General features: G+C 35.7%; 1 long non-coding RNA gene across 1 annotated transcript; it reads right to left on the bottom strand.

Annotated features, from left to right (window-relative positions):
• Window positions 1–37,653: 37,653 nt before the first annotated feature.
• LOC125107580 (uncharacterized) lies at window positions 37,654–64,404 on the bottom strand. Its single transcript, XR_007129600.1, has 3 exons — window positions 64,207–64,404; window positions 52,084–52,089; window positions 37,654–37,665 (listed from the first exon to the last, which is right to left on the bottom strand). It is a non-coding gene; the product is annotated as an uncharacterized LOC125107580 (long non-coding RNA).
• Window positions 64,405–72,089: the final 7,685 nt, after the last annotated feature.

Raw genomic sequence — 72,089 nt, 5'->3', positions numbered from 1 at the left:
TTTATGGGATTTGGGTTAGGTTAGGATTCCAGGAGTTATGACTGTATTGCAATTCTACAAATTGGCCTCATTCCATTGCCTGTAGTCTGTTTGAAATAGCCTTAATAAGATGAAACAAATATGCTAATTAAGTAGCTTTGGCCCATCCTCTGTCTGGGGAAGTTTTTCAGGAGCTAAGATGGTGTAGAATTGATGTCTGAATAGGACTGATGCACAGTTCTCCCCGTGTCTCTTATGTTCTATACATTTTGTGAAGAGAGGCACTGATAGTCTTTATGCTTTACAGCAGTGGGTGTATAGTGAATGGTCTTGGGAGATACAGTGTCTCCCTCCAGAGCAGAGAGCAGGGATTCTTAGTCTAATAGGCAATACAATAGAGATATCCAGTACAATAGAGATAATCTCTCTTTGGAGCTAATGTTTGTCAGGTTTATTATAGCTCCTTAAAAAGATTAGAAATCTTTAGTCTTGGGGTTCCATTGCATATGCAAAGGGCCCGTAAACTACCCCTGCACTTAACTTCATGGGATTTAGGGGTCAAGGGGAATTGACGTCAATATGAAACTCATGCTGCTTCTTGTGCTTTGAGAGCTAATATTCTTTGTCTCTTATCCAGGAGTCTCATCTTTTCTGCCTTCATTCATAAAATTGTGGAAGCTTGTTAGCTTTCAAGTAAAGTAAAATCTCAGACCCTTCAAAGGTTTTGACATTGAGTTGAATACAAATGCTTAGCGTGGTAATTTTTTCTTTGTTCCTCATTTTAGGGGAGAAGCATTTGTATTTCACTATGAAGTATGATGTTAGTTGTAGTTTTTTTTTTTTTTTTCTTAAATGACCTTTTAAAAAATTCCTTTTTATTTATTTACTTTTTTTTTTTTAAGAGAGAGAAAGTGAGAGCACGGTGGGAAGGGCAGAGAGGGGCAGAGGGAGAGGAGGAGAGAGAACCTTAAGCAGGGCTTGATTTCAGGCAGCTGAGATCATTACCTGAGCTGAAATTAAGAGTCAGACACTTAATAGACTGAGCCACCCAGGCTCCCCCCAAATTCCTTTTTATTCTAAATTTGCTGAGTTTTTATGAGGACTGGCTTCTGGATTTTGCCAAATGCTTTTGCTATGTCTATCAAGATGATCACATAATTATAATTTTTTAGTCTTTTAATGTGAATTGCATTCTTTTTTTTTTTAAAGATTTTATTTATTTATCAGACAGAGATCACAAGTAGGCAGAGAGGCAGGCAGGGGGCGGGGGAAGCAGGCTCCCCGCTGAGCAGAGAGCCCGATGCGATGCGGGGCTTGATCCCAAGACGCCGGGATCATGACCAGAGCTGAAGGCAGAGGCTTTAACCCACTGAGACACCCATTTTTTAATGTTATAGAAGCATGCATTTATGGGATAATTCTCCACTTACAGTATCCTTTTTATACATTGACTTTAATTAGCTAAAAGTCAGTTAAGCATATTTTACATCTAGGTTTATGTAGTTTGTTTTTGTTTTATTGCAGTATCTTTGTCTGATTTTGGTGCCAGGGTCATTGGACTTATAGAATGAATTGGGAAATAACCCCACTCTTTCAGTTTGGATGAGTTTGTGTAGAGCTGGTATTATTGTTCTTTAAATATTTGGTAGAAAATTTATTGATTTTTTCAAGCTTTTTAAATTTCCTCACTTAACCCAGTTAAAGCCATGAATTTTCCCTGATCTTTGCTTTAGCTGCATCCTATGTCTGAAGTTGTGTCTATGTTGTGTTTTCTTCATATTTCTTCATATTTAATACAAAATATTTTTCTATTTTTCCTTGTGATTTCTTCTTTCACCATGGGTTATTTAGAAGTATATTGTGAAATTTCCATAAATTTGTTATTTTCTACATATATTAATGATTTCTCATTTGTTTATTTTTTAAATTTTTATTTATTATGATTTTTTAAAGATTTTATTTATTTGACAGACTGAGAAAGAGAGAGAACACAAACACGGGGAGGAGTGGCAGGAATAGGGAGAGGGAGAAGCAGGCTCCCTCCTGAGCAGGGAGCCAGATATGGGGCTTGATCCCAGGATCCTTAGATCATGACCTGAGTTGAAGGTGGATGCTTAACTGACTGAGCCATCCAGGTGCCTCAGTTATTTATTTATTTATTTTTATTATGCTCCATGCCCAATATGGAGCCCATGAGGGGCTTGAACTCATGACCCTGAGGTTAAAACTTGAGCTGAGAGGGGCGCCTGGGTGGCTCAGTGAGTTAAAGCCTCTGCCTTCAGCTCAGGTCATGATCTCAGGGTCTTGGGATCAAGCCCCGCATCGGGCTCTCTGCTTAGCGGGGAGCCTGCTTCCTCCTCTCTCTCTCTCTGCCTACTTATGATCTCTGTCTGCCAAATAAATAAAAAATAAAATCTTTAACAACAACAACAACAAAAAAAAACAAAACTTGAGCTGAGATCAAAAGTCTCTTAACCAGCTGAGCCACCCAGGTGCCCTAGTTGTTCCTCATTTCAATCTATTATGGTCAGTAAGTATACTCTTTATTGTTTCAGTTTTTCTGAATTCTTTGAGACTAGTTCTATGGCCTGTTATATATTGTACCTTAGTGAATGTTTTCTGTGTACTTGGAAAAAATGTGTATCCAACTACTTTTGAGTGTGATATTCTTTATACAACAGTAAGATTATGTGATAGTATTGTCAGGTTTTCTATAATCTTACTGATTTTCCTTATACTTTTTTATATTAATTCCTAAAAGAGAAAAGTTTCAAGTCTCTCACTCAAATTGTGGATTTCTTTATTTCTCTTTTAGTTTCTATTTGTTTTTTATTCTTTTTTTTTTTTTAAACTCAACTTTTGGATGTGTATGCATTTAGAAGTGTTCTAGCTTATAAAACACTGATGTTTTATGAGTATAAAATGTCCCTTCTTATCCCTTATAGTATCCCTTCCCTTGAAGTGTATTTTGCTACTAATATAGTCATTTCTGCTTTCCTAAGTGCAACATTTTCATAATAGAATATTTTCCATTCTTTACTTCTAACCTATTCATATCTTAGTATTCAAACTAAGTTTCTTTTACACATATCCTTGAGTCTTGCTTCTTACTAGGTCTAACTATACATTTATTTACTGTAAATATCAGTATGTTTTATTTCAACATATCATCTATTCATCTCATCTATTTTTTTTACTTTTTTGCTTTTTATTTTTTCCTGTAGATTATCAGTATTTTTAAGTATTTCATTTTATCTCTGTTGGCTTATTTTCTATAGCTCTATTGTATTTTGTTTTATTTTGTTTCATGGATGCTATTGGGCTCATAATATATATCATTAACTTATGAGAGTTTATCCTCAAGTAATATGTAATTTCATATATCCCCTTATACTATACTTCAGTTTTCCCATCTCTTCATATGTGCTGAAACTATAATATCTTTTAGTTTTATTTATTATAATTCCTGTAACATGTTATTGTTATGTTTTGTATTAAACATTTAATTATATTATAAATGCTTTTTAAATGAATTAAGATACTCCATATTCACCCCATCTTTACCATCCCTACTATTCCTTCTTTTTTTTTTTTTGTATAGATTCAAATTTTTATTGATGTTATTTTTGTGGTGATTTCTACTCTACAATCTTCCCAGAATCCTCTTTATTTCTCCTAATTTTCAACTGGATATTGTATATCATGAGTGTTACGTTATGGTGTGTTTAGTTTTTCCTGTATTGAAGTAGTAGTGAAGTTTGTTTTGGGAAACAGTTGAGTTACATTTTGGCCAACTTACTCCTTTAGAGATTTGTTTTTAAGCATTTCTAGATTAAATTTGTAATGATATTTACTCTAGTTCTACTATTAAGATATGGCTATTCATGGATCTCTCTAAATTTTCCTGTTTGCTCAAAGACATTTCTTCATTTGTCTGGTAGATAAAAGACATGGAACACATAATTTCATCAATATGTTTTTATAGGAGTTACTGAAGACACTGGGGTGAAGATATTCTTGAAAAAAGTATTTTACATGGCAGTTGAAACAAAATCTTAAAAGTTAGTTCCTGTCTTTTAGCAACGTCTTTTCATATTATCTGTCTTAATTTCTTGTGCTGCACTATTGATTTATTCAGATCTTTTATGTCACAGATCCTTTCAATATATTTGCTTTTAATTTTAAGAAATGTTATAGACTGAATAGTGTTTCTCCCAAATTCATATGTTGAAGCCTTAACCCCCGATATTTCTATATTTGGAGGTACGGCCTTTAAGGAGGTAACTAAGGCTAAATGGGAGTAATAAGGGTCAGGTCTTAATCTGATATGATTATTGTCCTTATAAGAAGAACAAGATGTCCATGTCCACATAGAGAAAAAGCCATGTGAGAACACTGTAGAAAGAGTCTGTTAGTGACTCGAGGAGAGAAATTTCACCAGAATTCAACCCTACTGGCAGCTTAATCTTGGACTTCCAACTTCTAGAACTGTGAGAGAGCATATTTCTGAGGAATTTTGTTATGGCAACCCCTGCATACTAATGAAATAAGTTTTTAGGTTTTTATAGAAAAAAATGTTGGTTCTTTTTAAATTCGTTCTGTTCTGGTTTGACATTCTCCTTTTGTTTATAATTTCCAACTTTTAAAAAATTCCTGTGACTGTATTAATCACTACCTTAGCTTAGGCAGTTATGACAAATACCGTAGACTGGGTAGCTTAAATAACAGATATTTATTTCTCACAGTTCTGGAGGCTGGGAAGTCCAGGATGAAGGTGCTGGCCAATTCAGTTTATGGTGAAAACCTACTTCCTGCCTTCAGATAACGACCTTCTTTTTGTCTCCTTAAGTGGGAGGGGAGAGGGACTCTGGTCTTTGTTTTCTTTTAAGGACACTAATCGCTTCATGGGGTCCCATCCTTATGAGCTCATCTGACTTAATTACCTCCCAACGGTCCCACTTGCAAATATCATCACATTGTAAGTTAGGGCTTCAACACATGAACTTTTTATGAGACACAAACATTCAGTTCATAACAACCACACTCATTTTCAAAGCCATTTTGATTATTCCTTATTTCTATTTCTTGATATGAGATATTAGGAATGATTCCTCTATCATCTTACTTTCTCTGGTGATGTTTCATTTCCTTGTGTACTTTATTTTTATGAGTTTATCCTGTGAAAGTTTAGGTTTTTTTTGGGTCAGAAAGTTATGTGTCTTGGGTTAGGAAGCATCTGTCCTGGGAGGTTTCACATTTCTTTTTGTTTTGTGTCTAGGTAGTATATGTCTTTTGTGAATTTGGATCCCACAGCAAGGTATGAACAACCGTGAGGATTTTTTCTCATGTCTGTTATATTCATATGGCCACAGGAAGTCAAAAGCTATTTTGCCTTCAGTTTTTCTAGTTTCTGTTTCATGGATATGGGAGTTTTTCATAACTACTGGCTTGATGTAACCAAATAACTTGAAGCTCTTGTAGTTTATAGCATCTTCCCCATTAGAGGTTTAGATAAGCTTTTAAGGGTCTCTATTTGGTTCAGATACTCCATTGAATCATTTGACTTCAGTCTGGAGTCACAGTATGATTAAGATTTGAGTTGGGTTTCTGAAAATTTGGGATTTAACTTTCTTTTGTGGTTGGTTACTTGTCTAAATAGCTTTTGTTCTCTTTTATCCAATATTTCTAAGTGTTTATAGGAGAAGATAGCTTTCCATGTTAGCTCAATCTCTAGCATCAACTGTAAATCTATTTAACCTCTTTAGGTCTGTGCTTCTAGATCTTTAAAATGGTGATAATTACTCTTAACTTACTGGGTGTTTGTGAAAGCAAATTAAATTAATGTATGTTAATGAGTTAGCATATTGCCTAGTAAACCATAAATATTCAGTAAATATACGTCATTAATATTATAATTCTAAGCAACATGCATTTAAATTATGACATAAGAAACTACTAAAACTCAGCATTTGAGGCAATTTGAAACTGCTTAATTTCTTAAATTAAATTTCTTAAAATTTTCTAGTGAAAGATTGCTTAAGTAATTTTTCTTCATATCCAAAATGTAGAGCAAAATTATGAGATAGATTAGTCTTTGTATTATTTATTTTTGATGAATTTCCTGATATATGTTAAATTTTCTGCAAGTGATATTATGTTTGGGGTTACTGCCTGAACTTTGGAATTTTGTATAAAGAGTTCATGCATAAAAGACTTAAGTATTTTGTATTCTGCTAGAAGACTCTTTGAGTAGATGTATTTTTAATTCTCTTTATACAACATTGATGTCTAATGAATGGATTTTAAAATCTTATAATTATAAGAGAGGTTTTTAGGACTGAGGGCAGAGGATTTGTAATTCAGAGCTTCTGATATTTTTTAATGATCCAGTTTAATGGATCTAAAAATCTATATATACATATTATATTTCTTTTATTGATTAAAGCAGTTCCAAATCATTTGAAGGATGAACATGGCTGCTCTGTGGAATTTTTATCTTTAGGAGAATGGGAGTGTTGGGGGGAAGAAGGTGAATGTATTAAGTTAAATTAGTAAATAATTAAGAGTGGTTAAAACAACAATGTTCACACATTTTTAATTTAAAGCCTGTTCAATCCTTTTAAGATGCATTTGAATTTGCAATTATTTAAGCTGTGAGGTATGAACTGAAGAGAAAGTAAAACTATAGATTTTAAGAATGTAGCTGGAGGTAATATATAAATCCAATTGATCAGTCTGGCAGAGAATTGATGCCACAATTTGTACCCAGTGGCATTTTCTCTTTCCTACTCAACTGGCTTTAGAACATTATCAGAAAGTCAATATAATATGCCAATATAGTGATAAACTTTCAGTCATAAGTCCCTTGTTCAGATTAAAACTTAGGTGCTCACATTGTGGATAATAGTGGACAGACAGCCTGACTCCCATCTCACTATGTGTCATCTAGAAATGACTTGGCTCAACTTCACTGCACGTTTCTGTATAGTTATCAATGATCCTAAGAGCCAGCAAACCAGTAACAGAACGTCTGTCTCTTCAGAACAAAAAAATAAATAAATAAATAAATAAAGGGAAAGGATAATATGTACCCAGCCCTGCAGTCTGGCTTCAGACCTCTTGCTAGCAGTCTCCTGTCTCCAACTGCCTTTCCCAATGTTCTGATCAAGTTACCTTTAAAGTTCACTCTTGATTTCATGCTTGATTCTTTTTCTCTTTTAATTTATTAATGTGTTTACCACCTCAGCATTATCCTTACCGCTCATTCCTTTGTAAGTTTGCTCATTCCTGAAAAATTAGTAGGAAACTTCTGCTGTCTTTTCTTTGTTGTATAAGGATTTAATTCGGAAGCTTATTTATGTCACAAAACTTTCTATTCTCTAACAGCACAAAACTATGAGAAGGTCTCTATACCATATATTTTGTCCTTTGTAAATGTGTTTACCTTATTGGCAGCTTTAGCAGAGTAGGCTTATATTGATCATTATACTATCAGAAGTTTTGATTCCATAAACTGTCAATACAGCATATTCCATACCGGTCCCATCTAGGTTTGGCTATGGCGATATCCTACAACACGGGCTGCTTACCATATCTGTTGACAGTGAAGATGACAATTATTTCTGCAATAGTCTGCAGTAGACTGAGGCACAAGTAGTCCAGATATTTATCAGTAATCATTTGTGTAAGATTTCTTTGATTTTGGACATTAGAAAGGCAACATGAAACTTAATTATAGAATGAAAATTATATACTGTTTATTTTGTAGTTACATTTTGCATAGTCATTCTTTTGTATACCTCATTCAAGAATACAGGCTGAATGTCCACTATGGACCCATGTCCTATACTAGGTGCTGGATTTTAGCTGGGGAATGGACACAAAGTTGGTATCCCACATGGGATCTGTATCCTAACATGGAGTCCAATCAGTTAGCAAGCATAAATAAATATATAGTGTGTCCGATGAAGATGAATTCTGGGGAGAATAGGATTGTAAGGGGGAAAGAGGATATACTGAGAGGGGCTAAGGTTATGGGGTGGTCACAAAAGACTTCCTGATTAGGTGATATTTGAGCAAAGACCTGAAGGAAGTAAAAGAGCAAACCATGTGAACATGTGGGAAAACAGCATTCCAGGCAGAAAGTGAAACAGTTACAAACCTGACACTGAGGCATGCTGCCAGAAGCAGCAAGGACACTAGTGTGTCTGGAGCAGAGTGGACAAAGAGGAAGGTGTTCCTCTGAGCTGCAGATTGATGTGGGAGTCATTTGTAAAGAAACTGATGAGGGAGGAGAAAGTAAAAAAGCAAAGCATAAATGCAATTTCAAGTGAAATCCTCACCTCAGCAAATTCTTCTGGGTGTTCTAGAGTATAAACTACTTTGCAGTGTTGTACCACTTGAGGCAAGAGATCTGCTTTCACACATCTGCCATAGTCAATCATTGGCTGTGGCCAGCCCTGGGCAGACTTTTGGATTTCAGTGCCTCTGGGCAAAGCAGTTTCTGCAGTTCAAGGTGTCTCCTGAAAAAAGTTGTAGGTGCCAGTCATGCAGAAGCTATGGGAATGGGTACATAGAACGAGAAATATTATCCCAGGACATCTGGAGAACAGGGAATCAGAATGCTCACCAATATTTCCCTTGCATTTTGATGTAGCTCTGTAAATGAAATGTAGGAAATGGAATATAGAACTTGAATCCTTAAATGACCACATGGAGAGGAACTCAACCTATACATACAAAACCAGTTTGCAGTGGTGCCTGGGTGGCTCAGTCTGTTGAACCTCTGACTCTTGATTTCAATTCAGGTCACCATCTCGGTTGTGAGATCTAGCCCTGAGTTAGGCACCCCGCTCCCCAGGGTGTCTGCTTGAGATTCTCTCTCTCCCTCTCCCTCTGCCCCTCCCCCTGCTCATGAGCCCTCTCTCTCTCTCTCAAATAAATAATTTTTAAAAAATAGTTTGCATTGTGACATTAATGATAAATAATTTTTTATAAAACTTTTATTATTTTGGATGTTATACCTTATTGATAAGGGTTAATCTGTCATATCAGCTAGCAAGTTTTTACCTTAACTAATATGTCTGTGTTTTAGATTCCTCTGCCTATGATGGAAATAAAAGACCATAGGGAGATAAGTGATATATCAGCAAGACCAGTTAGGAGGCTATAGTAATGTTTTTGGAAAGAAACTGGTGGGATATGAAAACATAGCCAATAGGACTTGCTTATGGATTTCAAAATTCTCTATTTTTGCTCAATTTGTTCTCTCTTACTCTCTCCCTCTCTCCCTTCCCTAAGTGCCTCTTCTCATTTTTTAATAATCCTATTGTGAAGCATAATTGTTCAGATTAGGTAAATTTTTATTATCTCTCTACAGCTTCTCAATATCCATATCTTATAGGAGTACTTACTAACTACTGAATGACACTGATTGTCTCTGATACCCTTAGACATTTACTTAGCAACAAATATTGTTTTTACTGTTGTTTCTATTACTCTGATTTTTTTCTTATCTCTCTCTTTGTTGTTAATATTTTCCACCTATGCAAGATGGTGGGATATATTTTTGTTTTTTCTTTTTTGGGGGAAAATTGATTTCTGTCATGGGTCTAAGTCAAGGATGCCTTAGCAGCACATGTTCACTACAGTCCAATATAAAAACAAACAAAGAAAAACACATTGACTTGGATAAACAAGTGTGCACACACACATCAAAATATAAACACAGAATAAATAGAAAAATGTTTAGAAAATATTTACTTTGATTATCTATATCAAGAATAAAAATCAAGATAACTTCTATCATCATGATTTCTGTTAATTCCTTAGTGAATCAATGAACTGTATTTTTTTTCACTAACTTTATGTAAATTATCTTATTGAAACATATGATAAACATTCCTTTTTTAATTTGGTTTTTCAGTTTTCTTCTCTGATTTCCTATTGGCAAATAAATGTTAAAGTAAAATATGTGTATGCCTCTGAGTATACATGTGAGATATCTAGCTGTTAAGTCTGTAGCAAATGATGTATAACCTCCAGCAATGAACATGCCATGTGTAATTGTCAGTGTTCCAGATTTCTTACATATGGAATAAGCAAAATTCATAGTTTACCCTTATAAATTTTAAGTAAGAAACAATGGATTTTGTGTAAAATTCTAGAGTCTAAATTGCACACATGTCTGTATGATTGCATGTAAGTATTTAATAAGGATCTCTCTAGGTATTTCTGTTGAAACCCAGTCTCTCTGCACAAAGAGAGATGCTACATCATTGGAAATGTAGATTCCTGTCTACTTTTTTAGGTTTTGAGTATGGCACAATGTATGCTGAGTTGACTCAATACCTTATAATGTGGAAAAGGGAAGCAGTTGTAAAGAGCTGCAAATTTCAGTAGGTTGTAGGTATATGTATAATATTTTCTTAAATGAACATGTGTAAGAAAGCATCAATGAAAAAGAACATACTGCTAAGTCATTAGAACACTGACTCTGCCAGTGTTTCTTTAGCAAAGCAAATGGATTACCACTAAAAAGATATTTTGTAGTTTTGTGCAGTTATATTATGTTTCAGTTCTGCTTCTGGGGTCACTTTAGTTTCCCGAGTAAATCATTGGGTAAATTTTACAAGATTTATAATATGGCTACAACCAGGATTGTTCCTTTGCGTTTGGCATTATGAAAGGGGTATTGCATACAGAAAGTTACTGTAAACATACAGTCTACTCTCTACAATTGTCCTGCCACTTTATCTAGATTCTGTTCTACACAAACAACATTTCTAGGGCCAGGACTCAGACTTGGAAAACCTGAATTTGGAGAGTAGTCAGAAAAGCTCTGAAGGATGAAGGTATGTTTAATAGGGCAAGTTGAGATGGCTGTATGCATGGAGGAATTGGCAGACTGGGGACAGTACAATGGTAGCTAAAGCCTACATAGTTAGTGAAAAAAGGGAAATGGGGAACAGTAATGAAATGAATGTTTTTTTATGCCCCCTGTGGAGAAGGGAATATAGAAAAAGAATTTCCCTAGTTAAACCTGGTTTAACAAATACTGGGTGATGATTCGATTGTGTTTTAGCTTAAGTTCCCCTGAAAGCAGAATCTAACTTATTTCCAGACAACATTTGGAAGGTTACTCCAAAGAGCAGGATGGATGTCAGAACAGAGAAAGGGAAAAAACTCATTTAAGGTTACATGTGTGGGCAGTTGGGGCATTAAGACCATGCTAAGAAAACTATAAAATGTCTTTTAGTGTTGTCCACTCAAAAGCCAGGTTGGAGAGATAATTATTAATCAACTCAAGTTCCCCATTAGTTGAAAGTCATCCCATTAGTTTCCTTCCACTTCTAAGCTATTCATGTGTGGATGAGAGAGTTGGTTGCAGAAAGCTAAGATGCCAACAGTTGAGGCAGAACACTGTCAGTGAGAAAGGAAGTAAAAACTGGACAGGAGTGTCCAGATTTTACTGAAATCAGAGGTGAGACAAGATGTAGGCCAGAGCACTAAATACATATGATATAGTTGTTGATGACAGCAGCTTATTAGTGATTGGTGCCTAGGGTTCAAGAAATTTGAGGCTGTGACTCAATTTCTCAGAACCTCTGGCAAATTTCTTATATATCCCCAGGGGTTTTCTTTATACAAGGTGCCTCTTTGGTGGCAGATGCATGAATCTGAGCACCAAATTGCTTCTGTATAAATTCTATCGGGGTTATAAATAGGCAAACGATTGCTTTGTGGAAACGACTCACTTAATGTTTTATTCCAAGTTAATCTTAAAGGGAAGTTTGTTTATTTTTGAAAGATGTTTTCTTAAATACTCATATCTCAAGTTTCCTAAGTTTAAGGCCTGTGGATAAAGCTACTGACATTTTGTGAGAGTTAAATGACTGACTCCTGAACATTTTATAAAGCAACTATTTTCACCTCTTTTCGATATATTACTATTTAACTATAAGATTGAAAATCTCAGAATAATCTCACGCCTGGGAGATTCCCATAAGAAGTTATATATTCGCTGTGTTTTTAGTAGGCTACCTTGACCTTTCATGTTTCAAACTGCAGCCCTTTTCTATCATTAGGTTTTAAAGTTTTCAAAAATCTAGGGAGAAGGGGTTTTCTTTCTCATCCTCTCATCCTCTCATCTTCATTGCCTCTGGGCTGAGGAAGAAAGTAGGTAAAACAAAAGATTTGTGTCTGCCTTGAACCCAAAAGAAGTTCAAATGAAAGCCTCAAGTGCAATGACCTTAATGACTATTGCTCTTTTAAAATAACTGTATGTTTAATAGTTCATAGATTATTCAGTTCAGCTGGGCACAATTTGAAACTTCAGAGAGAAGACATATCTCTGTAGGGAAACAGCATTCCAGAAGGGGTAATTCCTTTGTGCCTAAGGTCTAAGTAGATGGCAAGGGTGAAAAAGCAATGTTTGACAAATAAAGTCTACCTCCTCTAACTTGTCCATATCAACCTGAATAAAACAAGTAACTGACAATCCATAGTTTTCTCCTGAATAAATCTGCCCAAGTTATTGCAAACTTAATTAGCAAACATATTGAAACTAATAAAAGATGATAATTTATACATTTTAGCCAAATTGAAACAATGACTATTGACCATGTTATTATATTAGCACAATGTTCTATGTGTGTGTTTGTGTGTATATATATATAGCAGTCAAATGAATGCCAGTTCCAAAAGCCTAAGCCTAAAATATCAGAAATTTCGTGAGCTGCTAAACACAGTCATAATTAAAAATCAAATTATATTAAGGGCACCTGGGTAGCTCAATAGACTAAGTGTCCAACTCCTGATTTAGGGGTCAGATCATGATCTTAGGTTCATGAGATCAAGCTCCCTCTTGGGCTCCATACTGACCAGGGGAGTCTGCTTAAGATTCTCTCTCTCAAGGGGAACCCTCTTACACTGTTGATGGGAATATAAGTTGGTGTAGCCACTCTGGAAAACAGAATGGAGGCTGCTCAGAGAGTTGAAAATAGAGCTACCTTATGATCCAGCAATTGCACTACGAGGTATTTATCCTAAAGATACAAATGTAGTGATCCAAAGGGGACCTGTACCCCAATGTTTATAGGAACAGTGTCCACAATAGCCAAAATATGGAAAGAGCCCAGGTGTCCATTGACAGATGAATGGATAAAGAAGATATGGGAGATATATATGTATAATATATATATGTAAATATATAATATATATATATATAAATGAAATACTACTTAACCATCAAGAAAATGAAATCTTGCCATTTGCAACAATATGATGAAACTGAAGGGTATTATGCTAAGTGAAATAAGTAAATCAGAAAAAGACAATTATATGATCTCAGTCATGTGGAATTTAAGAAACAAAACAGGATCATAGGGGAAGGGAGGGAAAAATAAAACAAGACAAAATCAGAGAGGGAGACAACCATAAGAGATTCACTTAATCATAGGAAACAAACCTAGGGTTGGTGATAGGGAGAGGGGTCGAGGCTGGGGTAACTGGGCAATGGACGTTAAGGAGGGCACATTATGATGTGGTTATATAATAACCAGTGAGCACTGGTTATTATAGAAGACTGACAAATCACTGAAAACTACCTCTGAAACTAATAATACACTATATGTTAATTAATTGAACTTAAGAAAATTAAAAGAAAGAAGAATTTTTAAGTTAAAAAAAAAAGATTCTTTCCCTCTGCACCTCCCTCCTTTGGTGGCTTCTTGCTCTCTAAAATTAATAAATACATCTTGAAAAAAATAAATTATAGGGGCACCTGGGTCATGATCATGGTCATGATCCCAGGGTCCTTGGGATCAAGCCCCGCATCAAGCTTCCTGCTTGGTGGAAAGCCTACTTCTCCCTCTCCCACTCCCCCTGCTTGTGTTCTTGTTCTGTGTATCTCTCTGCCAAATAAATCAATAAAATCTTTAAAAATAAATGAATAAATCAGATTATAATTAAATGCAATGTATTAAAAACAAAGGTGATTACAAATATCCAAAACTCATCACTCCTAATTATTTTTCTACATTTATTATTGTTATTATATTAGAGAGAGGGAGGATCTTAAGTAGCCTTCTCATTGGGTGAGCCCCATGCAGGGCTCAATCTCATGATCCTGAGATCATGATCTGAGCAGAAATCAAGAGTCTATGCTTAACCCACTCAACCATCCAGGCACCTGGATTTTTGTACATTTTATTATCACCTAGGCCCAGGATGTTATTTGCATTTATTTTATGGGTATGTAGGGAAAACTGTGTAATGGCCTCTCCCTAATTCTGCTGTCTGTGATGTCAAGCTGGTGGCTTAAACTGTTAGACGAACACCATATTATTTCACTTATACAGTATTTAAGAAACAAAACAAATGAACAAAGAAAAACAAAGAAAAGGGAGATAAACCAAGAAACAGACTCTTAACTGTAGAGAACAAATAGATGATTACCAAGTACCTTTATCATGGAAATAGGTAAATGTTACAAATCAAGGCTTGGTTTTGTTTTGTTGATTGACTAAACCAAAGAAAGAGAGGAAATGTTAATGCAGATTAAACTTAGAAATGCGTTGTGTCTGTTGCCATTACATTGTCAGCAACACAAAAATTTAAGAAAATATTCTTCCAGCAGTTGGAACTATTGGATTTAGCGAAGAAGTTCCTCCAGTCATTGACAAAAGGGAAGTTCCACTTATGTCTTTATTGTTTCACTTTTGTCTTACTTGTTAATGTAAATGGTAATATCAACAATATTCATCAATTGCAACTATTGGTTAGTTGGGGATACAAGAATTACAAAAAAAATTGATGAAAGCATTCTATGAGAATCAATTGGCTGTATGGAATTTAAGATAAAAATATTGTATATCTTATTGCTATTATATATTGGTTAATACTACTATTATAATAAACATACACATATATGTTTAAGTGAATATATATAGAAACAGATAGGTATGTAGATATAAATGCATTAGTTTTTTTCTGGAAAGTTGGTTGTAAAACACTTACCAGCATAGCTTTATATAAATATGTGGTTTTTTTTTTTTTTTTTTTTCTTTTAAGGTCTGGGGCTTTTTTTTTTTTTTTAAGATTTTATTTATTTATTTGACAGAGAGAGATCACAAGTAGACGGAGAGGAAGGCAGAGAGAGAGAGAGAGAGGGAAGCAGGCTTCTTGCTGAGCAGAGAGCCCGACGTGGGACTCGATCCCAGGACCCTGAGATCATGACCTGAGCCGAAGGCAGCGGCTTAACCCACTGAGCCACCCAGGCGCCCCTAAATATATGGTTTTAATAACTGAATACATTTTACATAATTCTTAAAAATAGCCAGCTTCTTGAGAACCTTGGGAAAAATCTTTTTTCCTTATACATTAAAACTAGAACATAAAAAAAGTTTACAGAAATTTACTGAGATGAAGCTTATAATTTGAACCATGACAGATAATACTAAATGCAAGATTTATAGTGCCCACAGCAAGATAAGCTAAATGGATCTTTACCTAAAAAGGTCTATGTTTACTAAATTTATAGATAATAAGGGATGGATGTTTACTTTCTCTCATTGAATATCTTAGTGTTAGTATTACAATATAAAGGAAAAAAAGCCACAGAATATAAAGTTATAAATCAATAACTAAATAGTAATAGTTCCCAAGAGTCAAAGCATATTTTAATACTGAGGTATGCTAATTAAATTAATACAAGTTCTTTATTCTAAAATATACAGAATAACAAATACTTTTTAATATTGCTATACTTGGCAGTAGGATTTGAATTCTTTAAAATTTTCCAGGAGAGAAGAAAAAAGAGTTGACCATTGAATAATGCATGGATTAGGGGTGCCAACTCCCCAACACAATCAAAAATCCACTGTAAGTTTTGATCCCCCCCAAAACTTAACTACACATAGCCTACTGTTGACCAGAAGCCTTACCAATAACATAGAAAGTCAATGAATACACACACACAAAGTCAATTAACACATATTTTGTGTATGTATTATATACTGAATAAAGTAAGCTACAGAAAAGAAAATGTTATTGAGAATATTATAAGAAGTGAAAGTATAAAGAAGTTTTAATAGATACATGTGTGTATATGGATATATATGGATATATATAATGGAGTATTATCCAACCATAAAAAAGTGAAATCTTGGGGCACCTGGGTGGCTCAGTGGGTTAAGCTTCTGCCTTCTGCTCAGGTCATGATCTCAGGGTCCTGGGATTGAGCCCTATATCGGGCTCCCTGCTCAGCAGGGAGCCTGCTTCCTCCTCTCTCTCTGTCTGCCTCTCTGCCTACTTGTGATCTCTGTCTGTCAAATAAATACATAAAATCTTAAAAAAAAAAGTAAAAAAAAAAGTGAAATCTTGGCATTTCTAATAACATGGATAGAGCTAGAGAGCATAATGAGAAGCAGATTAAGTCTGGGAAAGACAAACACCATATTATTTCCCTTATACAGTATTTAAGAAACAAAACAAATGAACAAAGAAAAACAAAGAAAAGGGAGATAAACCAAGAAACAGACTCTTAACTGTAGAGAACAAACAGATGGTTACCAGAAGGGAGGTGGATGGGGGGAAGGGTGAAATAGGTGAAGAGTACACTTATTATGATGAACCTTTAGGGTGCCTGGGTGGCTCAGTGTGTTAAAGCCTCTGCCTTCGGCTAAGGTCATGATCTTAGGGGCCTGGGATCGAGCCCCACATAGGGCTCTCTGCTTGGTGGGGAGCCTGCTTCCCCCTCTCTCTCTGCCTTCCTCTCTGCCTACTTGTGATCTTTATCTGTCAAATAAATAAATAAAATCTTAAAAAAAAGAAATCATGATGAACCTTTAGTAGAGAATTACTTAATCAATAGAATTATTGAATCACTATATTAAACACCTAAAGCTAATGTAACACTGTACATTAACTATACTAGAATTAAAATAAAAAAACTTAATAAAAATTTAGAAATACTTAAAAATATCATAAAATACAAATACATACTGTACTGCATTTATACAGAGAAGAAATCTTTGTATAAGTGGACCCATGCAGTTCCAACCCATGCAGTTCAAATCTGTGTTGTGCAAGGGTCAACTGTACCTGCATTTTTTTGCCCTAGCTTATATTTTTTCTTTCTTTCTTTCTTTTTTTTTTTAAGATTTTATTCCTTTATTTGAGAGAGAAAGAGAGAGAGCACACACAAGGGGAGAGAGAGAGGGAGAAGCAGATTCCCCACTGAGCAGGAAACCTGATGTGGGGCTTGATCTCAGGACCCTGGGATCATGACCTGAGCTGAAGGCGGATGCTTGACCAACTGAGCCACCCAGGATCCCCTCCTAACTTATATTTTCTAACACATTTTGTTTATCAGTACTTAGAATTATAATAAGATTAAGTCCATATTTATGAGTGTCTTTATAGTTCATTTATAATTGCTCTTCCAAGCTAGACATTTTATTTATTTTTCTTTCAAGTTTTTAATTAAATTCATTAGTTAACATGCAGTATATTAGTTTCAGGTGTAGAATTTAGTGATTTATCACTTGCATGCAACATCCAGTGCTTATCACAAGTGCCCTCCTTAATACCCATTGCCTATTTACCTGACCCTCCTGCCCACTTCCCCTCCAGTAATTCTCAATTTCTTCTCTGTGGTTAAGAGTCTGTTTAATGGTTTGCCTCTTTTCTGTGCCATATTCATTTGTTTCATTTCTTAGATTCCACATATGAATGAAATCATATGGTATTTTTCTTTCTTTGACTTATTTCATAATACACTCTAGCTCAATCCATGTCTTTCCAAGTGTCAAGTTTTCATTCTTTTTTTTTTTTTTTTACGGCTGAGTAATATTCCATTCATCAGTCAATTGATTTTCATTTTTTCATTCATCAGTCATCTGATTTTTTACTCAGTATTTTGCCTTCAAAATGTATTTTGTTGACTAAAGTTAAACCTAGTTCCTTCATTTTTGCTGAATTTATTGAGTTGTAGGATATGGTGTTCCTCTATATTTCTACATTAAACCAATTTTACTTTTTCACATTAAAAACTGAATATTCTTACACTTAGTAAGATTTTGTAATAGACCACACATCTAGAAGTGTGCTTGCTGAGTTTTAGGTTTTCACGTATTCTTAACTTTAATAAATATTGCGGAAAAAGATCTCCAGAAATGTATCAGCTCACTTTACTAAGAGGCTTTCAGTTATCTCACATCTCTACAGACACTTGATAGCATGGAACTTATAAATTTGCCTATCAAATGTATGCTTTTTTTTTTTTAATTTGTGTTTTCTTGGTAAATAGTAAATGTGCAAATATCTTCATATTGTGGTGTTCTCATGTTCACCAGCAATGAATTGCCAAGTCAAATCTTTTGTTCGTATGGCAGCAGTTCATTTTTTCCTTTCCTACTAGTTCATACTGGATACTACTTCTTTGTGAATTATATGCTTTATAAATATACCAGTCTGTGCTTTGTTAATTACATGTATTCACAGTATTTTCTATTATGTAGGAATTTTAAATTTGACATATTCAGTCTTTCCTTTGTAGACTAAAAAAGATTATGATCAATCCCAATGCCAAAAGGGTATTTTTCTTTTAAAATTTTTTCTGTTCTTTGTTTTGCATTCCACATTTAGATCTTTAATATATTTACAATTTACTTTTTAATAGTTTGAATTAGGAAATCTAATTTATTTATTTAATAGAGATAGGACTTTATTCAAGTATTTCTCCCTATCTTTTTTTATACCACCCCTAAATTACACCAGTTTCTGTATATTTATGTGAATATCTTTCAGGACTCTTTAGTTTTCATGAGTCTTTCTATTCTTACCCCTTATTCTTATCATTCACTTTTAATTTCTTTAGAATTATAATAACTTTATCAGTGACTGGGTGACTCAGTTGGTTGAATGTCTGTCTGACTCCTGGTTTCTGTTCAGGTCATGATTTCAGGGTCTTGAGATGGAGCCCCGTAGTGGGCTCAGTGCTCAGCATGGAGTTGGCTTGGGATTTTTTCTCTCCCTCTGTCCCTCCCCCTGCTGACACACTTGCTTTTTCTCTCTCTCTAAAATAAATAAAACTTAAAAGAAAAGAAAAAGAGAATTATGATAACTTTTGATATCTAGTAGGATTATTTCTCCCTCGTTTTTCTTATTTTTCAAGGTGTTCTTTATTCCTGGCCCAATATTTACTCATGTGAATTTCACAACTTTTTATGTTTTATGGAAATCCCTGGTGGCATTTTAACTGTATTATTTTAATTTAAAGATAGATTTTGTGGGAATTGATATTTTCGAATATGAAACCCTCTTTAATATTATACTTTGGTGTAGTATAACTCATTTATTTAGCTGTTATCTATAATATTGAAGAACATCTAACAGTTTTCTTCTTACAATTCTTGAACTTCATTTATCAGATTTATTCCTAGATTACATTTAAATTCTTTGGATGGGACTTTTTTTTTTTTAAGTAATGATTGCAATTACTACTTTATCATTGCTTTCTATGTAATGGTGGTAATGATTTGTTCATTTCCATTTTACATCTTGCAATCTTGCTGAACTCTAACTAGTTCTAATTTTGTCTTTAGCTTTTCTGTAGAAACTTAACTTTTCTATAGAAACAACTTTATTTTCTTTGACAAGTAACTTTCTTTCTTTTCAAGTCTTACACTTTATTTTATTTTTTTGTCTTATGGCATTGAATAGATCTTCCATTAAGTTTGAAAAGAAAAGTTATTTTTGACATGTTATCTATTAAACTTTTCATACTGATCACTGTATACAAAATTTTTCAGTGTGCAAGGCTTATGGTAAGTCATAACAGCTTTGAAAGGAGGCAGATATGAAAAACTTTTTTTCTTTCTTTATAATCTTTCTACAAAGAACAACATTTAATATATTTAACCTAATACCAGTTAGATTAGATTGTTTAAAACTGTCAATTATTGATTCATGTCTTGCCTGTACATCATTCTGAGTTTCCTGATAGAAGAATTTTTAAAATTTTTCTTCATTATATTTGTTCTATGCAATCCCACTGTAGTAGTTGACTTCCCTTCGTGTATCATATAAGTTTGAATAGCCATAGCCTGATCATAAAGTTCGTGCTGTTCTTCCAAATGTATCTATTAGGAAATACCACTGTTTCTGGTATCTGTAATGTAACCTAGGCATCAGTGAAGATAGCAACTATCACTTCTGCCAACTCGTTTCTTTTGTTGTATTTAGTGATGGGTTTACTTGAATCTAATTAGTGATCTGTGTCTGCACTGCCCACTACATGCAGTTTATTAACAAATCATGGAATTTTGATAAAATGATGCTATTTTTTTATTTAGCATGTTGCATCTTAATCTGGGATTAATTTTCAAGTAGGACTAGATATATTTAAATAATGTAGAGATATTATCTACAGAATTACAGAAATAGCCCAGAGATTTTTGCAGTTTACCTGAAATATTAGATGAAAACAAAGATTGAATACATTTATTATAGTAACAGAAATTTAGAAATGTACAATTTGGCTTGATTTGGGGTTATTTCAGAAAAAAGGAAAACCACCGTTCAATTTATTTCTGTGGTGATTTGGGCTTCTCTAAAGTACTTTTTCTTCTTCTTCTTCATCTTCACTTCTGCCTTTAGTTCTCTAAAAAAGAGTTATTTTTCTGTCTCTCTTGATGAAGTATAAGTTTGAGTATGGTAGCTAAGTACAGGAGCCTACAAAGGTAGACGTGCCTCGAGGCAACAAGTTATATGTCCCTAGTTAAGGATGAGCATATTGTTAGTGGAGATATTTTCATTTCTATTACTAATCACATTAAATTTGGTACTTCTGATTAGGAAAACCTGATTAGGCATTTCATAGACTCTGTTTCTCAAGATAAGTAAATTTATTAAAAATAACTTTTTTGATTGAAATAAACATATTGCTCCCATAAGGTACATAGTAGTTCTTCTTAATACTCGAAAACCAGGATTTGGCAAACTGTGGTCATTGGGCCAAGTCTGTTTTTTCCTTGTTTGTTCGATTGTTTTTATTTAGGTATAATTAATATAAAGTGTTATATTAGTTTTCAGCTATACAAGATTGATTCAACAATTCTCTACATTATTCAGTACTTACCGTGAGAAGTGTAATTACCTCTGTCATATGTTACTACAATATTGTTGACTGTATTTCCTATGCTGTACTTTTCATCCCCATGACTTACTTATTTTATAACTGGAAGTTTGTACCTCTTAACCCCGTTCACCTATCTCACCTATCCCCTCTACCCCCACTCTCCAGCAACTACTAATTTGTTCTCTGTATTTAAGAGTCTTTTGTTTATTTGTTTTGTTTTTTAGATTTCACATAAAAGTGAAATGATACGGTATTTGTTTTTCTCATTCTGACTTATTTCACTTAGCATAATACCCTCTAGATCCATCTGTATTGTTACAAATGGCAAGATCTCTTTTTTTTTTTATGGCTGAGTAATAGTCTCAGTCTGTGTGTGTGTATATGTGTGTGTGTGTGTGTATACATACATACCATATCTTTTTTATCCATTCATCTATTAGTGGGAGCTTGAGTTGCTTCCTTGGCTTGGCTATGCTATGGTAAATAATGCTACAATAAACATAAGGGTACGGATATTTTTTTTCAACATAGTGTTTTTATTTTCTTTGGGTAAATACCCAATAGTGGAATTATCAGATCATATGGTGTTTCCGTTTTTACTTTTTGAGGATCCTTCATACTGTTTTCTATAGTACCTGTACTAATTTGGTTGTATTCCCACCAGTACTTACAAGTGTTTCTTTTTCTCCAAGTCCTTGCCAAAACTTGTTATTTCTTGTGTTTTTGTTTTAAGCATTCTAGCAGGTGTAAGGTGATATCTTATTGTGGTTTTGAATTGCATTTCCCTCATGATTACTGAGGTTGAACATCTTTTCATGTGTCTGTTGGCCATCTCTCTATGTCTTCTTTGGAAAAATGCTTATTCAGGTCTTCTGTGCATTCTTTAATTGGGCTTTTTTGGGTGTTGATTTGTATCAGTTCTTTATATATTTTGAATATAAACCCTTATTGCTTATATTATTTGCAATATCTTTACTTAGTAGGTTGCTTTGTCGTTGTGTTGATGGTTGCCTTCACTGTGCAAAAGCTTTTTATTTTGGTGTAGTCCCAGTAATTTATTTTTGCTTTTGTTTCCCTTGCCTCAGGAGACATATCTAGAAAAATGTTGCTATGGCTGATGTTAGAGAAATTACTGCTTGTGTTATCTTCTGAGATTTTTATGGTTTCGGATCTCACATTAGGTCTTTAATCTATTTTGAGTTTATTTTTGTGTATGTTGTAAGGAAGTGATCTAGTTTAATTCTTCTGCATGTAAGTGACCAGTTTTCCCACCACCATTTATTGAAAAGACTGTCTCTTTCCCATTGTCCTATCTCCTTTGTCATAGATTAATTAACCATATACATCAATACATGTCTTACACAGTTTTATTTCTGGGCTTGCTCTTCTGTTCTGTTGATCTTTGTATCTGTTTTTGTGACAGTACCATACTGTTTTGATTACTACAGCTTTGTAGTATATCTTGCAATCTGGGATTGTGATACACAATTGCACAGCTTTGTTTTTCTTTCTCAAGATTGCTTTGGCTATACCTGGGGGGTGCGGGTGTGGGGCTGGGTTGCTGAGTTGGTTAAGCCTCTGCCTTCACCTCAGGTCATGATCCCAGGGTCCTGGGATTGAACCTGTACATCTGCATCTGCTCCCTATCTGGTGGGGAGTCTCCCTCTGACCCTTGTCACTGCTCATGCACACATCACACACTCTCTCTGTCTCTCTCTCAAGTAAATAAAATCTGCAAAAAAAAGTTGATTTGGCTATATGGGATCTTTTATGGTTTCTTACAAATTTTAGTATTACTCTTTCTATTTCTGTGAAAGTTGCTATTGGTATTTTGATAGGAATTGCATTGAATCTGGAGATAGCTTTTGGTAGTATGGACAGCTTAACAATATAAATTCTTCTAATTTGGTGGCATGGGATATAATTTATTTGTGGTTTCTTAATTTTCTTTCATAGTGTTTTATAGTTTTCAGAGTACTGGTATTTCACTTTCTTGGTTAAATTTATTCCTAGGTGTTTTATTCTTTTTGCAATTATAAATGGAATTATTTCAAATTTCTCTTTCTGCTGCTTTGTTGTTAATGTTAATTTAGTTAACATTAACTGTATGTTAATTTTGGGTCCTGGAATTTACTGAATTCATTTATCAGTTCCAATGTCTTTTTGTTTTTTTTTGGAATCCTTATAGTTTTCTGTATATAGTATCATGTAATTTACATATATAGTGACATATATATAGTGACAGTTTTACTTTTTCCTTATCAATTTGGATGCCTTTTATTTCTTTTTGTTTTTTATCTGATTGCTTTAGTACTTCTAGTATTGTGATGAACAAAAGTGATGAGGGTAGACATCCTTGTCTTCTTCCTGATCTTAGAAGAAAAACTCAGTTTTTCCCCATTGAATATGATGTTAGCTGTAGGTTTTCATATATGGCCCTTGTTATTTGGGGTCTGTTCCCTCTAAACCCACTATGGTGAGAGTTTTTTTTATCATAAATGGATGTTGTATTTTGTCAAATGCTTTTTCTTCATCTATTGAGATAATCATATGGCTTTTATTCTTTCTTTTGTTAATGTTATATGTTTAGTATCTGTTTTTGTAAATGAATTTTACTGGTATAGAGAGGCAGTTACTCTTTTACATGTTGTCTGTAGCTGCTTCTGAGCTACAACAGCAAACTTAAGTAGATGAAACAGAGCTCTTATGGCCTATCAAGCCCAAAATATCCACTGTCTTTTTAATATCCACTGACTTTTTAAAGAAATCATTTACTGACATCTGGTCCAAAGTAGGGATGATAAGCTAATGAAAAATCAGTTGACTATCTCTAATACAGTGACTAATTATTAATGTCTGTGTTGAGTGAAACACTAGCAAATAGGTACATTTATACCAGATATTTGCCATGTTTAGCCTAAACAAACAAACAAACAAACAAACAAAGGCTTTTTAAAATAATCACCAATGGAATCAAGGAGGATAAATTATTTTTCTTTTCCTTACATCTTTTAAAAGCTAGGCATAATCACAAATATTAAAAATAATATGTTTAGAAAAAAGTTGTCAGCATTAAGGTAAATGGGGAGACAATTTGTTTCTTTTCTTGTGATTTCTCAACTCTAGAGAACCATAGAATTTTTCTTTTTTTCTTAAACTTTAAGGGAAGTATCTTTTTAGTTAATCTTTATAAAGATGTGGTTTTATGAGTTAAAGTGTCAAACATTTCTTTCCCTATTGTGTCTTTCTGCTCTTAATCTTCTCCTCTTCCCCCATCACAGAGGTGGACCTCAGAAGAAAAGTGACAAACATGAAACAGTGAAATCAAGTATATATTTTATACTTTACCTCTTTAAAAGCATCTAGCACCCCCAGATAATCCTGTGTCAAGAATGTACAAAACCCCCTACCAGCATTAGATCAGAACAAAAACCCTCATTCCTCTAAAGATCTGATAGTTTCTTTCAGCTTCTTTTTTTTTCCTTCTCCATATCATGTTTCTGTAGCTCTCCTTCAGCATTTCTTACCTATAGACTTGTTGGACCTATGTATCCTATTTTCACACAGAGTTTTGATACTTGCTTTCTGGTCACCTAAATGTAGACGGCAGTTAAAAGGCATTTCTGCTCTTTTTCTAACCCAGTAAACTAACTTGGACAGATTTCCATTTGTTCTTCCCATCTGCAAACTGTTCTTAAACTGACTGGCAGTCAGGAAACCTGGATTCGAGAACAAGCTGTAGTTGTATTAATTCTTCATGTGACTCTGAGAGTTCTCTAAAATTTGATTTTCTTTCTTTAACAATGAGTGTGGCTCAGATAACTCATTTCCTTTAGCTCTAAATTTACCCTTGCTTTGAATAATTCTCTTTAGAGCTCTATGTTTGCATCCCAGTGGTTCCGGAAAGAGATGCCAACCCATGAAATTATGTGCTCTGCCAGAGGCATAGCCTTGAAGTCTTTAGGGCTCCCCTCCCCACATCAACCTTGGTTTTCACTTCAACCTCACTGGCAGTTCCCTTTCTCCCTTCCTTCTTTCATCCCTTCCTTGCTTCTTTCCATCTTTTCTACCTTCCTACCTTCCTATGAAACACCCTTTCCATCATATATTATTTGAGAACTGCATCTCACTGGACATTTTATCAGTCTCTTCTAACTCAGATACATAAACCTTGCGTTTTAAGGGGTTTAGATTATAGAACTAACCAGATATATAAGGGCATAACTTTTGAGAATGCTCTTAAACAAAAGAATAAAAAAGCTTTTTCAAATAAAATAAAAACATACATTACTTATTCATTATACTATAAAAAGCATTATGTTGCCAGTTATGTCTATGTAAATGGAGGCTTTGTATTTTTAGAGACACTTCCCCCCCCCCCTACTTACTGGTCCGTTATTAGAGTAAGGTTAGTACATGGGTTTAGGTGTGATTCCACACCGCTTTGCAGTCTATCAGGAAAGTCTTTGTGGTACATTAGAAGTATGTTCAAGGAATGTCATCTCAACATTTCAAGGGGTTTTTCTTTAATAAAAAGGGCAATAGGGATCAAACCAATCCACTGAATTTGCATGTTTTCCCCTCACATTGCTGAAAACATCTTTTCAAACCAGCTTCAAACTAGAGCAATTAGGTGGGTAATTGCCCTAGTGTGAACTTAGCCTTAAAAGCTTATTCTATGAAACTAGAGTAATTAGACTTACTTCTTCAGTCTTTTTTTTTTTCTTCACCTCATTGTTCTCATGCATTAGGCTAATGTTTCTGTGCTTGGGTTCACTTCAATGCAAAGGAATGGAGGCCTGGATGGTGGAATAGAAAAGCTTAAATGGATAGGAAACCCAGCAAACAAAACCAAAACCCAGCTTGTGACAGCAATCATGAAAAACGTTTGCATTTTAATAAGGCTTGTTAAACAGCATTTTAATTAATCTGAAATTTGCAACATACCTGCTTGTCAGTATCCTTTGTAATGACTAGTTTATGTTCCTAAAATAGATATACAAAATACCTCATGTTTTGCCAGATTATTTAGCAGTGCTTTGCTATATCAAATTAATCTTAGTTGCTAACAGGATAACAGTTTTAGTTGTTTTTTCTTCGCTTTATCGTGTTACAATCATTATCCAAAGGGAACATACCAGGTCAAGTGTTAACAATATGTGCAGTGCAAAAATAAAAGTTAAGATTTGCCATCTGTTCAAAAATGATACTGTTATATTAGATATATTTTTTAAAAATTCCCTTTAATCCAAATACCTTTTGATTTTTGTTTTAGTTTTTAAAGACTACAGATACATTTTTTTAAACAAAATATAGTATACAATTAAGTGATCAGAATTAAAATGTTGTAGGTCAGTATAGTGTACCTTCATGTCAATATTTGAAATACATAAATTTAAATGTGATTTCTTTTGATGTGTCTCATGGATTTAGATTTAAATTTAGAACTGTGGGTCACATGTATAATGTAATACTCATTAAATACTGGTTTAGTTCAGTAATTTTTTTTTTTAAGATTTATATATTTAGTTTAGAAAGAGAGAGAGTCTCAAGCTGACTCCATGCTCAGAGCAAAGCCTGATGTGTGGCTCGACCCCATGACCCTGAATTTACCACCTTGAGGTCATAGTTGGAATTGAACAGACACCTAACTGGCTGTGCCACCCAGGCGCCTCTAGTTCAGTTGACTGAAGATTAAATCCTACAATATTGTTTTTATGTTTACATTCAAAGTATTGATCAGAAGTGCAGATTGGGGCCTGAGTCTCAGGCATTTACCCATAGCCCTCCACCCTCCTCCATATACCAGGTGACATGTAGTGGCTTCTTGAGATTTTGTAATTTGCTTCCCCAATTACCTGATGCACGTATAAATGTAACTAGATTATGTACATATAACTGGGCCATCTTTTTCTGTTCAGGGCTACACTTTGCCCTTTGGCTATCCATTTCTTTTGCAGTGTTGCCTTTGTTGTTCACCTGCATAAATTTCCTCCCTAACAACTATAGTGGTGATGTTGTGTGTGTTATTTTAGGTTCTGCCTCTTCAAGCAATGACCATGACATTCAAGTAAAATGATAACCAAATGTAACATTAGACCTCTATTTTCAGAGGTGTCTTTTTAGCTTCTTAAAAATTGGAAAGTTTTGAGAGGAGACCACACCGAAGTTAATTTATAATTAGAGTTAAAGAAAATGCTTCAGTTCTTTTTCTTTCAGCTCTGTGTCTGAAAAATCATGGCTAATTTTCCCGTTTAATAGACAAAGCTATGAGGTAGATACATATTAAATTTCAGTCATCTTTTTTACCAGTCCCAATGGGATATGACATGGGAAAGAGAAAGTTTGGACTATGAGAGCAGACAGATTCAAAACTTGCCCCTGCCAATTATTGGCTGAATAGGTTTGAATCTCGTTTTTCTAATTTATATAATATAGTCAATATTCCTTGTTTCATAAGATGGCAGTGAAGATTAAATGAGATGTTATACAAAGCCTGGTGTGTAGCATAGTCATAAAGGATGTTTTGTTTTGTTTTTTAGATTTTTATTTATCCATTTGTGTGTGTGTGAGAGAGAGAATGAACAAGGATTGTGGAGGGATGAAGGGAGAGAAAAGAGAGAGAGAGAGAAGCAGACTCCCTGCTGAGCAGGAAGCCTGACCTAGGGCTTGATCCCAGGACCTGGAGAACAGGACCTGAGCCAAAGGCAGACACTTAACCGACTGAGCCACCCAGGCACTCCAAGGGTGGTAATCAAATATGTCACTCCCCCAAATACCAGGACCAGTCTCTAGTTGTAAAATCTTTGAAGGTAGGGACATAGCAGCCAAATTTCTGAGGCCTACTACTGCCTGAAATATAGCAATAACTCATACATTTTGCTGAGAGAGTGCATAAGTGGATGAGAAAATGGTTTCATGAACATGCACTTAGAATGCAGAATCATGTAGGAACAGTACAGTATACCAATAAATATGTAAACAGTTTACAGTCTTCAGTGTTCCCTTTCTTCCTGACGTTCGGTAAGATAGCTACTGTCATATGGAGGAAGGGGACAGTTCAAAGGTTCTTGAAACAGGACCCAAGAAGTCTGACTCTGCGCCTCTAACCAGCTGAGAGAACTTGAAAAACACCTATGTCTGTCTAGGATTGAAATTCCTCATCTGTAAATGAGGACTTTGCATGAAATGATATCTATCGCCATCTACTCTTTCCTTCTAGAGTTTCATGAGGTCCATCCCTTTGAAAGGTGCCAAGGTTTATCATGAGAAAGTGCATCAGGAACTCCACAGGGGAATCAGTCCTAATGCTCCTCCTCCCAACTCTTAGATCTCCAGTCTCAACCTCTCTCATGAACAGATTTCAGCAAAGAGATTCACAAGATAAACAAACATGTAGGAAGATAGAGACATTTTGCATATGGATTTAGTTTTAAAAGAAACTGAAAAAAAATGTAGTAGAATATTCTTAATTAGAACAGATTCTGGAAAAATGTGTTAATTAATCAGTCATCTTGATTATCAAAAGATTATACCCATATATACAACAACATGTAAACTAGAAATTAGAAAGGGATATTTTGCCACCTAGTTCCTCTTCTGAAAAACCATTCCATGTTTCTAATATAATTTGAAGATATATCCACTGGGATGTAAGTGCCCTGGTGTTCTTTCCTTATTAGAAGCTTAAGAATTATTCTGATATTGTAGTGTTTTGAGTTTTTTAAAAAAGATGTAGACAGCATGGCATTCCTCTCTTTCAGCATCTAATTACTCAGTTACTCTTTTTCAAAATACTTACTTTTTCTTTTATTATTGAGATAATGCTCATGTGAACATGTTACTGAGGAATTAGAGCTTCAAGGACTTTAACTTTCTCATCTGAAGTAAGATAACCTAATTTAGCAGCTGTGGTAGAACAGGAAAGCAGCATGATGCCAAAAAAAGGTTACACAGTAGGAAGTTCGTGCTGGCAAATACCAATTCACACCTGTTTTAGGCCTACAGACAACATCAGGGGTGCTATTTAAATGGACTCTGTGTGCAATTTATCCATTGTTTGGAGTCATTGAAATGAACTACATTGATTCTTCTCCTTTGCAATTATTCCAATTAAGTGGATGCACCGTTTATCAGGGTGCTGATTAAGTGGGTTTTGTAGCAGGCACCAAAGAAAGACTGCAAGGAAATCTATGAAAGTGATATTCACACTTTCTGAGGTTCCCCTCATACTCCTTAATGTCTTATGTTATACAGTTAGCAACACAAAACCTCGTACAGAAAAATACTGCAGAGACCAGGGTGAAGGAGTTGATTATGTTCCACATAAGTACCCTGAGATTTCAGATGCTAAAATTAGGAGAGAAAATTTTAGCTTGAAACTACCTGCTGTCCTTGGTATTGGATATTTAAATTGTCAATTTTTTAATTATAACAAGCTTTTTTTTCCTTTGAGAAAGGGTCAATTTTTTTCTAGATAACAAATTTATTTGGACTATATGCAAAGATAGCCTTCTACAAATAATAAATATCATATGTTAATGATCTAAAAAAGTAAACATATTTGTTGCTATCCAATCTGACATTATAGATATTAGACTGATTCTGTCCATGTTAGTATTAGTTTTAAATAATGCAAATTTGATTTGTATTATATTTATTTTATAGGCCAAATATATTCCACTATGTATCTGATTTCCCAGGATATTTCTATTGAAAACTCAGAATGTAATAACACAGTTTTATAAATAAAAATAACTGAAAAAAGTAGTGATTTCAAATAGTGATGGAAATTGAACTGAATTATGAATATAAAATGATGATAATGTTTTAAAATAAGGAGTTTATTTTTACTAAATTTTGAAAAGGAGTTTTATTTATTTTTTACTAAATATTGTTTTAAAAATACTGATTTTGACCAAAATACTGAATTTTTATTGTCCTTTCTAATGGATATGAGATATAGTCTTTGGTAAATGGATTAAACTATCAAAATTCAGTAAAATAAAAATACCAAACCAGCTCTACAGGAAATATTGAAAGGGGTCCTCTAAGCAAAGAGAGACCCTAAAAGTAGTAGATCAGAAAGAAACAGAGACAATATACAATAACAGTCACCTTACAGGCAATACAATGGCACTAAATTCATATCTCTCAATACTTACCCTGAATGTTAATGGGCTAAATGCCCCAATCAAAAGACACAGGGTATCAGAATGGATTAAAAAAACAAAAACCATCTATATGTTGTCTACAAGAAACTCATCTTAAACCCGAAGACACCTCCAGGTTTAAAGTGAGGGGGTGGAAAAGAATTTACCATGCTAATGGACATCAGAAGAAAGCAGGAGTGGCAATCCTTATAGCAGATCAATTAGATTTTAAGCCAAAGATTATAATAAGAGATGAGGAAGGACACTATATCATACTCAAAGGAACTGTCCAACAAGAAGATCTAACAATTTTAAATATCTATGCCCCTAACGTGGGAGCAGCCACCTATATAAACCAATTAATAACAAAATCAAAGAAACACATCGACAAGAATACAATAATAGTAGGGGATTTTAACACTCCCCTCACTGAAATGGACAGATCATCCAAGCAAAAGATCAACAAGGAAATCAAGGCCTTAAATGACACACTGGACCAGATGGACATCACAGATATATTCAGAACATTTCATCCCAAAGCAACAGAATACACATTCTTCTCTAGTGCACATGGAACATTCTCCAGAATAGATCACATTCTTGGTCCTAAATCAAGTCTCAACCGGTATCAAAAGATTGGGATCATTCCCTGCATATTTTCAGACCACAATGCTCTAAAGCTAGAACTCAATCACAAGAGGAAATTTGGAAAGAACCCAAATACATGGAGACTAAACAGCATCCTTCTAAAGGATGAATGGGTCAACCAGGAAATTAAAGAAGAATTGAAAAAATTCATGGAAACAAATGATAATGAAAACACAACGGTTCAGAATCTGTGGGACACAACAAAGGCAGTCCTGAGAGGAAAATATATAGCAGTACAAGCCTTTCTCAAGGAACAAGAAAGGTCTCAGGTACACAACCTAACCCTACACCTAAAGGAGCTGGAGAAAGAACAAGAAAGAAACCCTAAACCCAGCAGGAGAAGAGAAATCATAAAGATCAGAGCAGAAATCAATGAAATAGAAACCAAAAAAACAATAGAACAAATCAACGAAACTAGGAGCTGGTTCTTTGAAAGAATTAATAAGATTGATAAACCCCTGGCCAGACTTATCAAAAAGAAAAGAGAAATGATCCAAATAAATAAAATCATGAATGAAAGAGGAGAGATCACAACGAACACCAAAGAAATACAGACAATTATAAGAACATACTATGAGTAACTCTATGCCAACAAATTTGACAATCTGGAAGAAATGGATGCATTCCTAGAGACATATAAACTACCACAACTGAACCAGGAAGAAATGGGAAGCCTGAACAGACCCATAACCAGTAAGGAGATTGAAACAGTCATCAAAAATCTCCAAACAAACAAAAGCCCAGGGCCAGACGGCTTCCCGGGGGAATTCTACCAAACATTTAAAGAAGCACTAATTCCTATTCTCCTGAAACTGTTCCAAAAATAGAAATAGAAGGAAAACTTCCAAACTCATTTTATGAGGCCAGCATCACCTTGATCCCAAAACCAGACAAGGATCCCAATCAAAAAAGAGAACTACAGACCAATATCCTTGATGAACACAGATGCAAAAATTCTCGCCAAAATACTAGCCAATAGGATTCAACAGTACGTTAAAAGGATTATTCACCACGACCAAGTGGGATTTATTCCAGGGCTGCAAGGTTGGTTCAACATCCGCAAGTCAATCAATGTGATACAACACATTAATAAAAGAAAGAACAAGAACCATATGATACTCTCCATAGATGCTGAAAAAGCATTTGACAAAGTACAGCATCCCTTCCTGATCAAAACTCTTCAAGTATAGGGATAGACGGCACATACCTCAATATTATCAAAGCCATCTATGACAAACCCACCGCAAATATCATTCTCAATGGAGAAAAACTGAAAGCTTTTCCGCTAAGGTCAGGAACACGGCAGGGATGTCCGTTATCACCACTGCTATTCAACATAGTACTAGAAGTCCTAGCCTCAGCAATCAGACAACAAAAGGAAATTAAAGGCATCCAAATCGGCAAAGAAGAAGTCAAACTATCACTCTTTGCAGATGATATGATACTCTATGTGGAAAACCCAAAAGACTCCACTCCAAAACTGCTAGAACTTGTACAGGAATTCAGTCAAGTGTCAGGATATAAAATCAATGCACAGAAATCAGTTGCATTTCTCTACACCAACAACAAGACAGAAGAAAGAGAAATTAAGGAGTCCATCCCATTTACAATTGCACCCAAAACTATAAGATACCTAGGAATAAACCTAACCAAAGAGACTAAGAATCTATACTCAGAAAACTATAAAGTACTCATGAAAGAAATTGAGGAAGACACAAAGAAATGGAAAAATGTTCCATGCTCCTGGATTGGAAGAATAAATATTGTGAAAATGTCTATGCTACCTAAAGCAATCTACACATTTAATGCAATTCCTATCAAAGTACCATCCATTTTTTTCAAAGAAATGGAACAAATAATCCTAAAATTCATATGGAACCAGAAAAGACCTCGAATAGCCAAAGGAATATTGAAAAAGAAAGCCAAAGTTGGTGGCATCACAATTCCGGACTTCAAGCTCTATTACAAAGCTGTCATCATCAAGACAGCATGGTACTGGCACAAAAACAGACACATAGATCAATGGAACAGAATAGAGAGCCCAGAAATGGACCCTCAACTCTATGGTCAACTCATCTTCGACAAAGCAGGAAAGAATGTCCAATGGAACAAAGACAGCCTCTTCAATAAATGGTGTTGGGAAAATTGGACAGCCACATGCAGAAAAATGAAATTGGATCATTTCCTTACACCACACACGAAAATAGACTCAAAATGGATGAAGGATCTCAATGTGAGAAAGGAATCCATCAAAATCCTCGAGGAGAACACAGGCAGCAACCTCTTTGACCTCAGCCGCAGCAACATCTTCCTAGGAACATCACCAAAGGCAAGGGAAGCAAGGGCAAAAATGAACTTTTGGGATTTTATCAAGATCAAAAGCTTTTGCACAGCAAAGTAAACAGTTAACAAAACCAAAAGACAACTGACAGAATGGGAGAAGATATTTGCAAATGACATATCAGATAAAGGGCTAGTGTCCAAAATCTATAAAGAACTTAGCAAACTCAACACCCAAAGAACAAATAATCCAATCAAGAAATGGGCAGAGGACATGAACAGACATTTCTGCAAAGAAGACATCCAGATGGCCAACAGACACATGAAAAAGTGCTCCATATCACTCGGCATCAGGGAAATACAAATCAAAACCACCATGAGATATCACCTCACACCAGTCAGAATGGCTAAAATTAACAAGTCAGGAAATGACAGATGCTGGCGAGGACGCGGAGAAAGGGGAACCCTCCTACACTGTTGGTGGGAATGCAAGCTGGTGCAACCACTCTGGAAAACAGCATGGAGGTTCCTCAAAATGTTGAAAATAGAACTACCCTATGACCCTGCAATTGCACTGCTGGGTATTTACCCTAAAGATACAAACATAGTGATACGAAGGGGCACATGCACCCGAATGTTTATAGCAGCAATGTCTACAATAGCCAAACTATGGAAAGAACCTAGATGTCCATCAACAGACGAATGGATAAAGAAGATGTGGTATATATACACAATGGAATACTATGCAGCCATCAAAAGAAATGAAATCTTGCCATTTGCGACGACGTGGATGGAACTAGAGGGTATCATGCTTAGCGAAATAAGTCAATCAGAGAAAGACAACTATCATATGATCTCCCTGATATGAGGGAGAGGAGATGCAACATGGGGGGTTGAGGGGGTAGGAGAAGAGTAAATGAAACAAGATGGGATTGGGAGGGAGACAAACCATAAATGACTCTTAATCTCACACAACAAACTGAGGGTTGATGGGGGGAGGGGGTTGGGAGAGGGGGGAGGGGTTATGGATATCGGGGAGGGTATGTGCTATGGTGAGTGCTGTGAAGTGTGTAAACCTGGCGATTCACACACCTGTACCCCTGGGGATAAAAATATATGTTTATAAAGCTTTAAAAAAGAAAAAGAAAAAGAAAAAAGAAAGGATGAATACCCAAGTTTTGTAGCAACATGGACGGGACTGGAAGAGATTATGATGAGTGAAATAAGTCAAGCAGAGAGAGTCAATTATCATATGGTTTCACTTATTTGTGGAGCATAACAAATAGCATGGAGGACAAGGGGAGATGGAGAGGAGAAGGGAGTTGAGGGAAAGTGGAAGGGGAGGTGAACCATGAGAGACTATGGACTCTGAAAAACGATCTGAGAATTTTGAAGGGGTGGGTGGTGGAGGTTGGGGGCACCAGGTGGTGGGTATTGTAGAGGGCACGGATTGCATGGAGCACTGGGTGTGGTGCAAAAATAATGAATACTGTTATGCTGAAAAAATAAAAAATTTAAAATATGGAAAATTTGAAACATCAAGATCTCAAAAGGTAAACAGCATAGTAAAATGTTGCCTACATTCTGCATATAACTTCCTCATAAGGCATTTGCGGACTTTTCACACAAACATAAGTCAAAATGCATAAACACAAAAACTAAGAGTAGAATGTGGAAAGCTAAGTGGAAGAACTCAATAGTCTCAAAGTGATGTGGAGACAAAAACTGGAGCTCAAGATTTTCCAAAATTGGTATAGACCTGTGAACCCTTCTAGTTGAGAAAGTACAAAGACCATGCATAGGAATAAGAACAAATTTGAGATGCACCAGTCTTAGTTGTATCAATATGCTCTGTTTGTATACAACCTGATGCCCAGAAGAAACAAATTATTTGTGGGGACTATAGCAATGTTCATAGCCTTATCATTTTTTGTATAAAATTATTAACATTTAATACAAAATTATTAGACATAGCAAGAAAGAGGACCAAATAAAAAGAAGAGTAAAACAAGGCAACTAAACAGATAAATCTAAAATCAGGATGATTAATATGTTTAAGACATTGAAAGAAAGAATTTCACCAGAATCTTGAATCTATACAAAGAGGACAAAAAATGTATCTTTGGATTTTGTAAAAATAAAATATCTGAACTTAAGAATTTAATAAACTGACTTAATAGCAGATTTGACAGAGCAAAACAATGATTAACAAACTGGAAAGTGAGTGAGTTAAAAGGTCCTGGATAATCAAAGGAGGGAAAAGGTGGGAAAATACTGAGAAGAAGATAAATGATATATGCCTCATGATAACATTGCTTAACACATCATGGAATTTTAGTCTTATTGAGAGAGTGATGGCAGAGTGAAGAAGAAATATTTCAGCAGAAATTGGCTAAATTTTTTTTCAAGCTGACTGAAGATATCAAACATGATGAATGCAAATATACCTATAGGCACAGCATAGTAAAAAGTGACAACTCCAAAGAGAAAAATCTCAATGAAAATCAGAGAGAGATATGTAACATTTTTAAAGATTTTTAAAAAGATTTTTTAAAAATTTATTTACTTGAGAGAGAATGAGAGAGAGAGATAGAGAAAGAGAAGCCGACTTCCCGCTGAGCAGGGAGATGGAAGAGGGCTTAGTCCCAGGACCTGGAGCTCATGATCTGAGCCAAAGTCAGACGCTTAACCTACTGAGCCACCAGACACCCCAAAACTAAAACAACAACAACAAAAACCCTAGAAGATATTTTGAACTGAGTGGAAAAAACTACAAAACGTATATTAAAATGTGTGAAATATAGCTGAAACAGTGCTGAGAGGTAATTATGTAAATGCTTCTATTAGAAAAAAATTAGTGTAAAATCAATTATTTCAATTTCTACTTGAGGGTAGAAAACAAAGTACAAATTAAACCTAAAGTAAGTTAAAGAAGAAAAATAGTGATAGTAAAGTAGAAATTGAAGAAACATTAGTTAATACATTCAAAAGTTGGTCCTTTGAAAAGATTAATAAAATTGATATACTGCTAGTATGATTGATCAAAAAGACTGATAATACAAACTAATAATAAAATAGTAGAGATAGAAGGCACTACTACAGATCCTATAGATAGAATAGGTGGATACTATAAATAAATTTATGCTGATACTTTTGACAAATTAGAAAACAGGTTAAGTTCTTTTGAAAACACAATTAGCCAGACTAACACAAGAAGAAATAAAAATTTAAAAATATAATTAGCACTTTATTTAAAAAGCTAAAACCATATTCAGAAACTCTTCAACAAATAGAACCTTAGGTCCAATTACTTTACTCATAACTTCTATCTATAAGAAATAATACTTTCAGAATAAAGAAGAAAATAGAACAAAATTAGATCATTTAAGTGACCAGCATAATCCCCTTACTAAACTGTTATAAGTATCACAAGAATGAATATTTTATACCAATTCCATTCATGAACATAGATAAAAATACTCTTACTAAAATATAGTCTATCATCATTAATCACAGTTTCCATATTTGCAAATTTGCCTACTGGCTAAAACTTATTTGTAACTCTAAATCAATATGGAAAGTGTTTTCTAGGTAATTTGTGGACATTCACATATACATAGAGCAACCAAAAATTTAAATACACAAACCACAGACTAGGATATAATATTCACATTATTCTACTTACCAATAGATCTATATCTAGGATATATATATATATATATATATATATATATATATATATATATATATCTCCTACAATCAATAGTAAAGGGGCAAGAAACCCAGGAAAATAAGAGGTGAAAACATAACTATTTACAGAGGAAGATATGTAAATGGTCACTAAGCACATCAGAAAGTGCTTAACATCATAAGCCATCAGTTAAATTAAGTTAAAAACTACAATGTTATAGCATTCACAAACATTAGAATGCCTAATCTAAAACCCTGACATTATCAATTTTAGAGAGGATGTGGTACAACTCAGTTTTTCTTGCTACTTCCCAATTATTACCATTTCCAAAAGTTAATTATCAGTGCAGTTAATGTTTGAAAAACTGATACTATCAAATGTTGGCAAAGATGTGGAACAACTGAAACTGTTGTACGTTGCTGGTGGCCATGAGAATTGTTAAATTTGGAAAACTGCGAATATCTTTTTTTTTTAAGATTTTATTTATTTATTTATTTATTTATTTATTTATTTTAATATTCATGTTTTACTTTATTACAAGTCCAATAGAAGTACATTAAAATGTTTTTTTTTTAATTTCTTTTCAGCATAACAGTATTCATTGTTTTTGCACCACACCCAGTGCTCCATGCAATATGTGCCCTCCCTAATACCCACCACCTTGTTTCCCTAACCTCCCACCCCCACCCCTTCAAGACTCTCAGGTTGTTTTTCAGAGCCCATAGTCTCTCATGGTTCACCTCCCCTTCCAATTTTCCTCAACTCCCTCTCCTCTCCATCTCCCCATGCCCTCCATGTTATTTGTTATGCTCCACAAATAAGTGAAACCATATGATAATTGACTCTCTCTGCTTGACTTATTTCACTCAGCATAATTTCTTCCAGTCCCGTCCATGTTGCTACAAAAGTTGGGTATTCATCCTTTCTGATAGAGGCATAATACTCCATAGTGTATATGGACCAGACTCTTTTTATGAAGCCAGCATTACCCTGATCCCCAAACCAGGCAAAGACCCTACCAAAAAGGAGAATTTCAGACCAATATCACTGATGAATATGGATGCTAAGATTCTCAACAAGATCCTAGCAAACAGGATCCAACAGTACATTGAAAAGATTATCCACCATGACCAGGTGGGATTCATCCCTGGGTTACAAGGATGGTTCAACATTTGCAAAGCAATTAGTGTGATAGAACAAAACAATAAGAGAAGAGAGAAGAACCACATGGTCCTCTCAATTGATGCAGAAAAAGCATTTGACAAAATCCAGCATCCGTTCCTGATTAAAACGCTTCAAAGTATAGGGATAGAGGGAACATTCCTGAACTTCATAAAATCTATCTATGAAAGACCCAAAGCAAATATCATCCTCAATGGGAAAAAGCTTGCAGCCTTCCCATTGAGATCAGGAACATGATAGGGATGCCCACTCTCACCAGTCTTGTTAAACATAGTGTTAGAAGTCCTAGCAACAGCAATCAGACCACAAAAAGAAATAAAAGGTATCCAAATTGGCAATGAAGAAGTCAAACTCTCTCTCCGCAGATGACATGATTCTTTATATGGAAAACCCAAAAGACTCCACCCCCAAACTACTAGAACTCATACAACAGTTCAGTAACGTGGCAGGATACAAAGTCAATGTACAGAAATCAGTGGCTTTCTTATATACTAACAATGAAAATACAGAAAGGGAAATTAGAGAATCGATTCCATTTACTCTAGCACCAAGAACCATAAGATACCTGGGAATAAACCTAACCAAAGAGGTAAAGGATCTGTACTCGAGGAACTACAGAACACTCATGAAAGAAATTGAAGAAGACACAAAAAGAAGGAAGACCATTCCATGCTCTTGGATTGGAAGAATAAACATTATTAAAATGTCTATACTGCCTAAGATTTTATTTATTTATTTGACAGACAGAGATCACAAGTAGGCAGAGGCAAGCATAGATGGAGAAGGAAGCAGACTCCCTGCTGAGCAGAGAGCCCATGGCCCTGAGATCATGACCTGAGCCAAAGGCAGAGGCTTTAACACACTGAGCCACCCAGGCACCCCCTGTCAATATCTTCTAAAGATGAACATAGGAATATATTTTGACTCTGCAACCCCACTTCTGCTCAACAGTGATACCTGCAAATGTGTACCAAAATGCATGCACAACAGTTTTCTTAGCAACATTATTTATAATAGTCCCAAACTGGAAATAACCCAAATATCCATCAATATTAGAATGAATAAATGAATTATGATACATTCATGGAATAGAGTACTGTACAAAAATGAAAAAAAACTTATTTCAGTAGTGTTGACCTTCATATTGATATTATGTGTATTATATATATTTCAATATATAGAGAACAAAAGAAGCAGACATAATGTACTCTATATGCTTTTGTTTACATATTCATTGTGCTAAAAGTCAGAAGAATAATTAGCTCTGAAATGACAAGTGTATGAGAAGGGTATTGCATTGTAAACATTTATCAAATTGTAATTCAGAAATTATATGTGCCATAGATCAAAAAATTTACAAATAATAAAAAGGAAGGGGATAACATATCAAGTAATAACTAATAGGTTCTCTTTTGGAGCACTAGGTATTGGGACCTACAGATATTTCCATTTGTTCCTTTGTTTCCATTTGTTCCTTTATCTTTCATTACTAATCCATCATCTACCATTTAAACATGCTTAATTTGATGAACTATTTGGTTTATGGCTGCATCCTTCCTTAGATCTGCTTCTGCTACTTGCTTTATTATTTTTTTATATGATTTTGAGATCTTGCAAATAGCTCTCTAGATCTTATTCCTAAGACCTCCCATACTATATATTACCCAACAAACAGCTCAGCTCTAAGGTCTTAGGGAAGATTCACAAAATTTGGAAGATTATGTAAGTTTTTTTTTTAAAACATTTTCAATTTTGGCTGAAATTTGATGTTCAACCTGATATTTACTGTCATCTCAAGACATTGAATCACAGGCATAATTTTGTGTGTGTGTGTGTGTGTGAAATACCATTTTCAAGGGGAAATCTGATACCTGATGTACAAGGGTGGGCTAACTACTCTAACAAATAGAGCCTAAAATAATAATGGCTTAAGAAGTTTATATTTAGGGACGCCTGGGTGGCTCAGTTGGTTAAGCAGCTGCCTTCGGCTCGGGTCATGATCCCGGCGTCCTGGGATCGAGTCCCGCATCGGGCTCCTTGCTCATTAGGGAGCCTGCTTCTCCCTCTGCCTCTGCCTGCCATTCTGTCTGCCTGTGCTCGCTCTCTCTCCCTCTCTCTCTCTCTGACAAATAAATAAATAAAATCTTAAAAAAAAAAGAAGTTTATATTTAAACAGGAATATATTTATATATAGCTTTATACAGTTTTTCAGAGATCCAGGCTGATAGCTGATTGAGGTCTTAACTACTGCTTCATGTAGTTTACAAGGTCCCTTGGAATTGAAATTCATAGAACAAATTCTGAAATTCACAGAATGGAAGAGTAGATGTGGGTGGTTACACAGGTAAACCCTGGAAGTGAGGAACGTCAATTCTACAGACAATCTGTTGGCAAGAATTCAGTCACATAATCACCCTGAAAGAAGATGCACTCAAGTTAAGTTTCCAGGAAGAGGGGAAAGCATGGATTTTTGTCACCAGTCAGTCATTTTCATAATGACTGTTCAATGTGAATATTCAGTCCCATTTAAAAGATCTGTTACTATGACCTTTGAGCAGTGTGGCATAACCCTTTAGACTTTTTAGGCTTATCATCAGTCTGTGGTACAAGCAAAAGCACTTTGTAAAGAAGAGGCCAAATGCAAGAGAAATTTCAGAGTTGCTAGAACCAGTGATTTATTTCAGAAACTATCAGTATAATTAGAATCAAGAAATAACCATTTTCATGAAGTCATCAGAGCACAAATTATAGTAACTGGGGGATTATTTTAGAATTGGTAGGAATTGTAGATACAGGCTTCATTATTTGTAAACCCCTCTATCTGTAGAAGTGGATAATGATATATGCACCATTACAAGCGTGGTCAGTGCTGCCACACGCTCCGCTTCACCTCCAGTTCTCAGCTGGATTCTCTTTAAAATTGGAGACTGCTGATGCTTCATAGAAGGGCTCCACTTTTCTTTTTTTTTTTTTTTTTACTTATTTCCATTTCAGCAGTTACCATTTTTGTCCTGGCCCTCATGACTTCACACATGGATTATTTCAACAGACTCCTAGCTGTTCTCCTTCGATTCAGTTTCATGCCAATCTATCCTTCATAGTGCTTACAAAATTAATCTTCCTGAAACACTGTTTCATCATATCTCTTTCCAGTTCCAAAATGATGTGGTTTCTGGTTTATGGTTTTTGGTTGCTGAATCAACCAGAAGGCACTCCACTTATCTCCTTTTAAGTTCTCCTGTTATCAGTCTAATGTGTCTTTGTGGATCCTTAGCACATCTACGTCATATAGCTCTCCATATGATGTGCTCACTTCCATGTCTGTGCCTTTCACTATGCCATGCTGTCTGTCTTCAGGGATCCCCACTTCTTTCAACCAGGTCTCACTTTTTCCTCAGTGTCACCTCATATTCATCTTTTCTGAATCCTCTCTTTACTGATTTCCAATTTGATACCTCCTAGCAGATGTTTATTCTTAATTTACACTTACATTTCACTAATAGTTCCATATTTGCAAACTGAACTTCACTGTTTTGCATGAGGAAGGATGAGGATGGAGGGAGGGAGGGAGGGAGGTAGATAGGTAGATGATAGATAGATCTATCTATATGTATGATTCTTATGAATAGTAACATGTTCCAATTATCTTGTATGCCCTCAGGTTTCATAGCACAATGCACCATATGTAGAAAATATTTGCTTGACTTATATATAATATAATGCTTCACTATACAAGAATGTTTTTATTCTTATTTATAATTTATTTTCATTCTCCCTTTTTGGAAGAAAACTTAGATTATGAAGATGTATATAACATGGTAAGAGAGCTTCAATTATATGTACCTAAGAAAAATGGAGTCAAGAAGTAGTTTTGATATATATATATATATATATATATATATATATATATATATATATAAAGTTCTATAAACTTAATCAGAGTGGATTCCAAATTTGGTTGCAAGCTTTCTGGCAGTCATCAAATAGAGGGACTCCTGTACAGAAACAAACTGTTTTCTCAGGATTAGCATATCTAACTAGTATTCCCTGTACTATAAACAGTCATATTCATAAGTTTGTAACTAATTTTTAGACCAATACATTTATGCCATTTCTACTCTTTAACTTCTGAACCAGGAAAGGAGCCAGCTGGGACAGGGGAATATTAAAAGAATTGGAAAATGTATCAGAACAGAGCTTCCTAATCTTCCAAGCATTCATACTGGAAGCAAGCTGACCAACTGCTTGTATTCAAAGTGAATAGAATTGGGGCACCTGGTGGCTCGGTCGTTAAGTGTCTGCCTTTAGGTCAGGTCATGATCCCAGGGTCCTGGGATCAAACCCCACATTGGGCTCCCTGGTCAATGGGGAGCCTGCTTCTCCCTCTCCCACTACCCCTGCCTGTGTTCCCTCTCTCACTGTGTCTCTCTCTGCTAAAAAAAATAAATAAAATCTTTTTAAAAAAAGTGAATAAAATTGCCCAACACTGAGTTTTCTCTTAAGAAGAATAATTGAATAAATAACTGTCTTTGTAATTTTAAAGTTATGAGAGACAGGTAGGAAAAGAGGAACTTATTTTTAACCTATTAATACTCACCCAACTTGTATGACCTTTTTCGTAGATTGTGAAACAAGCCCATCGTTCTTTCCTAGACATGACAGAAACTGGTTGTCTACACTTAATGCATTGTTCTTGTCCCCTTGCCAATTGAATCATAATTATGTTAAGAGAGCCAATATAACAGCTAAAAATATTTGCTTCCCAGACTTCCTTTCAGTAGGGATAAGATGTATGTTATAGTTCAATGAGAGACAGGGTGAGGATTTCTAGGAAAGTTTTCACTTTAATGATACAGGTACTGCTCCTCGTTTCTTCTTTATGCCTGGAATGTAGCCATGACATATGGAAGATAAGCAGTCAGTTGACAGCCTCAAGACCACAAGAATAGAAATGAAGGCTTGCATCTAACATTGGAAGAGAAGACAAAGGCAATTATTGAGCGACTGCATGAGTCCTGGACTGCCTACTTCTGGACTTGAGTTGCTTTTAAGGAGTTAAGGTTGAATTGTGAAAGCCCCTTAGCCAACTATGCAAATGGTTACACGTGAGGTGAGGTTGAGTAGAAGTCCACTTAAGTAGCATGGGGCCAATGTCTTGACTTAACTGTAGGGCTCACATTTGACGTTGAAGCTGGAAGGCAACTTCTTGCCTGGAACATGGGTCAGGGATGGATTATGGATAATTTTGTAATGAGAAGTTTGCTGCCATAAGGAAAATGGAGGGATCATTTCTTGCCTAAAATTCAGGTTTTCCAAGATCAGGGAAATGATTGGGGTTAAGTGTGATTTTGTACTGGCTGAGGACAATAAATCAGAAAATAATATTTCAATGGACTTCAGAGACAGCAGGGAGAAACAGATGTGTAAATGCCAAACTAGTGAGTGAGAGCCCAGGGGAACAATGTAAATGAGTAAACAATTAAGAAAAGGAGTGTTTTCTGAATTTATTATATTTATTATATTTTTATATATAGTGGACACAATCACTGTTGTGTATCTCATCATTTGGAAATTTTTAAAGTATACATTGTGTGTTATTTTATAAAAGACTGTACTCAGATGCCTATATAGACTTTTTATCAGGTCTTTTATTTGTTCTCTAAAGAATATATTGCGGTACTCATTATCTTTACAAGGCTAGACACTGGACATATAATTAAACTACTTGTCCATACGATTAAAATAAGCTTTTATGGTACAGACTTCAAAATTCTAATTCATGTAATAGACACTAACTTAAATAAGGAATGCAAAATTGTTAAGTTCTATCTTATTCATTATGGAGTATATTCAGAGTAAGTGGGGTTTAATCTTGACTGTCCTATTTGTCACATTCCCAAAGTTAAGAGGAGAGTGCTCTATAACTCACCTATATACTTAGCAAAGTATTATGGTTTTAATAAGGGCAATTTCATCATTAAACATAAAATTGGCATGAAATGGCAGAGTAGTCTTTGTAACTTGCTTCTGTGATAAAAACAGACATGCACTCTGGGACTGTCCATCTGGCACCTTCAGTGATAAATTAAAATTTGATTTTTAATTATCTCAATACTCATCACTAACAGTCATTTTTGGACTAAAATAATGTAACTTTTTTTTTAAATTTAGAGTTTTCTTTCTCAACTTCTGGGTGAATGTCTTTCTGTATCATTAACTTATCTCATGTAAATATATATGAGAAGAGAGTATCTAAATATTAATATCTTGTGTTTCGTGCATCTTTCTGTAGATTAGTACTTAAATGACCTAAAATATACAGAAATACAGAAAGTTAGAAAATAAACGTTATAATTATTTTTCTTGCATGTTTTTTTGCCTCCCCAGATCATCAGAATGATTGGTACTAAAACTGGTGGCTCAGTGTAGACAACTATTATCCCATTCATTATCACCAAAGCTGATATAGACTGCCATTAAACCATATTCTTTTTAATATTTTATGCTAATTTTCATCTTTATGCGTTGAATTCCTTTTTAGGAAACTGAATTGATCTTTGGTTACAATTCCATGTTTGTAGAGAATATTATTTTCTGTGCAAAGCTGATTATTAAGTCTTTCTTTCTCTCTTTCTTTCTTTCTTTCTTTCTTTATTTTTTTTGCCCTGGACACAGTCCAGCATTCCTACATAGACAACATTAAATATTGAACAATAGTTAAAAAATAAATGGGAATATAATGTATTGACCAGTGTCGAGCTAAGCCAAGAGCGGTTTTTTTCTTTGCATTGATCTGACAGGTTTGGCATTCAAATTATGATGTAGCCTTTGACTTTGGCTCTAAGCTCAGAGAGGAAATTCATCTTTTGTTGAGGAGTATTCAAACTAGAGTTTGGCCCTCTTTAGTGCTAGCCACCAAGTGGCGGATATAATAGTTCTCATGTTAATAACCAAAAAAATTTAAGCTGTTTTTTTAAATCATGTGTTGACACCAGAGCTACTTAGTGTTAAAATCTTGGAATGTTACTTAATTTTACTTTGGTTTTTGTGTGTGGACATGAATAAAACCAGGTATTTGGAACATCGGTGCCATCTGCATACTTCATACTGCCCCTTCAGCGCACATATTCAAATTTTGAAGGGGGACTTTTTTTTTTTTTTTTTGGAAACCATTCCAGGTTCTTGATTAGTTGACTGAATCAAAGCAAAACCAAGCATGGACATGTGGAGGTTGACTACTGGGTAAATCAGAACCATTAAGAGTGAAGGGGGTCTCAAGTGAAGAGGAGTTTAAAAGTGTTGCTGGGGTAGAGAAAAATTTTCTGACGAAATTTTCCATAAATTGGTTCTCCCACCCTTAGGAACAGCCAGTTTTCTTAAACATGAAAATTATTTCCAAGAAGCAACTTTATTGCTTTTCTTTACAATTAGAGAAAAGGAGGCAGTGGTGTTCAAATGATGCTTGACAGCCTGGGTAACAAGCACCAACCATCTGTGCTATAGCAGCACTGTTTGTATTTTTAATGTTTACACATACAGCAAAGATAATTAAAAATAACTATAATTAAAAATGATTACAACAAATTACTTTTCCCTCAACAGTAATATGTGTCTGTAACTTATAAGTTACTTACTAAAGTAACCTTTATGGAGTCTAACAAGAAAACATTGCAATTCCTGCCTTGTTTCTGAAAGTTTATAGATTTGGGGGAGGGGAGATTTTCCCAACCATGAAACCACTTGTCTTAAAGTACTTCAGGAATTATTGATATTATAGGAATTATTTCTGTATCAGTAATACAGGATACTTATTTTCTCTGAAGAAAAGATTAAATGTGTTTTTTTTTTTCCCTAAAAAATATAAAGTAAAATGACTAGGGTGATTTAAAACAGTTAACTTTTTCAAAATGTCATATAAAGCTTAGAGAGACCATTCCACCAGGAACAATACCCTTAGAAATTTGGAGCTTTTGAATATCCTCAAATTACCCCCTTTAAAGAAGATGCTGGTTAATAACAGAAGGTGAATAGTCTTTCCAGGGAAAGAACAGAGAAGATGATATAATCTTTGTGGAAGGGCTTAAAATTTAGCTAGGAAGTAAAGGTTAAGGACATGACCTGTAGGGCACCTGGGTGGCTCAGTTGGTTAAAGCATCTGCCTTCAGCTGAGGTCCTGATCCCAGAGTCCTGGGATCAAGCCCCATGTTGGGCTCCCTGCTTAGAGATCTTATGTTTCTCCCTCTCCATCTGCTGCTCCCCTTGCTTATGCTCTCTCTCTCTGTCTCTGGCTCTTTTGCTTTCTCAAAAAAGTAAATAAAATCTTAAAAAAAAAAAAAGACACGACCCATGTAACTAGACTACCTGGATTCTAATTCTACATCCTGTTTTTTCTAGGGGTGGGGTTAATGTCCTGTGTGCCTCAGTTTCCTCATCCATACCACGTGGGTTATAATAACCTATATCAAATTGTGGTGATGAAGATTGAGTTAATGCACATAAATGCTTGCAACAATGCATGTACATGCATTTAATAGAAATATATATAAATATATGTGTGTGTGTGTGTGTGTGTATATATATATATATATATATATATATATATATATATATTAAAGACTTGTTATTTGAGAGAGAGGGAGAGAAAGAGCACAACCAGGGGAAGTGGCAGAAAAAGAGGGACAGGCAGACTCCCCACTGAGCAGGGAGCCAGATGTGGGGCTCAATTCCAGGACCCTGGGATCATGATCTGAGTTGAAGGCAGATGTTTTAACCAACTGAGCCACCCAGGTGCCCAACAGAAATACGTATTAATTATATTTCCAGCTGTCACCTGTGAGAGGCTTATTTTTATACCTTTCACGTTTTATACCCTCATATCACTGGCCTTTGCTAAATTCCCTGTATCTTACTTATGTTTGATAAAGGAGACTCTGTATCTACAGCCTATTTTAAATTCAAGGTACTAGGTGTCTATGCCTATTGGATTCTGTTCTGAGGATTTCAAGGGGAACCTGAATGAAGTTGGGTGACAAATTAACATTGTTCTGGAATATTTAATGTTATTTTTTATTTTTTCAGCTTTATTGAGGTATGATTAACAAATAAAAATTGTATGCATTTAAAGTATTTAATGTGATGTTTTGATATATGTATACATTGTAAAACAATTAGCACAATCAAGCTAGTTACATATCTAATACCCTGTACATTTACTGTGTTGTGTGTGTATGTGTGGGCGTATATGAGGGAAGGACACTTAAGATCTACTCTAAGAAATTTCAACTGTACAAAATATTATTATAAGGTATAGTTACCATGCCGTACATTAGGTCTCTAGAACTTATTCATCTTATAACTGAAAGTTCATACCCTTTGACTAACATCTCCTCATCCCCCCAACCCCATCCTTAGCCCCTGGTACCATCATTCTATTCTTTGTTTTCTATGAGGTTTGTTTTTTTAGATTCTGCATATAAGTGAGATCATATAATATTTGTCTTTCTGTTTCCAATGTATTTCACTTAGCACAGTGTCCTTCAGGTTCATCCATGTTGTTACAAAGAGCAGGATTTCCCTTTCTTCATATCATGACTAACCTGTGTTATCTCTTCTTTTTTGAGTGTTGCCATTCTAACAGGTGGAATTGGTAGATCACTGTATTTGATTTGCATTTCTCTGATGATTAGTTGAAATTGAACACCTTTTCATATACCTGTAGGCCATTCGCATGCCTTCTTTTGAGAAATGGCTGCTCAAGGCCTTTGCCAGTTTTTGAAACCAGGTTATTTGCTTTCTTGCTATTGAGTTATTTGAGTTCCTTATATATTTTGGAAATTACTTGTTTATTGGATATAGGCATACCTCAGAGATCTTGTGGGTTGGGTTCCAGACCATCACAATAAAGCGAGTCAAATACGTTTTTTGGTTTTCTAGTGCATATACAAGTTATGTTTACACTATATTGTAGTATATTAAGTGTGCAAAACATCATGTCTAAAAAATGTACATACCTTAATTATAAAGTATCTTATTGCTAAAAAATGCTGCCATTGTCTGAACTTTCAGTGAGTTGTAATCACTTATCATAGATCGCCATAACAAATATAATAATGAAAAAGTTTGAAATATTATGAGAATTACCAAAATGTGACACAGTAACATGAAATGAGCAAATGCTGTTGGAGAAATGGCATTGACAGACTTACTTAAGCCAGAGTTGCCACAAACCTTCAATTTGTGTAAAAAAAAAAATTAAAAGTAAAAACAGAGTATCTGTAAAGCACCGTAAGTGAAGCACAATAGAAATGAGGTATGCGGGGGGAGGAGTCAAGATGGCGGGGAAGTAGCAGGCTGAGACTACTTCGGGTAGCAGGAGATCAGCTAAATAGCTTATCTAAAGATTGCAAACACCTACAAATCCAACGGGAGATTGAAGAGAAGAAGAACAGCAATTCCAGAAACAGAAAATCAACCACTTTCTGCAAGGTAGGACTGGCGGAGAAGTGAATCCAAAGCGACGGGAAGATAGACTGCGGGGGGAGGGGCCGGCTCCCGGCGAGCAGCAGAGCAACGGAACAAAATCAGGACTTTTAAAAGTCTGTTCCGCTGAGGGACATCGCTCCAGAGGCTTAACTGGGGTGAAGCCCAGGCGGGGTAAGTGCGGCCTCAGGTCCCGCAGGGTCGCAGAAGGATCGGGGGGTGTCTGAGTGTCGCAGAGCTTACCGGTATTAGAACGGGGAAGCCGGCTGCAGAGACAGAGCCAAGGAGTGACTCTCAGCTCAGGGTTGCCTTGAACCGGTCGCAGGCTCGGTCAGCTCGGAGCGCGGCCGGAGGCCAGGGTGACGCGAGTCATTTGGCGCTGTTCTCTGAGGGCGCACTGAGGAGTGGGGCCCCGGGCTCTCGGCTCCTCCGGGCCGGAGACCGGGAGGCTGCCATCTTTATTCCCGTCCTCCGGACTCTACGGAAAGCGCTCAGGGAACAAAAGCTCCCGAAAGCGAACCCGAGCGGATTACTCAGCGCGGCCCCGGGTAAGGGTGGTGCAACTCCGCCTGGGGCAAAGATGCTTGAGAATCACTACAACGGGCCCCTCCCCCAGAAGATCTACGGGAAACCCAGCCAGGACCAAGTTCACCTACCAAGGAGAACGGCGGAATTCCAGAGGAGAAGAAAGCAAAGCACAGAACTCATGGCTTTCTCCCCATGATTTTTTAGCCTTGCAGTTAATTTAATTTTTTTTCTTTTTCAATTTTTTTTTCTTTTTCTCTTCTTCTGCTAAATTTTTTTTAACTTTTACCGTTTTCTTTTTTTAACGTTTTTTAAATAGTTTATCTAATATATATATATTTTTTCCTCTTTTTATATTTTTTCTTTATCGGCTTTCTTTTTTTTAATAGTTTTTTTTTTTTTTTCATTCTTTCTGAACCCCTTTTTATCCCCTTTCTCCCCCCTCACAATTCAGGATCTCTTCTGATTTGGCTAAAGCATATTTTCCTGGGGTTGTTGCCACCCTTTTAGTATTTTACTTGCTCCTTCATAAACTCTTATCTGGACAAAATGACAAGGCAGAAAAATTCACAACAAAAAAAAGAACAAGAGGCAATACCAAAGGCTAGGGACCTAATCAATACAGACATTGGTAATATGTCAGATATAGAGTTCAGAATGATGATTCTCAAGGTTCTAGCCGGGCTTGAAAAAGGCATGGAAGATATTAAAGCAACCCTCTCGGGAGATATAAAAGCCCTTTCTGGAGATATAAAAGAACTAAAATCTAACCAAGTTGAAATCAAAAAAGCTATTAATGAGGTGCAATCAAAAATGGAGGCTCTCACTGCTAGGATAAATGAGGCAGAAGAAAGAATTAGCGATATAGAAGACCAAATGACAGAGAATAAAGAAGCTGAGCAAAAGAGGGACAAACAGCTACTGGAGCACGAGGGGAGAATTCGAGAGATAAGTGACACCATAAGACGAAACAACATTAGAATAATTGGGATTCCAGAAGAAGAGGAAACAGAGAGGGGAGCAGAAGGTATATTGGAGAGAATTATTGGAGAGAATTTCCCCAAAATGGCAAAGGGAACAAGCATCAAAATCCAGGAGGTTCAGAGAACCCCCCTCAAAATCAATAAGAATAGGTCTACACCCCGTCACCTAATAGTAAAATTGACAAGTCTTAGTGACAAAGAAAAGATCCTGAAAGCAGCCCGGGAAAAGAAGTCTGTAACGTACAATGGTAAAAATATTAGATTGGCAGCAGACTTATCCACAGAGACCTGGCAGGCCAGAAAGAGCTGGCATGATATATTCAGAGTACTAAACGAGAAAAACATGCAGCCAAGAATACTATATCCAGCTAGGCTATCATTGAAAATAGAAGGAGAGATTAAAAGCTTCCAGGACAAACAAAAACTGAAAGAATTTTCAAATACCAAACCAGCTCTACAGGAAATATTGAAAGGGGTCCTCTAAGCAAAGAGAGACCCTCAAAGTAGTAGATCAGAAAGAAACAGAGACAATATACAATAACAGTCACCTTACAGGCAATACAATGGCACTAAATTCATATCTCTCAATACTTACCCTGAATGTTAATGGGCTAAATGCCCCAATCAAAAGACACAGGGTATCAGAATGGATAAAAAAACAAAATACATCTATATGTTGCCTACAAGAAACTCATCTTAAACCCGAAGACACCTCCAGGTTTCAAGTGAGGGGGTGGAAAAGAATTTACCATGCTAATGGACATCAGAAGAAAGCAGGAGTGGCAATCCTTATAGCAGATCAATTAGATTTTAAGCCAAAGATTATAATAAGAGATGAGGAAGGACACTATATCATACTCAAAGGAACTGTCCAACAAGAAGATCTAACAATTTTAAATATCTATGCCCCTAACGTGGGAGCAGCCAACTATATAAACCAATTAATAACAAAATCAAAGAAACACATCGACAAGAATACAATAATAGTAGGGGATTTTAACACTCCCCTCACTGAAATGGACAGATCATCCAAGCAAAAGATCAACAAGGAAATCAAGGCCTTAAATGACACACTGGACCAGATGGACATCACAGATATATTCAGAACATATCATCCCAAAGCAACAGAATACACATTCTTCTCTAGTGCACATGGAACATTCTCCAGAATAGATCACATTCTTGGTCCTAAATCAAGTCTCAACCGGTATCAAAAGATTGGGATCATTCCCTGCATATTTTCAGACCACAATGCTCTAAAGCTAGAACTCAATCACAAGAGGAAATTTGGAAAGAACCCAAATACATGGAGACTAAACAGCATCCTTCTAAAGAATGAATGGGTCAACCAGGAAATCAAAGAAGAATTGAAAAAATTCATGGAAACAAATGATAATGAAAACACAACGGTTCAGAATCTGTGGGACACAACAAAGGCAGTCCTGAGAGGAAAATATATAGCAGTACAAGCCTTTCTCAAGAAACAAGAAAGGTCTCAGGTACACAACCTAACCCTACACCTAAAGGAGCTGGAGAAAGAACAAGAAAGAAACCCTAAACCCAGCAGGAGAAGAGAAATCATAAAGATCAGAGCAGAAATCAATGAAATAGAAACCAAAAAAACAATAGAACAAATCAACGAAACTAGGAGCTGGTTCTTTGAAAGAATTAATAAGATTGATAAACCCCTGGCCAGACTTATCAAAAAGAAAAGAGAGATGACCCAAATAAATAAAATCATGAAGGAAAGAGGAGAGATCACAACGAACACCAAAGAAATACAGACAATTATAAGAACATACTATGAGCAACTCTACGCCAACAAATTTGACAATCTGGAAGAAATGGATGCATTCCTAGAGACATATAAACTACCACAACTGAACCAGGAAGAAATGTAAAGCCTGAACAGACCCATAACCAGTAAGGAGATTGAAACAGTCATCAAAAATCTCCAAACAAACAAAAGCCCAGGGCCAGACGGCTTCCCGGGGGAATTCTACCAAACATTTAAAGAAGAACTAATTCCTATTCTCCTGAAACTGTTCCAAAAAATAGAAATGGAAGGAAAACTTCCAAACTCATTTTATGAGGCCAGCATCACCTTGATCCCAAAACCAGACAAGGATCCCAACAAAAAAGAGAACTACAGACCAATATCCTTGATGAACACAGATGCAAAAATTCTCGCCAAAATACTAGCCAATAGGATTCAACAGTACGTTAAAAGGATTATTCACCACGACCAAGTGGGATTTATTCCAGGGCTGCAAGGTTGGTTCAACATCCGCAAGTCAATCAATGTGATACAACACATTAATAAAAGAAAGAACAAGAACCATATGATACTCTCCATAGATGCTGAAAAAGCATTTGACAAAGTACAGCATCCCTTCCTGATCAAAACTCTTCAAAGTGTAGGGATAGACGGCACATACCTCAATATTATCAAAGCCATCTATGACAAACCCACCGCAAATATCATTCTCAATGGAGAAAAACTGAAAGCTTTTCCGCTAAGGTCAGGAACACGGCAGGGATGTCCGTTATCACCACTGCTATTCAACATAGTACTAGAAGTCCTAGCCTCAGCAATCAGACAACAAAAGGAAATTAAAGGCATCCAAATCGGCAAAGAAGAAGTCAAACTATCACTCTTTGCAGATGATATGATACTCTATGTGGAAAACCCAAAAGACTCCACTCCAAAACTGCTAGAACTTGTACAGGAATTCAGTCAAGTGTCAGGATATAAAATCAATGCACAGAAATCAGTTGCATTTCTCTACACCAACAACAAGACAGAAGAAAGAGAAATTAAGGAGTCCATCCCATTTACAATTGCACCCAAAACTATAAGATACCTAGGAATAAACCTAACCAAAGAGACTAAGAATCTATACTCAGAAAACTATAAAGTACTCATGAAAGAAATTGAGGAAGACACAAAGAAATGGAAAAATGTTCCATGCTCCTGGATTGGAAGAATAAATATTGTGAAAATGTCTATGCTACCTAAAGCAATCTACACATTTAATGCAATTCCTATCAAAGTACCATCCATTTTTTTCAAAGAAATGGAACAAATAATCCTAAAATTCATATGGAACCAGAAAAGACCTCGAATAGCCAAAGGAATATTGAAAAAGAAAGCCAAAGTTGGTGGCATCACAATTCCGGACTTCAAGCTCTATTACAAAGCTGTCATCATCAAGACAGCTTGGTACTGGCACAAAAACAGACACATAGATCAATGGAACAGAATAGAGAGCCCAGAAATGGACCCTCAACTCTATGGTCAACTCATCTTCGACAAAGCAGGAAAGAATGTCCAATGGAACAAAGACAGCCTCTTCAATAAATGGTGTTGGGAAAATTGGACAGCCACATGCAGAAAAATGAAATTGGATCATTTCCTTACACCACACACGAAAATAGACTCAAAATGGATGAAGGATCTCAATGTGAGAAAGGAATCCATCAAAATCCTCGAGGAGAACACAGGCAGCAACCTCTTTGACCTCAGCCGCAGCAACATCTTCCTAGGAACATCACCAAAGGCAAGGGAAGCAAGGGCAAAAATGAACTTTTGGGATTTTATCAAGATCAAAAGCTTTTGCACAGCAAAGGAAACAGTTAACAAAACCAAAAGACAACTGACAGAATGGGAGAAGATATTTGCAAATGACATATCAGATAAAGGGCTAGTGTCCAAAATCTATAAAGAACTTAGCAAACTCAACACCCAAAGAACAAATAATCCAATCAAGAAATGGGCAGAGGACATGAACAGACATTTCTGCAAAGAAGACATCCAGATGGCCAACAGACACATGAAAAAGTGCTCCATATCACTCGGCATCAGGGAAATACAAATCAAAACCACCATGAGATATCACCTCACACCAGTCAGAATGGCTAAAATTAACAAGTCAGGAAATGACAGATGCTGGCGAGGACGCGGAGAAAGGGGAACCCTCCTACACTGTTGGTGGGAATGCAAGCTGGTGCAACCACTCTGGAAAACAGCATGGAGGTTCCTCAAAATGTTGAAAATAGAACTACCCTATGACCCTGCAATTGCACTGCTGGGTATTTACCCTAAAGATACAAACATAGTGATACGAAGGGGCACATGCACCCGAATGTTTATAGCAGCAATGTCTACAATAGCCAAACTATGGAAAGAACCTAGATGTCCATCAACAGACGAATGGATAAAGAAGATGTGGTATATATACACAATGGAATACTATGCAGCCATCAAAAGAAATGAAATCTTGCCATTTGCGACGACGTGGATGGAACTAGAGGGTATCATGCTTAGCGAAATAAGTCAATCAGAGAAAGACAACTATCATATGATCTCCCTGATATGAGGGAGAGGAGATGCAACATGGGGGGTTGAGGGGGGTAGGAGAAGAGTAAATGAAACAAGATGGGATTGGGAGGGAGACAAACCATAAGTGACTCTTAATCTCACAAAACAAACTGAGGGTTGATGGGGGGAGGGGGTTGGGAGAGGGGGTGGGGTTATGGATATCGGGGAGGGTATGTGCTATGGTGAGTGCTGTGAAGTGTGTAAACCTGGCGATTCGCAGACCTGTACCCCTGGGGATAAAAATATATGTTTATAAAGCTGTAAAAAAAAAAAAAAAAAAAAAAGAAATGAGGTATGCCTGTATATGGTTTGCAAGTATTTTCTCCCATTCCATAGACTGTCCCTTCACTCTATTTTCTTTCCTATGCAATAGCTTTATAGATTTTGTAATCCCATTTATCTTTTTTTTTTAATGACTGTTTCTGGGATAATTGCTAAAAAATCATCATCCAGACTAATGTCAAGAAGATATTTTCTTATGTTTTCTTCTAATATGTTTACAGTTTCAAGTCTTACATTTAATTCCAATCCATTTTGAATTTATTTTTATGTATGGTGTGAGATAAGGGTTCTTTTTTGTTACTCATATGGATATCCATTTTTTTTCAGTACCATTTATTGAAGAGACTATTCTTTCTCCATTGCGTATTCCTGGCACCTTTGTCAAAAATCATTTGGTTGTAAGTTTGTTGATTATTTCTGGGATATTTGTTCTGTATGCTTTTATGCCAGTTTTTATGCATACTGTTTTGACTACTATAACTTTGTAGTATATTTTGAAATCAGTCAGTGTTGGGGGCACCTGGCCGACTCAGTTGGTAGAGCATGCAACTCCTGATTTTGGGATCATAAGTTGAAGTCCGATTTGGAATAGAATTTGTTAAAACAAAAACAAAAACAATAGTTGAAATCAAGCAGTGTTGTGCCTCCAGCTTTGTTCTTGCTCAAAATTGCTTTGTCTCTTTAGGGACTTTTGTGGTTCCCTATGAGCTTTAGTACTTTTTTTTTTTCTATTTCTGTGGGAAATTTCATTGGAGATATGATAAGGATTATATTGAACCTATTGATTTCTTTGGGTGGTGTGGGCATTTTAAAAATATTAATTCTTAGGGGCACCTGGGTGGCTCAGTGGGTTAAGCCGCTGCCTTCGGCTCAGGTCATGATCTCAGGGTCCTGGGATTGAGTCCCGCGTCGGGCTCTCTGCTCAGCAGGGAGCCTGCTTCCCTTCCTCTCTCTGCCTGCCTCTCTGCCTACTTGTGATCTCTCTCTGTCAAATAAATAAATAAAATCTTTAAAAAAAATATTAATTCTTCTAATCCATTAGCACATACTATCTTTCCATTTATTGTGTCTTCTTCAATTTCTCTCATCAGTATTTTACAGTTTTCATTATAAAGAGCTTATACCTGCTTAAACTTATTCCTAATATTTATTATTTTTGGTGTTAATGCAAATGGGATTGTTTTCTTAACTTCTTTTTCAGTTTATTATTAGTGCACTCAAACACTACTGATTTTTGTATATTGATTTTATATCCTGCAACTGTACTGAACATATTATTAGCTCAAATAATTTTTGGTGGAGTTTTCAAGGATTACTCTATGTAAGATCATGTCATTTGCAAACAGACACATTTTTACTTTTTTTGGGGGGATGCTTTTTGTTTCTTTTTCATGCCTAATTACTCTGACTAGGAGTTTCAGTATTATGTCGAATAGAAGAAGTAGCAGCACTGGGCTTCCTTGCCTTGTTCCTAACCTTAAAAGAAAAGCTTTCAGCTTCTCACCATTGAGTATGTTATTAACTGTGGTTATATATATATATATATATATATATATATATATATATATATATATACACACATATATAGAGAGAGAGAGAGAAAGAGAGAGCTTTTAGTTTATTTGATTTTCTTTATTATTTATCTAGTCTCTATTTCATTTATTTCTGTTCTTATATTTGTTATTTTCCTCCATCTCTTAACTTTGAATTTAGTTTGTTCTTTTTATAGTTCCTTGAGGTATGAAGTTAGGTTATTTATTTGATATTTTTCTTTTATCTTAATGTACGTGTTTGTTGCTGTAAACTTCCCTGTTAGAACTCCTTTTGCTGCATCCCGCAAGTGTTGGTATATGGTGTTTCCATTTTTATTGGTCTTAAAATAATTTTTTATTTCCTTTTTGATTCCTTTTTGACCTTTGGGTTGTTCAGAAGTGTGTGTGTGTATGTTTACATATTTGTGAATTTTCCATTTTTTTTTTCCTTTTGTTGGTTTCTACTTTCATACTATTGTGTTCAGAAAAGATACTTTGTATGATTTTACTCCTTGGTTTGTTAAAACATGTTTGTATCCTGACTATGATCTATCTCCTGGGAAATGTTCTATGTGTACTTGAGAAAAAGATATATTCTCCTGGTGTGGGTTGAAATGTTCTATATATGTCTGTGAAGTCCATCTGGTCTAAAGTGTAGTGAAGTCCAATGTTGCATTATTGGTTTTCTGTCTGGATGATAGTCCATAGCTGAATAAAAATATATCTACTCTTGCTCTTTCTAGGTACCTGTTTATATGGAATATCTTTCTAAACCCTTCATGTTCATCTATGTGTGTCTTGAAAGCTAAAGCGAGTGTCTTGCAGGCAACTTGTAGTTAGATCTTGTTTTCATCCATTTGTCTATTTTATGTCTAGCAATTATAAAATATAATCCATTTATATTTGAAGTATTTATATGTAAGGACTAACTTGCCATTTTCTTCACTATTTTCTGGCTATTTTGTATTTCTCTTGTTTGTTTCTTCCTCTTGCTGTTTTCCTTTGTGATTTTATGATTTTCTATAGTGAATGCTTTGATTTTTTTTCCCTCTTTATCATTTGAGCATTTGTTGTAGGTTTTTCTTTTTGGTTACCACAACACTTACATAAAATATAGCAGTCTATTTGTAGTTGATAACAACTTCCATACAAAAACCCCATAATTCACTACATTTTGTTTTTGATGTCACACTTTACATCTTTACATCTTTTTATATTGTGGATCCATTAACAAAATATCATAACTATAGTTACTTTTAATTCTTTTGTCTTTAAACCTTTATATTAGAGTTAAATGTTGTTTATAACCAAACTTACAGTATTAGAGTACTCTGAATTTGACTACCTGCTTGCCTTTACTAATGAGTCTTATACTTCTGTTTTTATGTTGCTACTTAGCATTCTTTCATTTTAGTTTGAAGAACTCTTTTTAGCCTTTCTTTTTCCCATAAGGCATTTATAGTGGTAGTGAAATCCTTTAGCTTTTGTTTGTCTGGGAAAGTTTCTATCTTTCATTTTTGAAGGATGCTTTGGCAGGTAAAACATTCTTGGTTGTCCACTTCTCATGGCTTGTAAAATTTCTGCTTAGAAATCTGCCATAGACTCATAGAGGCTCCCTTGTATATTATGAGTGTTTTTTTCTCTTTCTGCTTTCACAATTCTCTCTTTGTCCTAAGTTTATTGACAGTTTGATTATAGTGTATCCTGTTGAAGTCCTCTTTGGGAACTTTCAAGCTTCATATGAATGGATACCCATCTCTCTCCCAAGATTTGGGAGTTTTTAGCTATAATTTCTTTAAGTAAACTGCCCCTCTTTCTTTCTCCTTCTTCTGGGACTTTTACAATATGTATATTAATTCTCTTGGTGATATGCCTGCAGACTTCTTCAGTCTTTTTAATTCCTTTTTTTCTTCTTTTTTTCTCATCTGACCAGAAAGTTTCAAATCGCCTGTCTTCAAGTTTACATATTTTTTCTTCTCTTGATTGAGTCTGCTCTCGATGTGCTATATTGTATTTTTATTCATTCATTGTTATACTTCAGCTCCAGAATATTTTAAAATTTCTAGATCTGTTGAATTTTCTATTTTTTTACACACCATTTTCCTGATTCTGTTGAGTTCTTTTGTATCTCACTGTTGAGTTCCTGATTTTGCCTATGTTCTCTTGAATTTCACTGAACTTTCTTTTTCTAAAGATTTTATTTATTTATTTGTCAGAGAGATAGAGAGAGTACAGGCAGGCAGAGTGGCAGGTAGAGGCAGAGGGAGAAGCAGGCTCCCTGCAGAGCAAGGAGCCTGATGTGGGACTTGATCCCAGGACACTGGGATCATGACCTGAGCCAAAGGCAGCCACTTAACCAACTGAGCCACCCAGGCATCCCTCCTTTTTTAAAAGATTTATTTATTTATTTGATGGATAGGCAGGGAAAGAGAGGGAGAGAGAAAGCTATGAGGGGCAGAGAGAGAAGAGAGAATCTCATACAGACTCTCTGTTGAGCATGGAGCCTGATGTGTTTTGATCTCATGACCATGAGATCATGAACTGAGCCAAAATCAAGAGTTGGATGCTTACCCAACTTATCCACCCAGGGACCCCTCACTAAACTTTCTTAAAACAATTATTTTAAATCTTTTATCAGGTCAAGTAGTAGATATATGTTTTTGGGGGGTCAGTTGTGAGAAAATTACTGTGTTCTTTTGGTGGTGTCAGTGGTCTTTGATTTTTATTTTTCTTGAAGTCTTGCCTCCAAGGCAGAAGACTTTGCCTTTTGCGGAAGAAAACCACTCCTCCACCCTTTACTGACTGGCTTCAGGAGAGAAACATTTTCACTATTCAGAATGCTGGCAAGAGATTAGAGGCTCTCGCAGGTCATATCCAGGGATACACTGACTCCACATTTTTTTTTTTTAAAGATTTTATTTATTTATTTGACAGAGACCGAGAAAGAGAGGGAAAAAGATAAGCAGACTCCCCCCTGAGTGTGGAACCCAATGCAGGGCTTAGTCCCAGGACCCTAAGATCATGACCTGAACTGAAGGCAGACACTTAGCTGACTGAGCCACCCAGGACTGCAAGGGGGGATTTCATAAGATCATATGCCTTCTTTCAATTTTACAATGTCTAGCTGGGTGCTGAGAACTTCTTATTTATTTTCCCTAGGGTATTACCCTTAAATGCCCTAGTTTCTGTGACTTCTCTCAATCCTGCCAAATCAAACTGGCTGTCTACATGTGCTTGCAAGTCATGTGCAAATACTCACACTTGACATCCCTGAAGGTATATGGGGGAAGCTGGCCAAATGAAGGTGATATATTCAGAGCATTGAGGATGCTCATTAGCCAGTTGGAATAGTCTGTAGACAAGGTTTTCCAGGTGTTACCCCTGGCAGAGTCCATAAAGCAGGTATTAGAATTAATGGTCTGTTATTGAGTTCCAAACCCTGTTATCTAAGTCTCCACATCTCCACCTTGCTCTTAGCCTCTTCCAAACACTTACCTCTGCTAATCCTTAAAGTAGTCTGGGTGCCAAACCCCTGAGTATTCTGGATGAGGTGAGAAAAAAAAAAGTGAGCTGACTGGGCTGTGTACCAGATAGCTGGGAAGATTGGGCACTCGCTCTCTACATTCTCTAATGGGCTACATAATCTATGGGCTGAGAGGTTTCCATTTTAACAATGAGCTGTGCTGCTGTAGGGGAAGATGACACAGATAGAGTGATACTGTTTTTGTCTTTTTTGATACATATGTTATAATTTTTATTTAAGTGATGTGCTGGAATTTCTCTGCTGTACTTCTGGACTCCCACAGTACTGCTTTTGTCCTTGGATGGTTGTCAAAATCAGTGTTCCTGTGGGCTAATAATGGCTGAAAACTTTTATTCTGCCATCTTGCTGATGTCACTCCAATAATATTTTAAAATCAGTGTTATATTAAGGAACAAATGAGCTTAGAACTCTGTAGATTGGTAGACTTAGACCTCTTTATATTTTAGGAAATGTCTTACTGTATTAAGATCAGCCTGGTTTAATTTCTTTCTTTTCATGTAAATAATGTGTTTTCCCTTAAGTGTTTCTTGGAGTATGAGAGAGAATCTCCTATATGCTCAGATATAGATCTACTTCTATGGTATTCATACTGTGGTGCCTGATGATGGCCACCACCATCCTACTAAACCACAGTCCCACCAGGTACAACATTTTGCTATTGGAAGCATATCTAACCCTTCAGGATACCAAAATCGTGTTTGAATTATGCTATACTTCAACCTAGAACTAAGGCATGATTTAGGAACTGAAATTCTAGTATTAACAACTCCATTTTTTTAGAGTTCCAATTCTTTGTAGCAGCTAAAGCTTTCTTATCTACCTGTTCAAATTTAGCAGGACAGTTAGTTCTTTCTTTTTAAGGACATATTCTTTCCTGAGAGACTAGACTGCTATTCATTTCCCTCTGCAAATAATCTTTTCCCAGACTGCCCCAGTGTTTGCAAATCATGCTCATATATGTCTGAACCGCAATAAAAGTCATACTTAAATGTATTTCCAGAAGCCTTCTTAATCCCTATAAATCACTTTCCCTTAGATCAAATACACTAGTCCATGTAAGATGTCCAGTTATGCTACTTAAATATATTACCAGTCAAAAGAAATTTTAAAACATATTTTGGTCATAGATCACTCTGTCTTTAATATTTTTATAATAATCCGGATTTGAGCAACTTCACAAAAAAGATTCTATTTTAATTAAATTTAGGTTATTCTTGATATTCTTTTTTTTTTTTGTCTTTTGCTGAACGCTTCTTTTTCTTCTCTCTTCCTTATCTCCATTCAATATTGATTTTTGCTTTCAAGCATGAAAAATATGTTAGAATATGTTAGAATACTAGTCCAGAATGTTTTTCTTCAGAATTATGTAAGTCAGAATAACACTTGAAGCTTCAATTTTAACAAACTGTAGTGTCTAGTAAAAAAAAAAAATTGGATGCACAAATCATATGTGTGTGTGTGTCTGTGTGTGTCTGTATTATATGTATGTTACATCTGTATTATATATATATTATATCTCCCAAAATTATATAGTAAATATATTACATGAATTTTTGTCAGATGACAGTGACTTTCATATGCTTGTGCATAACATCCTCCTAATTCTCTTGGATTTAACATGAACTCAGATGCTTTCCTATTTGATACCACTGGAGAAATAATGGAATAGAGCAAAGACAAAGTAAAATAGTGGAATTAATATTTATTAGTGTGCTACAATCTAAGTGAAAAACATTTAGAACTTTTTTCATACTTTCTCCAAGGGACTAAGTTGGGAAAGAATGGTGGGAGGATCCTACTGTGATTCATTCCGTTATCTAGTGTTATCACTTTCATTTTAATGGTAAATATGGGGAGTCAAAGACATGGATTACTCTAAGAATATAGAAAATTTGTAGATGACATTTCATTTTATAAGAAAATAAAAACAATTAAGCAATTATATATCTTACAGGTTTACAACACCTACCCATAATAATAAAATGTTACTTGTTAAAACAATAATTTGACAAGATTAAAATATTTAGCTTCAACATATTATTTAATCTTTATGTTGTTAGGGAGGTATTATGATAGGAAGAAAGTTTAGTATATTGCAGAAATAGAAAATAAACAAAATTAGAAGAGCACTGCTGTCATGTCATGTCACGGACATAAAACCTTATCAAATATTTATGTTGTGAAATTCCTGTCCACAAAGGCTAAGATAAACTCAATCAAAGCCATGTTCTGGACCAAAACCAGTCATATATGGTATGTTGTTTCTGAGGATACTTCAAAGTGAAGGAGTCTAAATGGCAGTTGGCAAATCCAAGCTGAGGAAAGCCAAGGGCAGTATCCAAGAACAAGAGTCCCATATCAAAGCCAAGAGGCTTGTGTTTTAGTTTAGTATGAGTTGAGTGAACATAAAGGAGCAGTCATCAACGAGGGTAGCTCATGAATAAGTTTGAGATTCCAGGAATTCGCTTTCAGTGTTATCGATTCTTGATGTGTTGGTAGAGAAACTGGATTCAAAGATCAACATTAATCAGTTGGAAAGCTATGGGTGATTACATACTATTCTAAGGGTAAAATGGGATGGCAAACATGTTTTAGTGAGAATTGATTCAATAGAATATTTATTATCAAGTATGTACCAAGAACTGTAGAATGAATTGGAAATAAAATGGTGACTAAAATATGGTCCTTGCTCACACCTGGAAATGAGAAATTGTTATGGACTTGTTGAATGCTATAGTGCGTATTAATAGAGGGTACCATGGGAGCATAAATGGCATCACTGCACTTGGTCTGAGATGACCAGGGAAGACTTTCGAGGTGAATAATGTCAAGACAGACTTAATATTGAGTAAAAATTAACTAGATAATGGGAAAGGCTCTCATTTAAGCATGCCTGTAGGATGAATAATATGGGGCTGAAGCAAGTGTAGAAGGATAGATTCTGGAATCTCAAGTCTATTTTTCATATATTGGGGTGGGAGTTCATGTAATGCTGCTGAGTTTATGAGACACAGGAAGTTCCTTCTATTAACTTATTCTTTCATAGATAAAGAGCAACATTATTCATTGGTTACTAGTATACTGCATAATTAGAATAAAAAACACAGACATAACCTCCTTAGAAACCTGTGTTAAGTACACATGGGAAAAGCTTTTTCTAGTCTGGTAAAGGATGGAACTCACCTTGGGGAATCAGTAATCATTGGTTCCATTTTACATTGCTCAGCCAGGATCTTTTAGCCTGATGGATACTATAAACTTTTAGGAAATTTGGTACAGAGTTTGTGTCCCAAGAATTATAAGACTTTGCTATCTTTAGTATAAAGTCAAATTTTAAATTAAGTAAAATTATGATACATAGTAGTATACAGCTTATCCACGGCTATTTTAAATTTTCCTCCAGAAACTGATCACAAATCTGTTGGTTGATTATAACAGTATGTTGACTCAGGATTGACAATAGTATAAAAGCAAAACCCAAATTAAAAGAAAAAATCTGCCAATTTTTTCCCCTTGACTAGATTTTAAGTTGAATGTGCTAACAAATCATGTTGAACAATAGCAAACAAACAAACAAAAATTCTATTTAAAAGGATTTGTGTTGAGTGTGGAAAAATTATTATTAATAAAATATTATAATATTAATATTATATTATTAATAAAAATATTAATAAAGTATGGTAGAATGTAGAGCATAAAGTATATCTAGATTATTAAATAAAGGGTGAAAGAATTTATAGAATCATATGAAGGTGAAGGGACTAAAATTTTAGAATGGAAGGGAGTAACTCAGCTGTATTTTTTATTTTCTAAATATTTTTCTCTTGCATTTCTCAGAAATTAAGAACTTTTTCACATGGAAAATTTATTGACTTTAACAGTAGTAATGTGTCGTCTTTGTTCCAACAAGAAAAATGTGAATGGGTTTTAAAAGTTGTAGCATTTGAAGTCATTTATGATCCATAAAGAAAAAAGGTAGTTGTCTCTAAGAAACACAAATTATGACTTAATAAAATATTTTCTCAGTTAATGTCCTATATTAAAAAAATTTATGAAGTAAAAAACATATATCTGAATAAATAATAATATTTGCCTGTCTTTTCAAATGTGACTTTGCTTTCAAGAAAAGTATAATTTAGGGCACATGGGTGGCTCAGTCATTAAGCATCTGTCTTTGGCTCTGGTCATGATCCCAGGGTCCTGGGATTGAGCCCCTCATTGGGCTCTCTGCTCAGCGGGAGGCCTGCTTCTCCCTCTCCCTCTCCTCTTGCTTGTGTTCTCTCTCTTGCTGTGTCTCTCTCTGTAAAATAAATAAATAAAATCTTACAAAAAAAAAGTGTAATTTAGTGCGGTGAAGAGTTTGTCATGGTATTGACAAGAAGGTGAAGGCCTGGTATTCAGGCCACAGGAGTAAGTATCTGATGGGCCAGCTGGGAAACCGGGGCTCCAAAATGGCGGATCTTCCCACTGACCCTCTCCAAGATGGCGGACTTTCCCGCCACCCTCACTGCAGCCTCCACGTCACCGCCAGGAAACTGAAGCTCTCCACCCAGGAACTTCCCAATCAGGAACTGTCCATCACGGACTTCCCCCGCCCCATACCCTCTGATCACCGCATACCTTGCCTTATATGGATGCAAGGCTATGCCCTACCTCAAACCTATAAAAGGACCTCATCAACTCCCTCCCAGCGCGACTTCCCCACTCTGCTTTCCAGAGTCAGGGAACCTCGCCCAATGGTGCCCACCTCCTCCCCCTGCAACTTTCCTGGCTCCCCTTCTCCTGAGCCTTGAAACTTCACCCGAGAGTGCCTTTAATAAATCTTGCCTTGTGCCTATCTTGCCTGGTGTTGTGTTTACTTTGCCTGCGAAACTTTACAGTATCCATTAAGTATCTACTCTTATACAATGCTTAAAGATAGTTCTACTAAGGAAACTTCCAAATTTGCCTAATCATTTATTTTTTCTGGAAATTGGAGATAAAGCTGTTTTAAGATAAAAAGTAATGGAAGAAACTGGAATTCCAAAGTTATTAAATTATATATGTATGTTTGTATATATAGACTCTCTGGAGCACAAGTTTTATTTTTATGTTTGTTATAAATATGTCTATAGAGTAATTCAACATTTTTTTAAACAAACTCTAGTAGAACTTACATAACCAGTGAAATGTTAAACTTCAAAGTATTCTCCCTGGGAATTCATATATTTATTCTAAAGATGCCACTGTTTTTCAAACCACATTTAGAATCACTCTTCTGAGACTTTTTAAAAAATTACTATTTTACTAGCCACACAAGAAAATTCATCCTTGTATGTTATAATTAAATCACACATTTTAGGAACTAAGTGCTATGTTATCCAACTTTATCACTCTATCTTCATGTCCAAACCTGGCTATGAAATATTTCTCATTGTTACTGGAAGAGAAAAAAAATAAAAAACACAGTCAAAAGGTTAGGATTTACCTTTAGAGAGGATATCTTTGGTAAGCAAATAAATGCATGAAATATTAAGTGAATTCAAACTTAAGTATTTTGAGTTTGGTACATAATTTTAAGAGTTTCAAGCCAATAAATCTCAGCATCAGTAGAAGTCTGCAACTCTAGACTTAGCACCTAAGATGGGACTACACTCATTTGGAAGAGTAAGTGCTTTTATGCTTATTTGAAAATATCACATGGCTTTATAGGCACACTGTGTAAATAGAAAACAGTGCTATGCACATAAAAATGAGTATAATGAGCATGTCCTTTTACCAAAAGGAAGCAATTATACTCAGTAGCAAGTAATTATTTTAGTGAAAAGTACATTTGCTTTTCAATTTTATTCCATGCTAGAATTTGAGCTGAAAGTGATCTTGGAGACCATTTAGTCCCAACCACTTATTACTTTGTAGGAGAGGAAAATATGACTCAAAGAAACCGAAGGTTAGATGCTTTGTTCACGATTATATAGTTGGCATAAGTCGTAGGCTAGAATTTGGGTCTTTGAACATTGGTACAAGATTTTTTTCCACCATATCTTGGTGGATCCATATTAGAATTCATTTTATATGAGACTTACACAATATAAGGAGATTTTTAAATGTTAAATTATAGAATATGCTAATGTGTCTTCTGTGGACTTTAAAAAGATAAAGCTGCACTGTTCAGTTTGTTTCGATACTGAAAATGCTATACTTTTTAAAAGTCACATGTGGGTGATTCGGAAATGTGGATCACTTATGGGAAAGTCTAGTTTCTTTTTATCAGTCACGCGGCTTGTTTTATTATTTCACTTGGACCAAACAGTGAAATCAAAGCGTTCATTTCCGATTTTATTCACTGCTTTTTACCCTGACACTAATACTTGTTGTGGGCTTTTGATTTTTTTTTTTTCAGGCCAGTACTTTGTTTCCTTTGGGGGTTTTTCCAAAATCTTCAGAAAAACTTTTGTTTCTTTTGCATTTTCTAATTGAGTGTTTTCTATTTAAATGAGTGTTTTCTATTTAAAACACTCAGAATCATAAGTAGAAAAAAAGTTTGTATTATACTTCTACAAATCATGTAAAGAGATTTTCATAGTGAGGTATATTTACTATTTGTATTCGATTGCTTTTTTTGAATTTTGATTAGTTAATAGATTGAATAGTCTATTAATCTAGTTAATTGACTGTTCCATGATTTTCCCTTCTTACCATAATCCTCAAATTTAAATTTCCAAAATTCAAACTTCTACAAGGGTACCTTGATATACCTTTTCATGTTGGGTGTATTGTCTTTCTACATAAACTAACCTTGAGTATGAAGAGGTAGAAGGTTAGTGGGAGTACAGGAAATTTGCTTTATTGAGACCCAGTCACAATCTTTAAAGGTATACCTTCCTACCCATAAAAGGGAAGACCGAAAGAAGTACATAATCAGAAAAATGTTTTCATTCACAAATAATGAAAGTTTTAAAAAACTGTGCTTTATTATTGTCAAAAAAGATGCAAAAAGACATGGTCTATCAAACAGAAATTAGGGAATCATGAGGCTAAGACAAAGGCAAAACAGGTAACACAGTACACCAGTCATTCAGATTGTAGGGCAACCAAAACAGCATCAGCATCAAATCTCTATTGAAGGCAAAGAGGAAAGGCTTGACCTTTTAGAGATGAGTAAGAACTGATAAGATTAAAGTGGTGGGTTATTTGTGTGAGGAGAGTGTTCTAGACAGAGAAAGCAGCTTGTTCAAAGACCTTTAAATAAAGGGAGAATGTGTGGCCCTGACCAAGAACTAAAATTAATTCGTTATGCATGGGAAGTAGTATGCTGGGAAAGGCGTCCGGAGAGAAGTAAGCAGAGTCAATACTTAAAGAGTCTATGCATTTTTAAAGGAATTTCTACTTTATCCTGAGGGCAATGTGAAGTATTTGAAGAGATTTTCTTATTATAGGTTTGACAACAAAACTTGTTTTAGAAAGATTACTCTAGATGTGATGTGGAAAACAGATTGTGCCTGGAGCCTTGGGCGTCAGCTGAAAAGGCACTCATTTCAATCCACAGGACCCAAGATGGTGGCTCGGACAAGGTTAATGCCGAAGGTGTTAGAGTGAAGTGATTGGATTCAAGAAATATTAAAAAGATAAACTAAAAAGGGGCGCCTGGGTGGCTTAGTGGGTTAAGCCTCTGCCTTTGGTTCAGGTCATGATCTCAGGGTCCTGGGATCGAGCCCCGCATTGGGTTCTCTGCTCAGCATGGAGCCTGTTTCCTCCTCTCTCTCTGCCTGCCTCTCTGCCTACTTGTGATTTCTGTCAAATAAATAAATAAAATCTTTAAAAAAAGAGAGAAAAAAGATAAACTAAAAAAAATTTGTGACTGAATGTGACAGAGGAAAGAGGAAGCTAAAAAAAAAATAAGAACAATACCTAGATTTCTAAGTTAGCTACCAGGGTGAATGGCCATGCCATTTAATGAGCAGGGGGATGTGGAATAGAGGGAAGTATGGTCTTTTGGAAAGTATAGTTTTTTCACGTTGTGTTTCAGGTATATGTATGATTGTCAAGTGGCAGTATCTAATTTGCCCATATGATATATGGGTCTGAAGCTCAGAAGAAATACCTGGGATAGAGATGCAGGCCTTGCAGTTTGGTGGTGGTGGGGAGGGGAATGAACACACACACACACACACACACACACACACACACACACACACATATAATGTGGCAAATGCATATAATGGAATATATTATTCACTGATAAAAAATCAAATACTGATGTATGCTATACATCATGATGAATCTCTAAGATATTATGCTAAGTGTTGGGCCTGCAAAGTGTAAGAGGAAAATGTAGTATAGTGTGCCAGAAACCATAGGAAAGGTATGTTTCAAGAATAAAGGAGATAAATGGTTAAGAAAATTCTGGTGAATACATTCAATGAAATAGTATTCAAGTATAATAAGTGCTGAAGCTACAGTGTGGATGAACCTTCAAAATATGCCACATGTGAGAAGCCCCAGTGCTACATATTGTATGAGTCCATTTGACATATGAAATATCCAGAATAGATAAATCCATAGATGCAGAATGCAGACTGGTGGTTGCTAAGGCTGGAGAGGAAGGTGGAGATGGGGAGAGACTGTAATGGGTAAGAGATTTTGCTTTGGAGTGATAAAAATGTTTTGGAGCTACATAGAGGTGGTAGCTGTACAACAATGTGAATGAACAGCCGCCACTGAATTGCTCATTTTAAAATGGTTAATTTTATGTTTTGTGAATCTCACCTCTAAATTATTTTTGAAACAAGGAAAAGGAAAGAAAATAACAAAAACAAAAGCCGTGAGATAAAAGCAGATAATCATATTTTCCATTTGTTTAAAAGAACCCTTATTCATGGTATAGTTGGAAGAGGCCAGTTTGCACTGGGTTGAGGAATGAGTAGGATGTTAAGAAGTGGAAATATTAGGGGTGCCTGGGTGGCTCAGTGGGGTAAGCCTCTGCCTTCAGCTCAGGTCATGATCTCAGGGTCCTGGGATCGAGCCCCGCGTCGGGCTCTCTGCTCAGCCTGCTTCCTCCTCTCTCTCTGCCTGCCTCTCTGCCTGCTTGTGATCTCTCTCTGTCAACTAAATAAATAAAATCTTTAAAAAAAAAAAAAAAGAAGTGGAAATATTAAGTGTTGAATCTGTGAAGAAATTTGACCGTGAAAGGAAGGAAAAAGATTCATTTAACATGTTTAACTTCAACACACAGAAGTAGTTACAATGTGAGAAGCTGGATTTCAGAGCTACCTTTCTTGGATTTCAGAGCTACCTTTCTTGCCATAGGAAAGATTGAGAAAGGAAACATATTGGTAAGCCTAATGGCCATAGATTGTAAGATTTCTCAACCAAGTCTTTGTACTTTCTAAAGAGGACATGAGGGGAGAAGTCATCTGTTGAAAGTGAGGGAAGAAGGGCGCCTGGGTAGCTCAGTCGGTTTAACTTCTGCTCAGGTCATGATCTCAGGGTTCTGGGATTGAGTTCCGTGTTAGGCTCCCTGTTCAGTGTGGAGTCTGCTTCTCCGTCTCTCTGTGTCCTTCTGCCTGCTTCGGCAATCTCTGTCTTTCAAATAAATAAATAAAAATCTTGAAAGAAAGGAAGAAAGGAAGGTAGGAAGGAAGGGAGGGAGGAAGGGTGGGAAGATAGAGAAGATCAGATCCAGTAGAAATCCAGAGGAGTGGAGGAAGCTTCAGAGTCTTTAGGGCGAATTGGAATGGAAATTGAGAAACAGGGTGAGTTTGGCCCTGTGGGTTTAATCAGCTTGGATTTAGAATGGCAAAATCTGCTGGATTGTCTACTTTCTCCTGAGGTGGCCATCTTTTTGGATATAGGTGCAGAGAATGTGGGTAATACAATTGATACTTTGAAGTAAGTTCTACTTTTGTGTGGGATCGTAGGCAGTTTGAAGTAGCTGATGGTGGACAATCACCCCTCTTTCTTGTGACATACATTTGGGTTAACTTTTTATAATGCAGAACTAACTGGCATTTGTACATTTCTTTGCTGTTTATACTTTCATAGGCATCTCATCTGATTGTCAGTAGAACAAAATGTATTATTATTTATTTTTATTTTATTTTATTTTATAATTTAAAACTGGAGGGTCACACTATTTCAAAATACACTCTACACTAATATATCTCATCAACATGTTTACATTATGTAACTTCAATGTTGCAAAAAATCAGGCTGGCCCCATGCAGCAGCTAGGGCAGGAAGTGCTGAGGCTGAGCCTAGAGCAATGTCAGGCCCTCTCTGAGGAGGGCAGTGGGGTGAGGTGGCTGAGCTCCCAAGCTCTGGAGCCACATGACCTGGGTTCAAGTCCCCTCTGTGCTACTCCCTAGTTCTGTGTGTTTAAGGCAAGTTGTACAACCTCTCTGTGCCTCATCTGCAAATCAGGGCTAACAGTTCTCATAGACTTTTTGTGAGTATAAAATGAATCTAATCTATGCAAGCAACTTAGAACTGATACAGTTCTGTTATTAAAACTACCATTTGATATAGAGGGAGAGAGGTTGAAATATGGTTAAGATCCCACATAGACTTTCGACTATAAGGTTTAAGCTTTGGATCATGTGTGCAAAACATGTAGAACTGTATTTTATTAAATGACTTAAGGTGGAATTTACCAGAATATAAGCTGGAGAGACAAAGACCACTCTTCACCTCTGGAGAAGGCTGCCTAGAATATACACAAATAAGAAAATGGAGGTGTCTTTAAAATGTGACAAATAGCAAGGCTAGATGCAATACATAAAATATGTATTATATCTTAAATCAATCCTTGGTTCACAGCTCAAAGTAGCATTTTTTTCCCCCTAGTTCAGCAAAGGACACTCTGGCATCATAGCAAGCTACATCTGGTGAGTAAAAGTAACCAAATGTAATATATAATACAATACATTTACTGACAATTGCACAGGGACTTTTTTTAAGGCACCCTTTAAGGTTCAAAGACCACCTACTTGTTAAAATATACATATCCTGGCCTCATACTGGATTTGCTAAGTCAGAATCTCTAGAGTTGTATCACTGAAATCTGCAAATTTAACAAGATCCTTGCGTGACTTTTCCCCCCCTTGGGTGATTTTTAAAAATGTTAAGTGTTATATCCATTTTTTTAAAAGTACATATTTCATAACAGTACAATGTGCTGAGTTTTGACAATCTGAACACACTCATGTACCTGGCACCTTGATCAAGAAACAGAGTACGACCAACGCTTCTTGATATTGACTGGAATACTTCTTGATTGTAGTCAGAAAACTCTTGAATAATTCTCTGTCACTGTCCCCAGCAAGGACAATCAATGCCCTATTTCTAGAAGCATAGATAAACTTTACCTCTTTTTGTAATTTATGTGAACTGAATCAAACAGTATGTACTTTTTTCTAACTAGCTTCTTTTACTTAGCATTATGTTTTTAAAAACTGATGTGAGGTGCCTGGGTGGCTCAGAGGGTTAAGCTTCTGCCTTCAGCTCAGGTCATGATCTCAGGGTCCTGGGATCAAACCCCACATTGGGCTCTCTGCTCAGTGGGAAGCCTGGTTCCCCACCCACTTCTGCCCTCTGCCTGCCTCTCTGCCTACTTGTGATCTCTCTGTCAAAATAAATAAATCATTAAAAAAAAAAAACAAAAAAAAAACACAAAAAAAGTGATCCATAGTTTGCCTGCAGTTGTGCTTTTTTTCTCATTGTTCCATAGAATTATATTATGAATATGCCATAATTTATATATTCATTCAACTCAACTGTTGTTGGACAATTGGCTAGATTTTTTTGTTTGGGTTATTTTGAATAATGCTGGTATGAACATTTTTGTTTGTTTAGCATGTATATTTATATTTCTGATAAGAGCACCAAAGCAAAAATTGGACAAAGGCACGTAAGAAAGGCTTTATTCAAGGGGCACCTTGGCTGAGTCAGTTAAGTGTCTGCCACTTGATCTCAGCTCAGGTCTTGATTTCAAGGTTGTGATTTCAAGCCCTGCATGGGGCTCCATGCTAGAAATGGAGCCTACTTAAAAAAGAAAGAAAGAAAGAAAGAAAGAAAGAAAGAAAGAAAGAAAGAAAGAAAGAAAGAAAGAAAGACTATTCAAGGCTATTGCAATAGAGACTAGAGTGCAGTCTAAGCTCAACTCCTCTGAAACAACAGTCAGAAGAATTATTAAAAGCCAAGAGAATGATAGGCTGTCTGTGTTTGCTAATTGACACTACCCAATTACCAACGTTCATGATAAGAGGTAGTCTTACAGCTTGGAACTAAGCACCTGTTGAAGCTAGGCTTC

This window comes from Lutra lutra, chromosome 8, assembly GCF_902655055.1.
Source record: "Lutra lutra chromosome 8, mLutLut1.2, whole genome shotgun sequence".
Lineage (NCBI taxonomy): Eukaryota > Metazoa > Chordata > Mammalia > Carnivora > Mustelidae > Lutra > Lutra lutra.
This window is presented reverse-complemented; position numbering and strand designations above follow the sequence as displayed.